At 43.3% G+C, this 71,672-nt stretch overlaps 3 protein-coding genes and 2 long non-coding RNA genes across 8 annotated transcripts; 2 read left to right on the top strand and 3 right to left on the bottom strand.

The window, feature by feature from the left end:
• The first annotated feature begins 10,617 nt into the window (after positions 1–10,617).
• LOC100273587 (histone deacetylase 6) lies at positions 10,618–15,753 on the top strand. The gene is made up of 4 exons (NM_001148004.1): positions 10,618–10,776; positions 10,886–11,097; positions 14,280–14,405; positions 15,448–15,753. Exons 1-4 carry the CDS (start codon positions 10,735–10,737, stop codon positions 15,623–15,625), a joined length of 558 nt encoding a protein of 185 aa, NP_001141476.1. The 5' UTR covers positions 10,618–10,734; the 3' UTR covers positions 15,626–15,753.
• Positions 15,754–21,137: 5,384 nt separating this feature from the next.
• LOC103650594 (uncharacterized) lies at positions 21,138–22,446 on the bottom strand. 2 transcript variants are annotated; one of them, XR_564259.3, is made up of 4 exons: positions 22,301–22,446; positions 22,115–22,193; positions 21,695–21,763; positions 21,138–21,360 (listed from the first exon to the last, which is right to left on the bottom strand). It is a non-coding gene; the product is annotated as an uncharacterized lncRNA (long non-coding RNA). The 2 variants fall into 2 exon arrangements; XR_002268415.2 differs by lacking the exon at positions 21,695–21,763 and having other exon boundaries at positions 21,142–21,360; positions 22,301–22,445.
• Positions 22,447–24,264: 1,818 nt separating this feature from the next.
• Positions 24,265–25,686, bottom strand: LOC103650595 (uncharacterized). The gene is made up of 3 exons (XR_564260.2): positions 25,593–25,686; positions 24,423–24,617; positions 24,265–24,335 (listed from the first exon to the last, which is right to left on the bottom strand). It is a non-coding gene; the product is annotated as an uncharacterized lncRNA (long non-coding RNA).
• An 11,459-nt stretch (positions 25,687–37,145) lies between these two features.
• Positions 37,146–38,906, top strand: LOC100275768 (uncharacterized). 2 transcript variants are annotated; one of them, XM_020549615.2, is made up of 3 exons: positions 37,146–37,437; positions 37,988–38,063; positions 38,182–38,846. In XM_020549615.2, the coding sequence occupies exons 2-3, from the start codon at positions 38,004–38,006 to the stop codon at positions 38,512–38,514; spliced, it is 393 nt and encodes a 130-aa protein (XP_020405204.1). In that variant the 5' UTR covers positions 37,146–37,437; positions 37,988–38,003; the 3' UTR covers positions 38,515–38,846. The 2 variants fall into 2 exon arrangements, with proteins under 2 accessions (XP_020405204.1, NP_001143243.1); NM_001149771.2 differs by having other exon boundaries at positions 37,277–37,437; positions 38,155–38,906.
• On the bottom strand, positions 38,583–52,206 carry LOC103650596 (PXMP2/4 family protein 4). Of its 2 annotated transcripts, XM_008676162.3 has the most exons (5): positions 52,001–52,206; positions 41,485–41,563; positions 40,597–40,825; positions 39,246–39,370; positions 38,583–39,140 (listed from the first exon to the last, which is right to left on the bottom strand). In XM_008676162.3, the coding sequence occupies exons 1-5, from the start codon at positions 52,204–52,206 to the stop codon at positions 39,024–39,026; spliced, it is 756 nt and encodes a 251-aa protein (XP_008674384.1). In that variant the 3' UTR covers positions 38,583–39,023. The 2 variants fall into 2 exon arrangements, 1 of the variants encoding a protein (XP_008674384.1); XR_002268082.2 differs by lacking the exons at positions 38,583–39,140; positions 41,485–41,563; positions 52,001–52,206 and adding an exon at positions 40,983–41,053 and having other exon boundaries at positions 39,246–40,825.
• Positions 52,207–71,672: the final 19,466 nt, after the last annotated feature.

A 71,672-nucleotide genomic window follows, 5' to 3' on the forward strand; every position in this document is an offset into this window, starting at 1 on the left:
GCATTAAATCACTCCACCTAGCATAATCTTCACCATCAAAAGTTGGTGGTTTGCCTAATGGGACGGAAAGTAGAGGTGCATGTTTAGAAATGCGAGGATAGTGTAGGGGGATCTTACTAAACTTCTTACGCTCTTGGCATTTAGAAGTTACGGAGGGCGCATCGGAGTCGGAGGTTGATGTTGATGAAGTGTCGGTCTCGTAGTAGACCACTTTCCTCATCCTCTTTTGCTTGTCCCCACTCCGATGTGGCTTGTGGGAAGAAGATTTTTCCTTCTTCTCTTTGTGGTGAGAAGAAGATTTCTTCTCCTTCCCTTTGTTGGAGGAGCTCTTCTTCTTCTCCCTTCTTTTGGTGCGGGACTCTTCCGATGAAGTGCTCCCGTGGCTTGTAGTGGGCTTTTCACCGGTCTCCATCTCCTTCTTGGCGTGATCTCCCGACATCACTTCGAGCGGTTAGGCTCTAACGAAGCACCGGGCTCCGATACCAATTGATAGTCGCCTAGAGGGGGGGTGAATAGGGCGAAACTGAAATTTACAAATATAAACACAACTACAAGCCGGGTTAGCGTTAGTGATAAAGAAACGAGTCCGCGAGAGAGGATGCAAAACAAATCGCAAGCAAATGAAGAGTGAGACACGCGGATTTGTTATACCGAGGTTCGGTTCTTGCAAACCTACTCCCCTTTGAGGAGGCCACAAAGGCCGGGTCTCTTTCAACCCTTCCCTCTCTCAAACGATCCCACGGACCGAGTGAGCTTTCTCTTCTCAATCACTTGGAACACAAAGTTCCCACAAGGACCACCACACGTTTGGTGTCTCTTGCCTCAATTACAAGTGAGTTTGATTGCGATGAAAGAATCAAGAAAGAAGAAAGCAATCCAAGCGCAAGAGCTCGAAAGAACACAAGCAAATCACTCTCTCTAGTCACTGGCGTTGTGTGGAATTTGGAGAGGATTTGATCTCTTTGGTGTATCTAGAATTGAATGCTAGAGCTCTTGTAGTAGTTGGGAAGTGGAAAACTTGGATGCAATAAATGGTGGGGTGGTTGGGGTATTTATAGCTCCAACCACCAAAAGTGGCCGTTGGGAGGCTGTCTGTTCGATGGCGCACCGGACAGTCCGGTGCACACCGGACATGTCCGGTGCCCCCGCCACGTCATCACTGCCGTTGGATTCTGACCGTTGAAGCTTCTGACTTGTGGGCCCGCTTGGATGTCCGGTGCACACCGGACATCTACTGTTCCTTGTCCGGTGCGCCAGTATGGGCGCGCCTGCCTTCTACGCGCGCAGAGCGCGCATTAAATGCGTCGCAGGTAGCCGTTGGCGCCGAATAGCCGTTGCTCCGGAGTTGCACCGGACATGTCCGGTGAATTATAGCGGACTAGCCGTTGGAGTTTCCCGAAGCTGGCGAGTTCCTGAGGCCGACCTCCCTTGGAGCACCGGACACTGTCCGGTGTACACCGGACAGTCCGGTGAATTATAGCGCGCCGGCCTGAGAAATTCCCGAAGGTGGCAAGTTCGAGTTGGAGTCCTCTGGTGCACCGGACACTGTCCGGTGGTGCACCGGACACTGTCCGGTGGCACACCGGACAGTCCGGTGTGCCAGACCAGAGGTGCCTTCGGTTGGCCCTTTGCTCTTTTGTTGAACCCAACTCTTGGTCTTTTTATTGGCTAAGTGTGAACCTTTAGCACCTGTATAACTTATACACTAGAGCAAACTAGTTAGTCCAATTGTTTGTGTTGGGCAATTCAACCACCAAAATTATTTAGGAACTAGGTGTAAGCCTAATTCCCTTTCACTTTTCTTCGTCGAAACAGTGCAGAGGCTGCTTCACGGGTCGGGCACCGGCTCAGATATCCAGTGAGTGCTCGGCGACATCCCTCGGTATGCCCGGCATGTCCGAGGGACTCCACGCAAAAACTTCAACGTTCGCGCGGAGAAAGTCGATGAGCACTGCTTCCTATTTGGGGTCGAGCTCGGAGCCGATCCAGACTTGCTTGCAGGCGTCGTTGCTGGGGTCGAGAGGGACGGACTTAACCGCCTCAGCCGGTTCGAAGTTGCCGGCGTGGTGCTTCGCATCAGGCACCTCCTTGGAGAGGCACTCCAGGTCGGCGATGAGGGCCTCGGACTCGGTGAGGGCCTCAGCGTACTCCATGCACTCCACGTCGCATTCGTACGCGTGTCGGTACGTGGATCCAACGGTGATGACCCCGTTGGGGCCTGACATCTTGAGCTTGAGGTACGTGTAGTTGGGGACGACCATGAACTTGGCGTAGCACGGTCTCCCTAGCACCGTGTGGTAGGTCCCTCGGAACCCGACCACCTTGAACGTGAGGGTTTCCCTGCGGAAGTTGGAGGGAGTTCCGAAGCAGACGGGCAGATCGAGTTGTCCAAGGGGCAGGACGCACTTCCCGGGGATGATCCCGTGAAAGGGCGCGACACCAGCCCGGATCGTGGACAAATCGATCCCCAAGAGCCCGAGGGTCTCGGCGTAGATGATGTTGAGGCTGCTGCCCCCGTCCATGAGGACCTTGGTGAGCCTGGCGTTGCCAATGACGGGATCGACAACGAGCGGGTACTTTCCTGGGCTCGGCACGTAGTCGGGGTGGTCGCCTTGGTCGAAGGTGATGGGCTTGTCGGACCAGTCTAGGTAGACTGGCGCCGCCACCTTCACCGAGCAGACCTCCCGGCGCTCTTGCTTGCGGTGCCGAGCCGAGGCGTTCGCCACTTGCCCACCATAGATCATGAAACAACCGTGGACCTTGGGGAACTCCTCTGCCTTGTCGCCCTCCTTCTTGTCGTTGTCTTGGCCTTTGCCACCTTCCGTCGGGGGCCCGGCCTTATGGAAGTAGCGCCAAAGCATGACGCATTCCTCAAGGGTGTGCTTGACGGGACCCTGGTGATAGGGGCACGACTCCTTGAGCATCTTGTCGAACAGGTTGGCCCCTCCGGGGGGCTTCCGAGGGTTCCTGTGCTCGGCAGCAGCGACAAGATCTGCATCGGCGGCGTCGCGCTTTGCTTGCGACTTCTTCTTGGCCTTCTTCTTCGTGCCACGCTGGGCGGACGCCTCGGGGACGTCTTCCTGCTGTCGTCCCTGAGTCTACTTGTCCTTCCGGAAGATGGCTTCGACTGCCTCCTGACCAGAGGCGAACTTGGTGGCGATGTCCATCAACTTGCTCGCCTTGGTGGGAGTCTTGCGGCCCAGTTTGCTCACCAGGTCGCGACAAGTGGTGCCGGCGAGGAACGCCCCAATGACATCCGAGTCGGTGATGTTGGGCAGCTCGGTGCGCTGCTTCGAAAACCGCCGGATGTACTCTCGCAGGGATTCCCCCGACTGCTGGCGGCAGCTTTGGAGATCCCAGGAGTTACCAGGGCGCACGTACGTGCCCTGGAAGTTCCCAGCGAAGGCCTTGACCAGGTCGTCCCAGTTGGAGATCTGCGCAGGAGGCAGATGCTCTAGCCAGGCCCGGGCGGCATCGGAGAGAAACAGGGGGAGGCTGCGGATGATGAGGTTATCATCGTCCGTTCCACCTAGCTGGCAGGCCAGCCGGTAGTCCGCAAGCCACAACCCTGGCCTTGTTTCCCCCGAGTACTTGGTGATGGTAGTCGGGGCCCGGAATCGGGTCGGGAACGACGCCCGTCGTATGGCCCGGCTGAAGGCTTGCAGACCTAGTGGTTTGAGCGAGGGGCTCCAATCCTCCTCGCTGTCGTAGCGTCCCCCACGCCTGGGGTGGTAGCCTCGGCGCACCTTCTCGTCGAGGCGGGCTCGACGGTCGCGGCGGTGATGCTCGTTGTCGAGGTGATCCGGGGCTGCAGGTGTCGCGTCCCGCGTGCGCCCGGTGTGGACCGAGGCCTCCCGCATGAGTCGGGAAGTCGTTGCGCGATGCTCCGGGGGGCACCCTTGCTTTCGGGAGGCAGAACTTCCGGCCCGCCGGACCGCGACATCCTCCAAGAGATTCTTGAGTTCTCCCTGGATACGCCGCCCCTCGGTGGTGGATGGCTCCGGCATTGCTTGGAGCAGTATTGCCGCTGCAGCCAGATTCTGGCCGACCGCGCTGGAGGCCGGGGGCAGCCTTGCCCTGGCATCGTCAGCGATACGGCGCTGGACGTCCCGGGCCTGATGACGCGCTTCTCCGGTGAGTGCTTGGCCTGCCCACTCATGCTCGATGTTTTGCCGGAGCTGCACAAGTTGCCCTGCTTCCTCGTCGAGCTTGGCCTGCATCTCGTGGATTTGCTCGAGCTGTGTGTCCTGACCCCCACGGGGACTGGGACCACAGTTAGCTCCCGCAGGATGTCAACGCGAGGCGCAGGCCCAGGGGGATCGTCATCCTCCGGCATACCAAGGTGGTTGCCTTCGTCGTGACCCCCTAGATCGACGTGGAAACATTCGCGACTTGGGCCACAACCCTCGTCGTCAAGGCTATGGCCATCATCGGAGCAATCAGAGAGGCAGTAGTCACATGCGGTCATGAAGTCTCGCATGGCACTGGGATTACCGAGCCCGGAGAAATCCCAACCAGAGTCGGGCTCGTCTTCTTCCTCGGAACCCGGGGGGCCGTAGGTTGAGACGGCCGTCAGTCGGTCCCAAGATGACCACATGTGGTACCCCGGAAGGTTAGGATATGCCTTTATGAAAGCGCTCACCAAAGCGGGCTCGCTTGGTGGATCGAAGCTGAATCTAAAAGGCACAGGGTGGAAAACGGACGGTACCTCTTGATCGATGGACGGTGACGAAGTCGCGTCGGGGACGAACTGCACCGTTATCTCAGGTACGAGACCAACGCCCAGCAAGTCCTTCGCGAGTGTGCTGGCATCATCTGTCCGCTTGGGGTTGGCACGTTGCGGGGAAATGACCTCCGTCGTTGTCTCAGATGCGAGGACAACGCCCGACATGTCCCCCGCTGGGGTGCCGGCGTTGTCGACTCGCTCGACAGCCGACGAGATGCCGCCTCCTGCCTGGCCACGGTTGCCCCGCCTCCTCCTCCTGCGACGAGGAGGGTGGTGGGACAAACTCTGATGCTGCTCTTCCGCCACGGGGGGAAGACGTCGTCGAGTTTGCCGCCGCCGGGCGAGCCGACGGCCGTCGTTGTCGCTGTCGCGCTGCGGGGGGAGGAGTACCATGTCGTAGCTGCCGTCGAGGGACATGAACTCAAGGCTCCTGAAGCGGAGCAGCGTCTCGGGGTGAAGAGGTTGCTGGAGACTACCCATCTGGAACTCAACGGGAAGTTGTTCGTTAACACGCAACAAACCCCTACCTGGCGCGCCAACTGTCAGCGTTTCGACCCCGGGGGGGTCCCTGGACCGACGAGTAAATTTGTCGCTGCGCGTCCCAGCCCAGATGGGTTGGCGCGAGATGGAACACAAGGGGGAAAACGCGGCTCGTGTTATCCCGCGCCAGGGGGGTGTGCTCGTAGTAGGGGTTACAAGCGTTCGAGAGAGAGAGAGAGGGAGAGAGAGAGAGACTGAGCCTGTTCGTCAGCTCGTTCCCCCGCGCGACCTTCTCGCATGAAGGCCCTGGACCTCCCTTTTATAGATGCAAGGAGAGGGTCCAGGTGTACAATGGGGGGTGTAGCTAGGCGCTAACGTGTCTGGCAGAGAGGTGCCTGAGCCCTGTGTACATGCCAACGTGGCTGTTGGAGAGGTGCTAGAGCCCTGTGTACGCGGTAACGTGGCCGTCGGAGAAGTGCCGGAGCCCAGTAGAAGCACAGTTGTCGGTGCTGCTTGGATCTTGCTGATGTCTCCTTGCTTCCGTAGGGGGCTGAGAACCACCGTCGTCATGGACGCACGCGGGGAGCCATCATTACTTGTTACCGGGGCGAGCCAGATGGGACGCCGGTCTTGTTCCCTGTAGCCTGAGCTAGCTAAGGGTAGGTTAATGATGTATCCCCCGTGGCGCGGTCGGCCCGAGCCCAAGGTCGGGCGAGGCGGAGACTTCTCCCGAGGCCGAGGCCGGGGTCGGGAGAGGACATGATTCCTCCCGAGGCCGAGGTTGAGGCCGAGCCCTGGGGTCGGGCAAGGCGGAGACCTCCTCCCGAGGCCGAGGCCTAAGGTCGGGCGAGGCGGAGCTTCCTGTTGCGCCTGAGGCTGAACTTGCTGTTGTCAGCCTTGCCCGGGTGGCTGGCACAGCAGTCGGAGCGGGGTGAGCGGCGCTGTTTTCCTGTCAGATCGGTCAGCGAAAGGGCGAAGTGACTGCGGTCACTTTGACCTTGCCGACTGAGGCGCGCGTGTCAGGATAAGGTGTCAGGCGATCCTCGCATTGAATGCGCCTGCGATACGGTCGGTTGGAGAGGCGATTTGGCCAAGGTTGCTTCTCGACGAAGCCCGCCCGAGTTGGACCTCGAGCATGCCGAGGGTGCGCCCACTGCCTGAGGAGGCCCTCGGGCGAGACGTAACTTCGTCCGAGACTACAGTTCCCGCCCGAGGCTGGGCTCGGGCGAGGCGAGATCGCGTCCCTTGGGTAGACGAAGCCTTGACCTGAATCATGCCCATCAGTCTCTGCAGCTTGTGCTGATGGTGGTTACCAGCCATGTTTAGGAGTGTTGGGGGTACCCCTAATTACGGTACCCGATAGTCGGGTCTATTTCAACCCTTTCCCTCTCTCTCAAACGGTCGCTTAGACCGAGTGAGCCTTCTCTTAATCACACGGGTCACTAAGACCCCGCAAGGACCACCAGACACTTGGTGTCTCTTGCTTAGCTTTACAAAGCACTTAAGAATTGGAATGAGAAAGGAAGAAGGCAATCCAAGCAACAAGAGCGCAAATGAACACAAATACTCTCTCTCTCTCTCTCAAGTCACTAAGTGGTGGAGTTGATTTTGGGACTTGGAGAGGTTTTTGATCTATTGAATGTGTTTTGGAGTCTGTTGCTCTTGTATTGAATGTTGAATTCAGAACACTTGGATAGCTTTGAATGAGGTGCTTGGGGGTATTTATAGCCCCCAACCACTTCTTAGCCGTTGGCAAAGTCTGTTGGCGATGGGCGCACCAGACAGTCCGGTGGCGCATCGGTCAGTCATTGTTCATTGTCCGGTGCGCGCCACGTCAACGCTTCCGTTAGGGTTTGGAGTTGTTGACTGTTGGAGCCGTTTGACTTTTTGTTGCACCGGACAGTCCGGTGCCACACCAGATAGACTGGTGACCTCTGACTTCTGCGCTCTGACTTCTGTCGCGACACTGTTCATCTGAGCAGTCGACCGTTGGCGCGCAGGGAGTCGTTGCTCCGCTGACACACCGGACAGTCCGATGAATTATAGTGGAGCACGTTCAGAAGAAACCCGAGAGTGGCTGATTCGCTGGCTGCTCGGCCTGGTGCACCGGACAGTGTCCGGTGCGCCACTTGGCAGCACACTCTTAGTCTTGCTCCAATTTTTTGATTGAGTCCCTAACTGAATTTCTTTATTGGTTTGTGTTGAACCTTATGCACCTGTGATAAATGATATCTAGACAAACTAGTTAGTCCACGTGGTTGTGTTGGACGTCAACCACCAAAATCGATTATAGGAAATGATTAAGTCCATTTCCCTTTCACTACCAAAAAGATCTCAAGATTTTTTATTGGTTGTCTCCACTCTTCGCATAATATTTTTTATGAACGCACGAGTACCATAGGCAGCAAATCAGAGACCCCCATCTATCGCCTCCCCCACTTCCAAGGTTTCGTAGAGCAGGAGAGGAAAAGAAGAGGCAGGCATACCTGTTCGTTGTTGGAGAAGGACACGACAAAGACCTGGGCATCTAGAGGCGACATAGGTAGTATATCGCTAGATATATAGGGAGAGAGCACGCAAGCGGAGAAAGAAGCCCAGCCCAAACCGAGAGGCGGACGCACCAGGCGTCAGTCTGAGAAGGGCGAGAGAATGCGAGTGTCTTCCCAGCCCTAGACCCGCCGAAGCGACACAACACCACCACCAACTCCGTAGCATATGTCGATTGCTGCCACGCTACGGGCCTTAGTTGTCCAATATCTCAGACCTAGACTCCTCATCGCTAAGATAACCTAAGCGTGGTAGGCGCCACCATGTCCTCCTCGACGGCACACGCGGAGAAAGGCTAGGAGCATGACCGACTCGCCCCGTACCCGCGTCGACGAGCGTCAGTCGGCTCGCGGCTGTGACCGTGGGCGGGGGCAACAGGTTGGGGAGGAAGAACAGGGAAAGGCCGGAAAGACGAACGAGACGTCCGACGACGGGGAAAACAATGGTGCGCCCGCATGATGTGAAACGTCCTTGTGGACGTGCAACAGCCATTGCACGAGTCGGTGTCGGGGCTGGTGTTGGACGAATACGTGGAGGAGACGCCTGCTCCTACGCCCTCTGTCGAGAATAGGGTAGCGCAGAGGTGGAGGCATGAGGGGAGAGAGAAAAGAAGTAGAATGGCGAACGAGGTAGTGGCAATTGAGTCGAGGACCATCATTATCGTGTGGAGGTATAGATGGTTAAATAGGTCGTGTCTGGCGAGCTGGCCTAAGGCATGACTCATTTAATAGTGCATGGGCCAACCCAGCCGACACGAGCACCGTGCGGTGCTTGGGTCGTAGCCTCGGCCTGTAGTGCTGGTCCGGCCCGGCACAATTATTTTTTAAATATACAAACAAATAATATATACATATGTACACTTTATAATCAATATTATAGACATCTGAGCATGATGTTCTACTGGTTAGACAGTTTCGCCCAATATCTTCCACCCTTCTTCCATTAGGGTGTTGGTTCAAACTCCACCTCCTGCACCGTTTTTTAACATACCTCGCCTGCTGTACCACTTTTTAATATTTTACACTAAGTTGATTTAGAAGAAATGTAGGGATTTTTTTAAAAAGATAATGAAGGACGACCATTAAAACTGCTGCTTTAAGTCTATACTATACTTAAAGTACCAGTTTCAACGGTCATTCCACGTCTTTTTTTACAAATAACCCCTCACAACTATTTTAAATTAACCCGATGCACGCCTATAGATGGCCAAACGGAGGCCCGACACGGGCCAGACACCCGCGTGCCACAACTTTGGCCTAGGCACGTCATGCCGACCTACTGACTGTGCCGGGCCAGCTCGTTAGCCCGTCGGCCCACTTGATTAAATCATCGTAAAATGTTAAAAAATAATGCAGGAGTTGGGGTTCGAACCCATGCTCTAATGAAAGAAGGACAGAGGATACTGAGTGAAGCTGTCTAACTAGTAAAACATCATGATCATATGTTTTTAATATTGAATATAAATTGTATATATGTATATACATTTTTTTGTAAAAAAAAATTATAATCGTGACGGGCCGAGCCAGCACTATAGGCTGAGGCTACAGCTCAAGCACGACACGACGTTCTTGGCTCTTGCAAGCATTAGGTCGTTTCTGAGACCACATTGGCGCAATGGACTCAACGGTGTTTGAGGTTGCTGAATTAGAAGAAGCAACAATAATTTGTCACACTAACAGTAAAACGAAAGATTATTTGTTGGTTTTAAACGTTAGTAGTTGCTACGAAGTAGCATAATTTATATGGAGCGCATCCAGTTTTTATTGATGCCTGACTTTAGCAATCACTCCATATTTTAATCTATCTTTTTATAAGCTTGAGTTCATGTGACATTTTAGAAACTTGAGCTCACAAAGTTCTCTTATTTGGTTTCTGTATGGTGGAATTATGTTATTTTATAATCTCTGTTCGTTTAGTCAGTCGTTATGAACTCTCTTCTAACCGCTCACTTCATTGACCGTGTTGTACCAAAACATATTGGATGAAGTAAACAATAACATCAGTTAGCAAAATAAAAAAATATTATACGAAGAGCATAGACAATTAATAAAAAATCTTGAATTTTTTTGATAGATAGTTTACATAATTATTGTTATTGTTTTAAGTCGTCGCAACACACGAACAAAGTATAGCAAGAATAGTAGAGATTTAGGCTGGCTCTAGCAGGATCCTGTAAAAGCTCCTGTCCTCTAAATATAAAAGTTTGTTAGATCCTTTATCCCTCCAACAAGAGACTCTAAAAGGTCCTCTAAAATTTAGAGGATGGCATGCATGCGCTATGTATAGAGATGTACGGTGGTGCTTTATACACTATGCTGATTTCTGTGCACGTGCTGACGAGCGGTACAAAATAATATAGAATGTCAAATCTGGTAGCACTGTTGATATAGAGGATGAAATTTAAGGGATATTGCTGGAGATGAAGAAGATATAGAGTACAGAATCTTTTAGAAAATGTTGTAAGAGCAACTCCAATAGTTATGTAAATTTTATCTCTCTAAATCACAGATTTAAGAAGTTGCTAAATGGTTTTTGGAGTAAAAAAATGTAAGTTCTCCAATAGTTCTCTAAATATAGGTTGTAATTTTGTTTTGTATTTATCCACATAAAAAATAAGTCACAAAAACTATATAATGCAGTCAACATTTTTGTTTAGGGAGTTGTTAAATGGTTGCCAAATGTAGAGAGAAAATAAGGTTAGATGATAAGTTGTTAAATTTAGAAAGTTTATTTAGAGAACTGTTGAAGAATAGTTTTCATGTTAACTACCTAAATTATTGATTTAGGAATTCTTTTAGAGAACTATTGGAGTTGCTCTAAAGGATAAAAAATATTCTTTTAGTGAATAAAATTTAGGGGACGTTGCTGGAGACAACCTTAACGCACTGCTAAAAGAGCTCGACGACTACGTTGTATGCTGATCGATTCGTCTCCGATCTCCTCCTTCGACCGCCGCCACCTTCGTCTCCGAGACTCCGACGATGTCCTCCGCCGCCGATGAGGATGCGTTGTCGTCTGACAAGGTGCGAACGATTCGCGTAGCGCTACAGGCGCCCCCTCTCCATGTTGTATCTGGTTTACTCTCTCTCTCTCTCATACTTCCTTCCGGCCGTGTCCGTGCGTTTGTGTCAGGGGAAGAAGAGGGAGGAGGACGGCACTGACGGGAGGAGCCAACGTCAGGAGGGTGTCGAGGTGGCCGACGGGAAAGTGGATCTAGGAGACCTGTACGGCGCGGCGGCGGGGTGGGTAGAGGCGCGGACCAGCTGCCCGCACATCGGCACCATGCCACCCGCTGGTGCTGACGACCTCGCGCGCGTGCCTTCGCCCGACTCTCCGTGCTCCAGGTTTGGCGCAACCTCCCTCCTGCTAGAGTTCTCTGTGGATTCTTTGGTATTCCCCGCAATTTAATTTTCGTGAACAACACTGAGATGATCGATCGAACATGTAGAGGAACAAAGGTTTTTACTTGCTGACAAGGTGATTGCTGATTGTTGGTGGTCAGACAATTGCATGTTTAAAACCTATCGATTATTTTTCTGGTTCGACCAAAAGTATTACTTGCTGACTAGTTGTAAGTGTATCCCAAAATTCTCAATTAAACATAAGTACAGAATTATATCTCAAAAACACTTAAATAAAACCATTTATAAATCATCGGATCATAATTTATTTTTTATTTTTAAGTTTAATTATCATGTGAGGGTCCAGGTTGCTCTTAACCGTGAGCACGGCTGACATATTAGTTTTACGATACAACTTTACCCACAAGCCATGTATCCCATCTAGCCTGAGTTGTACAGACCTGTAAACACTGCCGAGGTGAATGACTAGGGATCCATTATCATGCTTTTACAAAATATCCTTAGTACAAAGCCACCCGCTAAGGTTTCCACGTAGTATTGATGACCCTCTGAGCGAGGTAACTTAGCCAAGACTATCACCCTATGTTAACATGAGCTGCCACCAAACCACTGTCGCCCCCTCTTGCCCATCTTTCAGGTAGGGCTGCTATGCACTAAGTCTATAAAGCTAATTACCAAAGCCAGAGACACCCGATGTATGTTGTGTCCTTAGACTTGAGATTGTCGCATGTACTCAAGATGTGAATTGATCTACTTAGTGACTATAAAACACTACTCCATAACTGGAAATTTATAAAGGTGGTTCTAGGTTTGTCAGGAAGCATGCTGTGAGGCATGGTCAGTCAAAATAGAATTGGTCCCTCTCTGCTTGAGAGAGATATCTCTGAGTCTCTCAAGTGATTGGATCAAGAAATACATGGTCGTGCTAGGTTAAATGTTAACCTATAAAGAATTCCACACAATATTGAGAAAGAGAGGTCAGCTTAGAATCAGACCAAATATCGTGAGACAAAGGGAACAACACATACATAATGTTGTGATGGTTTGCCTGATATGATCTTTATGTATATATAGGAGTTGACATGTTTTGCTAGAGGTCGTTGTTATTGGACCATGTAGGAGCATTCGGGCCATGTTTATGTGTACGTGAACCTATATGGTCACACACTTAAAGGGTTGGAAGCTTAATTCGGATGGGATTTGGATTAGACTAGGTTTAGGATTACTAATAGGCCTTTGATTCGTGAGCCCAACAGGGACGCCTATATATTGAGGGGTGGAGACGCAGCAAGGGGTGAACCCTAATCAGCCACCAGCTATCGCGCCCTCCTCGCTCTCGCCACGTCGCGTTTGCGGACCTAGCAGTCTGGTGCACGACGCTTACTCCTTGCACGTGTGGATACCTCGGAGGTGTTGCAATTGCAAGGATGTGATGGACGTCGGGATTGCACGTCAATGCTCGACGCGATCGTCTACATCGAGACAATTTTCAGTATGACTGCGCGTCTAGTGGTAATCCCGTGAGTTATAACTGCAGTTGTTCCTGTTTATTATGGGGTCAAATTTTTTGTTTTACGCTAGTGTAGTCTACCCATAATCCTACGCTGAGGTACCTAGAGCCCCTGGCCTTGTATCCCAAGGGCGGTCCGGACCTAGGCCATCTGGGGCTCAGAGTCAGAGCCCCTAAATGTGCTAAGGACCCATGGCAGTTATGTGTAATGTTGTCTCATGACCAAAGGATGTGTCAGGTCCACTAGGGATAGTACGACCCTGAAAGATTGGCCCCACATCTAAGTGCTCGAGGATAAGTACATAGCAAAAGCTTAATGGATAAGTCTTGTGTAAAACACATTAATTTGTGATGGGCGACATTACAGGCCTAATAGTCGTGTTGGTGTGCTATTGCCACGACTTAGGTTGTAGGGCACTTGAAATTACTATGTTATACATGCATCGATCCTGTAGTCATGTGTGCGCACGTGATGTGGACTATGAAATACAATCAACTATATAAGGATACACCAACTGCCAATTACGCACGTGATGAGGCCTGATGTCTGCATGCACAACTTATCATACCTGCCCCTGCCTATAGTCTGATGATGACCTCGAGAAGGAACAGTTGTGGATGTGGATAAAAAATAAGGCTCCCATGTATTGCATTAAATGTGACAGATAACCTCATGGCCACGCCTTACCTTGACATTCTCTCAGGGGGCAGGTGTACTCGTTGCCAGTGAGCAGGCATATTGTCATGTTTAAGACCATATTCGGTCCGGCAATCATGCCCGTTACTAGGGAACGGTAAAATCACTATAGCCATGACTAGGTGGTACGACTATACTTTCCCATATTAAAAATACATAAAAATGTGCTAAACTTCTATTATGGCATATCATCGCCATTAAGGCACTCATCCTCACTCTGAGCAAGGCCTTATGAGGTCATCTTGACAGGAATGATTAACACAGACGCACACTGTGCACTGCATGACTACGAGGTAAAGGGTATGTTGTACGAATATAACCATGATGGGACGGAGGCAGTAGGCTACATGGTAGGTAGGGCCCACAAGTATAACATACATGTAAGCTCTTTCACTCCCTTGAGCTATAAAAGAGAGGAGATGAACAATATTGAAGGGATCAACTCATTCTATGTTCAATATTCCGACTCCAATAGGGAACACACAACATTAGGCAAGCAACACGTTTAGAAACAGGTAGAGTGAGCTTGGCAAAAGTTCTTCCTAGTTTTGTAACTTGTTCCACCGAAGCAAATGCATCTACCAAAGAGAACATATGGTATTACACTACTGTGGCTCAAGCCTCTATAGAAACTGTGTTTAGGCTCTGATGCCTGAATTGTAGACATACTCTACGATGGCAGCATTACGCGCCGCTACCCTTTCTATCTTTTTTGGTACCCTGGTGCCGTTCCGACGATAGACCCTGACTCCTGTGACTATGGCTCTAATTCCATTGAGATAAGCTGGCGCATAAAAGCAGAAGCATGTGGTGTCAACATTTTCATGCACCAAAAGTTGGGTCGTGCAATCCACATTGAGTGCCTAAGCCCCTAGTGGCAGCTTAGATCTATAAAGGTTGAGTACAATGTACATCAGAAATCAGAATACTCATGAGATTGGGATTTTTTTCATGCAGATGTAATCACCCTGCTGAAAACTGGTTATGCTTCATATGCAAAGATGTGCTTTGCAGCCGTTTTATCAACAAACATATGTTGTGCCATCATCAAGAAACTGGTCACTGTCTTGCTTTGAGCTTCAGGTAATCTGTTGACCTTGCTTTGATTAATTGTTATTTTTACTGTAAATAAATAATATTCCTTAATTCCACATAATATTGTATTATCCTAGTTTCATGACTATGCATGGTCTCAGCCTTTACCTACCAGTAAGTCCGAATAATAAATTCTCTAGTGTTTATCCCTACATACAGGATTTTTTGTAACAAATAATATTATCTCAATATCATCTGCATAACTACACTGGCTCAACAGGTGGGCTCCTGATCAGACCAGTGACCACTGGACCACTAACGTCAATGGTCCACAGCTTTTACCTCTGTTTTTTAAAAGCCATTGTGCCAAATACAGCTTTTTTTGTTGCTATGATTCATTTTTCGAGCGATCGCTCATTGAAAACTTGCTGTTGAGCTGATGAACAGTGAATTAATTGATCCTTTTTACTAGAAAGAGGGCAGACCCAATGTTGGAGGCTCCCACATGACGGGGGAAGGGATAAAATGAGACAAGTCTTTCTTCCGCAAATGCGGAGAGGCTGATTCGAACCCGTTACCTTGTGACTCAAGTGAAACGGCTCTCACCATCACCATTGCACCAAGTCTATCCTTCCGTTGTTACTAGAAAGAACTTAAAACAAAAGTTCTGAAGTTTCTACATCTGCATTATTGATCATAAACATGAATTTTTCAAACTCTGAACAGTTACTAGGCCACATAAATTATTATGCAAAAACATTACACATTAAAATTTATGGCTGCTCTTTTTTTTCCACAATGGGAAACCTGAATTTCATTACTAAAAAGCATCTACATCACAAAGTAGTTTGAGTTACAGGCAAACCGAAAACCATAGATGTCCACAGAAGGTGCACCTAGGGCTCAGTGTGTGGCAAAACCCCATACCATCTAGATTATAATATCGTTATTTTTTTATGGAGTTTCTGAACTTGTTGTATACTGATCATTTTCTTGTCTTATGTTTTTAGCCATGCTTTAATTGATTTTTGGTTTAGTCCTGCAGATTGTGCAAACCATAACATAGCACTGTGCATATAATGTTTTGCAGTGATCTGTCAGTTTGGTGTTTCTCATGTGATTCATACCTAGATGTTCAAGCCATTTTAGAATTGCGCCCAGTGTATGAAGTTGCACATTTGTTGAAGTTTGGACAACGTCCACCATTTCGATCACTTGATGTACAGGATTCTGGCACTGGTGAAAGTGGAAGTGTGTCAAGGGCTTAGTTATATGTATTCCAGTAATGAGTTTCTTTTCATGATACTTCAATCAGATTCAGACAGACAGTTGTCTACTATCCTGGCATTTCTTAAGCTGCAGTGCAATATAATTCATTTGAGAAGCCTTGTTTTTTTGCTCTTTACTTTTGGTTAGTATATTTTGATAGCTCAAAGCATCCTTACATAGTCATCGTTGCGTAGTTTGCTGTGTCGAGCATGAAGCAGACGACAGGTGTAAAGCCTGTGTACCATAGGAGATTTTTTTTTTCTCGAACACGTGGGAGAACCACGCATCAATATATATTAAGAAGATAAGAAAAAGGGTCTAGAAAAGACCCAGTACAAATGTGCCCAGAAAGCACCCCAAAAATTAAAAAACCAAAAATCAAACTACAACCAAACCTGCCTAAGAGCAGCAACCCCTCCAAGACCCCATAATAAAGCATCATCATGGATGGACAGCAAAATTGCGTGAATGTTTGGGGAAGCATTGTCAAACACACGCATTTCTATGCTTCCAAATCTGCCAAGCTACTAAAATTACAATAGAGTTGAAACCTTTTTTCTTATGCTTAGACACTTGTCTTTCTGCCTCACTCCACCAATCTTGAAACCCTGTAGCATCAGACGTGGGAGCAAGATGTTGCAAACCTAGCCTGCTTAGTGTTGTAAACCAAACTTCCCTCGTAAAAACACAATCCACCAGCAAGTGATGCACTGACTCATCCTGCTGATCACACAAGGGACAACTATCTGGATGATCCATTCCATGACGTGCCAGTCGATCAGCCGTCCAACATCGGTTGAGAGATGCAAGCCAAATGAAATACTTGCAGCGCGGGGGGCCCAAGTCTTCCAGATTCTTGTAGCAGGCTCAAAGGTTGTTGCACCACCATGGAAGCGCAAATAAGCAGAGCTGGCGGAATACAGCCCCGAGGAGGATTTTCAAGGCATTGTTATTGCTTTGGTATGGACATCCAGAAAAGTATTCAACTTCGAATATCTTTGGCATCAGTGAGTGATGTGCTTTAGCATATCCACTAAAAAAATATGAAAGTCTAGGTATGTGTCATTTGACTTTAGGTTTTGTGATGTAACACTTGACTTGACTCAACATATTCCGCTAGCTCGTTATTGCGCGCTTACTTTTATGCAACACTTCAAATTAGCATGGAAGCTTTTTGTGATATCAAAGAAACTCATCTGTAGAAGAAAATTTAGGTGTGCATGTCATCCTCATGGAAGCTATAAAGGTGTGTAAGCTTCAGAAACTGAATAAGTTTTGCCTTAGATATGATCTAGGGCAATGATTTAAACATTCCACATAAGAATAAATTGATTTGTAAATCCGTCGCACTTCATGAACTAGGGCATTTTGTGATATGCATCTACTGAACTGAACTCTTTGCATCTCAAAAATAGGTAACAACTGTTAAAAGTGATGATGAGCTTCTGGGAGCATAAATGCTGATACAAAAAATTATTGCATGACCTCATTATGTGAGTTATTGCAGTGACATCTGATATTCCCTTGCTGGTAGTGATGTCGATTTGCCACTTGCCTAACACTGTCTTTCCAATCAGATGTAAAAAAAATATATCTGATCTTTCAATGACGCGTGTGCTTGTCATTGGGTGGTGCATGGTCATGCACGCATGCTAGGTGTGTCATGGCATTTTCCTTAAGTAGCAGTAGCATTTTCCTTGAAAGCATTAGATGCACCACTATTGTTAAGTGCTGCCATTATCATGTCTATTGCTAGCTAGTGCACGTTTGACCATTATTGAGGTCAATAATCATCCTATGTTATGTGATATCAGGTACTAGAAATTTTCTGGGATCCGACTCTAAAAGGTCGCCAGACAATCTATATTTGTTTGTGCCCTTTGCTATGTATAGTGAGGAAATGTCCTAGTTCTATTTTCTTGTCTTTTGAAACAGGTTGAGTGGGACATCACACAGGAAACCACATATTGTCTTTCGAGAACGGAGGAGGTAGTACAATGTTTTGGGCAAAGTCCATTTCCATTTCAGAATTTAATAATCGTATTAAAAATCCTGAACTGGCACCTAAAGAGTTCCAAATTTGCTTAGTTTTCAAGTATGTCATAAAATAAATTTGGAGGCTTCTATGTTCTCTTTTTTTTTCCTACAGATTGTTAAGTCTTTGTTTTCATACCCTACCATTCAAGTTCACACTTCATCTGATCGTGGTAGTGGTTGAACGACAGTGTCACCCTTCAAATGACATGTGTCGCATAAAGGCACCAGGGCCACTTAATACTTTAACTAGTGAGATGTGTTTCTATAACGTACTACATGATAGCACCAGATGAAGCATCTGTTGCACAAGTGGTTGCTGAGATGCTGCATAGTACTTGATCAGCTAGGACAAGCGTGCATTCGGTAGACGGTGTTGAGCAGATTTGTTGTCACTGTTGAGAACAAGAAAGGGGTTGCTTAAGCCACTTGCCAAAGGACCCCAATTGTTTGGTCAGATGTCCATGTCAGATGCACAGCAGGTTGTGCACTAAGGACTCCCATTAACTGGTGAATGTCAACATCAACGGAATCAGATCCTCTGACTTTCACTTGAACAGGTACGGCATGCCTTTCATGTATCATTATTATTATTATTATGGATGAATATATCTGATGAGAAATTGGGACGGTCAATAAAGCTTATGCTCTGGTGACTTTTGAATTCCATTTGTTTATTTGAACTCCGGTTGCTATTTTGTTGCTTGTGACGATGAAACGCGTCATAATATTTGCCAAAAAGAAGGGAACATGTTCAGGTGTGATTTTTAGGCCGAGGAAAAGGTTTTCATGCTATCTTGATTTGCTTTGGCGGACTAGATCTAGTGCAACCTGACTGCACCAGTTTAGACTGAGACGTTGTCAGATGTTTCAACTGCAACCATACGTCTGTGCAGGTTTAGCTAACGCTTTGGGGACCATTTGTGCCATACGTAGCTTGCCAAATGCCATGATGGAAGTGGGCTCTACTGGACCAATTTTGTACGTGTCTCATGTCTAATATAGATCTGTCTGTAATCAATGCTAATGTATTTGTAATATAGATCTAGTGTTTGTGGTTGATACTCCAAACATGGTGAAAGTAGTGGAAGGCTTTCCTTGCAAAATATAGAGTAACTAGAGACATTAGATCTGATATGGACGGTAATGATTTAATATGTACACCATCCATCACAAAATGGTTGCCGTACCTGCTGTCTACCTTAGCAGAAAAGGTAGTAGATAAGAGATGAGTCATGAACCATGATAGCTACAGCGTGTGGTCTCCCGACCCTTCTTTTGATCACTGCACAAATGTATTGGAGGCACCCAGAAATAATAATTCCGGATCGACAACGCAGACAGTGAGCAACAGGAGAGTAGGCTAGTGATATTATTGCTTCTGGAACCCTAGCCTCTTTTTGCAGCAAACTGATTCATTCACTCTTTTTTGACCGAACTTTCTACGAGAGACATGCTTGCACAATTCCTCTTCCCTGCCGGCCAATCTTTCTTTCTTTTCTGCAACATGAGCAGTTCATTCCACTACCTCTGGCCGGTAGCTTTCGTGTATGATGACTTCAAATAGTTTATCCTTAGAAATTTCAGTCTCCTGCTTGTGATCCAAGAGTCTCTCAAATAGTTTATCGCGTTAGAAATAGTTTGGAATGAATCTCTTTTGGCGTTTTCTCAGACATGCCATTTTTCTAATCTCGATTTTACAATTTCTCAAGGACATCTGGAAGATTTGTTTTTTTTCTTGAATTTTTAAATAGTTTTTATTTAAATGAATAAAGTGGGAGGATGCATATTCTAATCTTCTAAAAAGTGTGATGTTGCTGAATTGGCAGTCAGCTGTTTGTCTTTTGAGTTTTGCATATATAATTTTGAGTTTGGCTCATATATAGCTAGCAGCCTGTGGCTGTGTGTTCACTGTATCTACAACAATGCATGTGGCTATTGGATGCAGGAGAGCTCTGTGATAAAACTAATTATATATACAGGGTGTATGTTTTGAATAATTTTGGTCATGTATTACGTTTTCTAAACATATTGAAAATACAAATTTGTTTCCCAATGTACATATATATAATTCAGAAACATCTGTGATATATATGACCGGACTGCATGCAGCAACAATGCTTTTTTGCAGGCTGCTTGAAATTTTACTTATTCATGTGTAGTTTTCCCAATAAAACTCAATGAGAGACGAGAAAGAAAAAAAAGTCCCCTCAGGTGCTGATGATGCATGTGAGTGGAATGACAAATAATGGTTCTCGCATTGCAATCCATTACAGCTAGCAGGAAATTAACAAACATGGATGAGGCGAAGGCGTGCTCCACTGTCTGGTCCTGGTCTGGTCTGATCTGAGGCGAAGAATAATTGAACAAGAAGCAGCCACAGCCAGGGCTTTCGGCAGAAAGATTTTTGCCTACAGTGGTGGCTTCCCCATGCATGCATGTGTTGTTTGGCTTAATTGGAACCATTTTCGGATAAAAGTGTTGTACAATCAATCTTCCCATATAATTGATGTGCAATTAAACTATCAAGGATTACAGAATAGTTTGTATTTATTAGAGAAAATCTTCTTGGTCAAACATAAGCTCTATATACATAGAAATCATATATATATATATATATATATATATATATATATATATATATATATATATATATATATATATATATATATATATATATATATATATATATATATATATATATATATATATATATATATATATATATATATATATATATATATATATATATATATATATATATATATATATATATATATATAGGGAAGAGGTAATGGAAGCCCTGGGCTTCCGTTAGTGGGGGAAGCCCCAGCCAGGTCGCGGTCGGCCCACTGGCCGCTAGCTTGCGTCAGCCATGCATATGATAGCCACGAATCTCGGATGAGACGCGACATGCGATATACGCACGCATAAATATATGTAGTAATGTGCGTAAATCATGCATAGAAGGAATCTTTTTTGCCACGAATCACGGGAACGAATATTACCATGTGCACACCGTTTACGACTGCATAACGCTGTGTAACATGATAGCGTAAAACATGAACCAAAACAGCGTAAATGAGTACGAAATTTAGCGTATATCGTATATCTGTTTCGTAACCGTAAATGGGTCCCGAAATTACGGCATAATAATCGCGTGCGTCCGATCGTACGCGGGTTTTGGCTCAAATATATTTTAGCGTAAAATGTGAGCTAAAACAGCGTAAATGAGTACACAATTTAGCGTAAATCGTATGCCTGTTTCGTAGGTAATTTACGGCGCGAAAATCATGCGCCACCGGTCATGCGCGGGTTCTGGCTCGGACGGATTTAAGCGTAAATCGTGAACCAAAACAACGTAAATGAGTATGAATTTTAGCGTAAATCGTCCATCTGTTTCATAATAACGAATGTAGACCGAATGTATCTCTCAGCGCATGAGGTTATCATAAAACACATCAAGAAATTTCGTAAATTGGTGTAAGATACAACAAGAAGTGATCTGAGGTAATTGTAGCGTAAAATGCAAGCTAACCATCTACATGAGAACTGTTTCAGATTTTACAATATGATATAAGAGATAATTATTCCTGTTCATGTTGCCCTTATATTTTGTGTAGAGTTCCTTCAAGTCCGTTTTCTCAGAATCTGACCCTCTATATTTAGCTTCAAATTCTTCAATGTCAGCCTCCGTGACCTGGGAATAAAGATTAAATTAAGTACCATTATATATAAAAATATACAACCTGTCCCCAAAATAATGTCACTCTGGCTATACATCTGAATAAGCCAAAAGGGTATTCTTTTAGAGACAGAGCAACAGAGGTAGTTTTATGCCACAACAGAGTTCTCGCTACTGTATTTTCCTAAAAATATCATTGTAAATTAATAGAAAACATTAGCCTACAATTAATATAGAAGCAACCATACTTTATTGTACATTGTTCTAAAGTACTCCTGAAGTTGTTCAATTCTCTATTTTCTTTTCTTCTTTTCTGTTATTAGTTGAAGGCACACTTGCACACCCTTACTTGCATCACTTCATTACATAACTGATGAGCCAGTTTGCTCGATGCCCTTCAGGACAAGTCTGTTAATCCCTGGACAAAAAAATCAAGAATGATGATGGTATTGAGCTGATGATACCTGCACAAAATCCTGATTTGGTTCCAAACATCGTTTATCCATGGATCAAAAGTAAAGAAGTTGACATTAGAGTTAGTATGTTTCACATATTTATCTTTATCCCATCCTTTAAAATAAAATCTAACGTTTTTCCCAATAGATGTCACTGCTCAAAGTCGCCAACTCCAATTCTTAGAAATTGATTGAACATTAAAAAAAATATACAACAGTGGCTATCCATCGGCACACCACTGAACAAAACAACATGTAAACTGCAAACGGTACACTAATGCACAATATAAGGAAACATTGGGAGCCGATTATACCTCTTCCAAGCCCAAACAAAGCAGTTGTAGCAATGCCACATTTCACATAAGGATTATGCAACAGATCCAAAAAACGTTCCTGAACCATAGGTAGACTGATCAGAGGGGCCCTTCACGCCAATATTAAACATCACTCTGTTATTCCAGAAAATCAGATCACGATATGAATGTCTCGTGGTAACTCACCGTGGCCGACATGGATACCGAGCGAGTGCAGGATGTGGGACGCATGCGAGCCGCAGCAAAGCGCGACGATCGTCCACGCGACTCGGCCCCGGCTCCGCAGTAGGAGTTCCTCCTTCCTGGCCGCCATCTCCCTCCACTTGCGCGCGCTCTCCCTAGCCCCGCGACCGCTCCGCCTCGGCGCGCCGTGGCGGGGAACCCGCACTCCGTGAGCCTGGCCGCAAGCTCCTCCCCCGCGCCCGGCGGCGCCGGTGCCCTCAAGCGCACCGCGGCAGACTCAGCGAGGAGGTTGACCGCCGCCATCTCCACCCGCTGGAACAACAGCCGTGCAGTCGCGCTGGAGAGTGGGTCCGCACGGAGCAGGGGCAGTCTGGAGATGTAGCACCGGCGCTGCGAGGAAGATGAAGATGGGGGAAGAAGAAACTGGCGGCGGCTACGTGCCTTTGGGAGATAAAGATGGGAGCAGTTAGGGTAAAGAAATGCGTGGGTAAAATGGGCCATCAAATAAAAGTTCTCGTAGGCCCAGAAAGCTAAATCGTGCACAAACTATATTTGTATAAATGGCAACACACATCATCATAACTCATATGTTAATTTGGCGTAAGCAGTCGGGGACAGTAAACCAAAAATGGTCTGGTGCGGTCGCACACCTTGTTGGTCGGCCCGGTCGGTAGGTGGCAGGGGCTCCATGCATTGCTGGAAGCCCAGGGCTCCTAATACTATATATATATATATAGTTTATGTATTAGGAGCCCTGGGCTCTCTTTAGTTGTAGAAAGCCCTGACCGCTTACTCGTCAGTCGTCATCCAATATTCGTGCGCGCGATTTCTGGCATGCAAAGATTCCATTTATGCATGAGTTATGCTCATTTGTACACATATTTATGGTTGTGTAATTGCATGTTGCGTGCAAGCCGGAAAACGTGGTTATCCTTTGCATAAATGGCGCAGGCTGGCGTCCAGTGGGCCGAACGCGACCCGTTCGGTCTCCCTGGCTAGGGCTTCGCCCACTAACGGAAGCCCAGGGCTTCCATTACCTCTTCCCTATATATATATATATAATGGAAGTCCTGGGCTTCCATTAGTACCAGGAAGCCCCAGTCAGGTATAGCCACGTTCCGTACCAGCGTGCGTCCCATCGGGCACGGGTTCTGACTTGGACAGATTTTAGCGTAAAACGTGAACAAAAACAGCGTAAATGATTACGAATTTTAGCGTAAATCGTATATCTGTTTTGAAACGGCGAATGCGGTCTGAAAATTACGGCGTAAAAATCTCGCGCGTCCCATCGTGATCGGGTTCTGACTCAGACAGATTTTAGCGTAAAACATGAACCAAAATAGCGGAAATGAGTACGAAATTTAGCGTAAATCGTATATCTGTTTCGTAACCGCAAATGGGTCCCGAAATTACGGCGTAATAATCGCGTGCGTCCGATCGTGCGCGGGTTTTGGCTCAAATAGATTTTAGCGTAAAACGTGAGCTAAAACAGCGTAAATGAGTACATAATTTAGCGTAAATCGTATACCTGTTTCGTAACAGCAAATGAGGCCTGAATTACGGCGTGAAAATCGCGTGCGGCCGATTGAGCGCGGGTTCTGGCTCGAATGGATTTCAGCGTAAATCGTGAACCAAAACAACGTAAATGAGTATGAATTTTAGCGTAAATCGTCCATCTGTTTCATAATAACGAATGTAGACCGAATGTATCTCTCAGCGCATGAGGTTGTCATAAAACGCATCAAGAAATTTCGTAAATTGGTGTAAGATACAACAAGTGATCTGAGGTAATTGTAGCGTAAAATACAAGCTAACCATCTACAGGAGAACTGTTTTAGATTTTGCAATAAGATATAAGAGATAATTATTCCTGTACTCAACTATGATAATATCGTATTTACATTTTAGCTGTTGGTACATACACACAAAACTCTGTTTTACCATAACACCACTGTAGCAAAAAAACGTCACATTGACCAGAGCTAGACTCACATGTAGAACTGCTTTCTGATTTCCCTCCAAACCACGTGAAAACAACCTTCACAAAGTAAAAAAACTGAAGTGAAATATGCCAATAACTTTACAAATGGGAAGTTAAGATGTATGATGCCATAATCATGAGGACCTCTTGGAGGAGTTTTTCTTCAGGAACTATTTTACTTAGGCAATCAAGAATATCTTGATTCTCATCTGTAGAAACAGAAGCAGAAATCCATGGAAGAAATTTTGCCATCATGTTTACAGGGATGCTACATAAGAACTGCCATACTAAATTTGCTTGCTCTTCGTGTGAAAACTTCTTGATGAGTAACGGGAAGACCTACAAAGTTTTCAGAAGATTAGACAACACCATTATATGCCCCGTGTTCCAGCTACTAGCACTAATGCAAATTGTGAAGTTACTATAGCTTCATAATGTCTAGTCTCTTGCTCAGGAAAAAAATGTATGGGAGTAAACTATACAACTATGTATGCATTTTTGTCTCAAAGGTGATCATGTGTCATGCATCAAAAGAGAGGAACCAGATTGCATAAATACTATTATTATATATGTCATACAACCACTTGATATAGAAACCGAAGGTCTGCTGTTATATTTCAATATTTCATCAAATTACATACAAAATGGCAAGACAAAGTAGGAAGGGAAACAAAATGTGCACATGTGAAATGCTATCTAGTAGAAGCAAACAAGGTAATGCAATAAAACATGCTTTAGTGGCTTATCAAATAACTGAATTTATCCCTCATGTCCCAGCAATCATTCTTATTGGTTCTGGCATACATTAGATAATGGTCACAAGTTCAGTACTCGGACAATGGAATAAGAAAGGAACCACTGGATATATATTTATGGCCTATTGTACTGGTCAAGGATATAAGCTAAGCCATGACTCTTTCAAAGCATCTGACACCTCACACAAACGTTGTTTGGCTGCACTTACTGCAACTGCGACTGCAATTTTCTTCTCTCTAAAAGTACTGTAGCAATAGCTGCAACGAACGGGGTGAAATGGAAAAACTGAAAAAAGATCCATTTAGTCACGAACATTGCTTAAAGGTACTTCTATAATAAAAGGAAACATAACATATTATAGAGGCAACATCCACCTCGTAGTAAACATGGATACAATCAGAAGTTCATATATTTCAAGAACAAATAGTGGATGGATGGAAAGGCAATGCTTTATAAAAGATTAAAAAACAAGGAGACCAAGCTATGTAACTCCGCAAGGCAGTGAGTTTACAAAAATAGAGTGCTTGCGTAGTGCATAAAAAGTGATCCATGAGGTACCTGTAACCCGAACCATCGTCACATATCCATGAAGAGCTTGTGATATCGCCATTGCAACCAATTATACCAAGAGTTGCTCACAGAACGACCTAAATAAAAAATGCACAGATTTCAATCATAAATCCATCGATACTTTAACTAGGGATTCAAATATTATAGACACACAGTCACTCCTCAGATATATTGATATCCTCTCTAACAAAAATGTATGGACAAACTATAGAAGATAAATAAGCGACTAAGCTAAGGTTGATCCTATGAATTTTAAGAATCTGGACAGAAAAAATTCTAGTGTTCTAGTTCTAATCCAAATGAGCTAATATGTTTTATAGAGATTTCATGATACCAATATAATGGACAGTGATGAAAATGAAAGCCAAATGGTAAGAACAATGAACATGGTATATGGCTGAACATCATGATACAACAGAAGAAACATTATGTTCAAGAATCGATCAAATTAAACCAAAATGGATATCCTAATAAACGAATGGATTAAGATGTGTTCTCACAAAACTAGATTGCGCTAGAAACAGTGAACTATTTTGAGATAATAACTACCAAATCGGTAACTCTTCCATCAAGAGGGTGGGCCGGTGATTCGAGGTGTTGATTAAGATGTGTTCTCACTTTTAACCATCATGGACAGTAATCAGCAGCTAGCGACCCCAGCCATCACGCATGTGGACGGATGGAGTTGCCCCATCAGTTTCGTTGAAGAGCTCCGGTCCGGTCCCCGTTCTTCTCCACCTCACACCGCCGCATCTCGCGCTCCATCTACAGCTGCTGCTCCACGCGCTTCAGCCGCCATGTCGCCCCCCGCTGGTGTGCCGCCCCTCCTCCAGCTCGCGGCAGCACTAGGCGAGCTCCGCCAGCGCCTGTCCCTACACGATCGCCATACCCAGAGGTGGCGAGGGCACGACATCACCAACACCACTGGGGGCGGCGGGCTCGGAAGCCCGTACATCGCGTTGGTCGCGGCAAGCTCCATCGAGGGCCAATATTCTGCTGTGAGATCCGATAGCAGCGGCTGCACTGAGCTGGGTGGATCTGGATCTGGGCGGGGTTGTGGTTTGGATCAGGGAGTGGCCGGCTCGGCGGCGGCGGCGTGGGTGGAGGCAAAGCCGATGAGGCGGTCGGTGCCATGGTCGCCCACATCTGCATCCATGCTCATGTCTCGTGCAACCGCCGACGCTGAAACCCTAGTTATCTCGCACACAGCAGCCATTGGGAAAGGTTGGATAGAGTAGACGGTTTTATATGATGATGTTATGACGAAATAAGCATAAACTTATGTACAACAAAGTGTAAAAGGTTTACTGACAATATTGGATGACGACTGACGAGTAAGCGGTCAGGGCTTTCTACAACTAAAGAGAGACCAGGGCTCCTAATACATAAACTATATATATATATATATATATATATATATATATATATATATATATATATATATAGTATATCGGCCATATATATAGTCATGTCATCTCCGTTAATAAAAATAATAATTGCCTCATGAATTATGTGATAGTGTTTTCTGCTATGCTCTAATGCAACAACTGATGTACAAATAATTCTTGCCCTTGTTCAGCTATCAGTATACCCTTGATCTCCTTTACGTAAGTGCTAATGGAAAATCAAGTATCAAATTAGTACATGATTTTTGTTTAGCAATCATTTTCCACATAGAATAATTCTGCAAGAGCTACCTATCGAACTTCACATACATGTATATTTGCACATTATAACTTCCAAGCATGCATGCCATGCCAAGCATTAATTAGGATTTCAGATGCTCACAATTAAATACGGGATCACATGCATGGTCCCACCGGTCTCTCATGGCATCTTATATATTACGTATATATGCTGATGTGAATATGTGATACCATGACACAATCATGCACCAGCGTATATTGTGGGTTGAGTACACACATGTCAGCCTGGTGATGGGTATCTGTATGAACACGACTATTTCTAAATTAAATGTATTCATCATGCAAGTGGTCCTTGTTTCCTGTTGATGTACGACTATAATAAATACATATGTAAAAAAACTAATTTAAAATATATTAGGAATATGGTTATGCGGGTGGATTTAGAGGGTGGTAAAAAACATGGGATCTAAAGGAACCATTGAAGACAGTCTGATGCAGTCTTTCACAATTGTATCACGAAGACAGTCTGATGCAGTCTTTCACAATTGTATCACCATACTGTGGTTTTATAATAAGCTAAGTAAACACAAAACTCTGTTTAGAAAAAAGAAATCATAAGTGTTGACATAAAAATTGGTACACTATAACTAAGGGCGTGTTTGTTTATGATTATAATCTGCCCAGATTAAATAATCTAACAAATTTTAAACTAAATGTTAGTTTAAAATTTGTTGAATTATCTAATCTAGATATATTATAATCTCAAACAAACATCCTAGGCCTGCTAATGGCAAAAAATCCAATCAACTCCCACCCATACCCAAATCTAATTACTTTGATATCCATCCCACACCCAACCAAAAATACTAGAAGGAAGTTAAACCTAACCCATCCAATAACATTATTGATCCCAAACCAACCCGTAATTGGGTGGAAACCCATGAAAAACCCGTGGGTTTAGCTTATTGTCTCACATCAAGCCAACTACATACACTGATACACAGTGATAATTTTATAGATAATTTCAGTGACATACAAAAACATAGTTGCATACACAGTGATAAATTTAGTCAATGAACATTTAGATCTCGAGAGAATAACAAAAAACATCTGTTAAAGATCCTTAATCCATCTATGTTTAAAAGAAAAATAAACAAAGTTAACAATTCAATTAACAAGGAGATACATAAAAAAAGCCTTTGCTAAATGTGAAGTAGAAGACTTAGGGTAAAATAACTGAATGGCATGTGGTGGTGCTGTGGCCTAATTATCATGTGTTCAGCCTGTATTAGCATTAGTAGTTGTACAGCCTGTAGAGAGCCGACAAGGCAGACACTACCGGAATTTCTCTCTTTGCCGAGTACCAAATACTTTGTCGAGTGTTTTTTTTTCGGGCACTCGACAAAGAAGCTCTTTGTCGAGTGCCACACAAAAAACTATCGGTAAAATAAAACACTCGGCGAAGAACCTCTTTGCCGAGTGTTTTTTTTGACACTCGACAAAGAGCTTCCTTGCCGAGTGTCACAAATATAACACTCGGCAAAGAGCTCTTTGCCGAGTGCTTTTTTCCAACACTAGGCAAAGACAATTTAAAAATCACATTGTAAAGCAGTAAATTAATTCAAATGAAAAAGTTTTCAACTACAAATTTGTATAACTCATCATGATGTACATTTTATATTTTGAACATTTCTTCATATAATAAACTAAAAATAAATTTATTCATAAAACCTATATCTCTCTCATAGTTTATGGAACTACGAGAGATATGTATAGAATTTGTGCATATTGTTAGAACTATCATGTGAGATGAACAAATGATCAAACAACCAAAATAAACTTTGTAGATCTTGAAAAGTTATAGAAGTTTATAGTTGACAACTTTTTCATTTGAAGTCATATTGTCAACGAAAACTATGTCTGAATTTAAAAAATTTAAAATTTGAATTTTGAAAACAACATCGAAAGAAAAAACCGCCAACATGAAAGTTGTAGGTATTGAAGAGTTATGAAACTTTGTAGTTGACAATGTTTTGGTTTGAAATCATCTTGTCATGCAAAACTATGTTTGAATTTTTCAAACTACCTCGGATGGAAAAACCACCAAAATAAAAGTTGTAGGTCTTGAAATGTAATGAAACTTTGTAATTGTCAACTTTTTTATTTGAAATCATCTTATCATTGAAAAATTCGTGTGAAGTTTTCAAATTTAAAATTCAAATTTTGTAAACGGTCTCAGATGTAGAAACTATTAAAATAGAATTTGTAGATCTCAAAAAGTTCTGCAACTTTATAGTTGGTCACATTTTCAAATAAAATGGTACTGATAAAATGGTATAGTATAGTGTGCTGTGTGTGACTAAAGAAATTAAAGACTTCTCTAAACCTGAAATAAAATGGTACTGATTAGGGTGGTAGTCTGATTGGTGAATACCCATGGAAACTCATACTTATACAAATTCATCTATAACCATGGATATCAATCATTTTGACCCGCAATATAAAATAAACCCACCCAATCCAACCCGTTAATAATTAAAACCATCACAACCCACCAAAACAAAACCATTTCTTAAACCCACTTAAAATACCCATTTACACTCACCCCATTTGCAGGCCTAAACATCCCCTAAGACTAAATCATCTAGATTATTACCGAGATTATTACGGACCGAATAATGCAGCAGTTAACCAACACTCTTTCACAACAAAGAATGACTAGGGGTCTGTTTGGTTGGGCTGTGACTGTGAAAAAAGCTACTGTGGGCTGTGAGCTGTGGAAAAAGCTGCTGTGGGCTGTGAGCTGTTAAAAAGCTAAAAATCGTTTGGTGGAAACCACTAAAAGCCGTTAAAAGTTCTTAAATATATGTTTTCACAGTTTCATCCAAAAGCCACTAAAAGCAGGTCCAAGGGTGCTTTCAGTTTTGCACTGCGAGAAAGTCAGCTTTTAGAAAAAACTGCTTTCTGCATCCAGCCCTTTGGTTTGGCTTTTGGCTTTTAGGGGGGCAAAAGCCAAAGCCAAAGCCAAAAGTCAAACCAAACACACCCTAGGTTTACTAGCAAACCACCAAATAATAATCAATCGTGGTTATGTGATGCGGAACGGGATAAATCAGCAAAGAAACTATCAAAACTCTCGTCCATGAGAAACCCGTGAGCAGGGCAAAGACATCGTTAGTTTCTCTAGGTCGGCTAGCAGGGTGGACCTATGTACGTCCGAGCGAGGGACTAGGCCTCCGCTGGTTTCTCTTTTGCAAGTAATATAATCTAATTTTTAACAATAAAGTTTCCTGCTCAGCATTACTTAGCCTCTATTTAGTTGGGCTGTGGCTATAAAAAAAACTGCTATGAGCTGTGAACTGTGAAAAAGTTATTGTATGATGTGAGCTATTAAAAAGCTAAAAAGCATTTGATGCAATCGACTAAAAGCCGCTTAAAGTTCATCCATATATAAAAACAAATTGTATCTATTTTGATTGTGTGTGTGAAGCAACTCAATAGGTCGTGCCCCTTGTATTCATATAAGGAGGGGTTGATCTTATTCCAAAAAAGTTCGAAAATCCTTTCAAAATACAACTTCCTTAAAAACGGTTTGGCCAGTTCTCCCTCTACCTGGTATATACGGGTCTACAGCATAAAACATTGTGGAAATAGTAATTAATTCATCCAGATGGATATTTAAATATATTAGATTTAATAGTTAGTTGACTAAAAAATTGCTACTAGAATTAGTTTGTTAACTATTACCTAATTTGCTAAAAACAGCTAATAGTTGAACTATTAGTTAGACTGTTTGAATGTCCTCAACGAATTTTAGCAGGTAACTATTAGATCTATTACATTTAAACACTCGCAAGAGAAAGCGATTCATATAATTTTTTTATTAGCTAGATGAGAGGAACGAACACAACGGTGCAATTTATTTATTTTTCATTCGAGGAAGTTGAAAAACTGCCAAATATAGCCTACTGTCCCTGAAAAGTTGTTTCCTTTGTCTAGGGTTTAAATATGATGATCCAAATATGTTTTCTAATCGTCTGATGGAAACACGGTGGCAGAGCTCATTATGAACTTTGGACAATTTTGGTTATCAACGTATGTTGTCCTATTTTTTTTAAGTAAAGCTTACGTACAATCAATAATCTTCAAAGACAAAAAAACTACTTATTGTTTATGGTCCTCTTAAGAATATCAGTAATGCCTTCTGTTTGCTGCCTTGAATTTATCTAAGGTCATGTCCTCACCTTCCTCCATCAAATGTGACCAATTTGCCAACAACCATGAATATTCTTTTGGTTCTAAAATTTGACCTGATAAATTCAATCCCCCGACAAGTTCAAATTAGCATCTTGTTAAAATAGATTAAGTGGATGTCCAAAAACCAATGACTTGACAACCACATGTATTATAGTGGCAAGGTTCAAGTAAACGTCAACATCACAAATTCATGCTTCTCAATAGAAAGCATTCAGCTGAAACTCAATACAAATCATCACTAACCAAAGTATAATTGTTTGTCATTTATCAGATACTTTTATCAACTTCATCACTTGGATTCATAATGGGTAACCTCCCATCATCCAAGTTGGCTCTGAACATATGAGAAAAAACTGAGTCGATTCAACACCTGCCCCATGAAAATTGGATTGTCTGGCCTCCAGAACTGTTTGGTTGGTTCATCTTGTGAATCTACAACACAAGTAGAAGAGATGATTTCGCAAGTTTCATAAACCGATTAGGACGGTTTTGGCAGACCAATAACAACTAAGTCTTTTTTGCATGGGCCTTCCCTTAATATGAAAATGATGATCGCCAACATTCTAGTCAGACGCTTGTTGACCCAACATGTCAACTTTACTATCCTCATGCCCTAGAATATGCTAACTCTAGTATTTTGGCAAAATATGTGATGATGATGTTAAGGCAGTTATCATATGCATTAGGTGATCCTCCAAAACATTGAAATATAGCAATGACTTGTTGTACCACCAGTAAAGAGTCATCAAAGGCTTGAACATGTTTCACCTTCATAGATTCAGTATTTCTAAACCAAACAAGAAAACTTCACATTTGGCTTGAATGATGGTGCAAAGGTGCCAGGAGCCTAGGGCGACGACGACCATGGATTCTCAGGCGTCAATGAATTCTGATGGCGATTAAGGAAGGTGAGCAGTGAGAACGAGATACTACATTTCTCCTATTATTCCTGATTTCTCTTTTGATGGATCGATCATGGATGAGTGCTTACCAATGTCTGAAATCTAGATGCCTTGTGATGCGCTTTTTTATTCACTAACCCACATCTGATGCTTTTGATTTACTAACCCATGAAGGAACGCTGACAAGCAAGTGTCAGGACTAATTGCTCCATCATCGGCGATCGGTGTGACCAACACCAACTCCAAGTCACCAGCCAACCACCAGACAACAACTCCAACTGCAGGTGCTGGTAGAGCCAAGGACAAGAAGACATGCCACCCTTCAAATGCAAGAGCGAAGGCGTTTACTCTAGATTCATCTACCACCAGTGGTGTCCTTGTATTAAAATCACTAGGGTTTGATTCTAAAGGTTGCAAACCCTCTTATATTTTTCTTTATTGATATTTGTACTTTACTTTGATATATTTTCTTATTGTTTTTTATAATTTATATAAGAAATTAGTTTTTATGTTAGTGTGTTCTATATCGTTCATATTCTATATTTCAATATGTGTTTGTAACTATTTGCATCAATGTTTGTATCGAGCATATTGTGTGTTTTAGTATGTGTATCTAATATAGTTTTTCCCAATGTAGTACTAAATTGTTATTTCAGTTATTTCACATCTTTATGTTGTTTATCTATGAAGATTAAATTTTATTTGTCTGTCACAAGGCTGGATTTGGGGGAGGCAAGCAAACTGAATCTGATAATAAATTGGGGCCAAAATCAGTGAATGATTCACATCCAATCCAAATTGATGGTGATGGTGATGAGATTGAATAAATGGATGTAGGGTCGAAGAGAAATCTTACATCTGCTGTCAAGAGAGTCAAGTTAAGTTAAGGCAAAGTGAAGGCCCAATCCAATTATTGTCATAAAAAGCTTGCCGGTAAAAGTACTCATGGAACAAAGCATCTTCATGATCATTTGAAGATATGTGTATTGCGGAAGATAAAGCTAGCCATAGGATAGAGCAAGACATTAGCACAATCATCTTTGAGGTTTAGTTCACAATATGGAGGGAAAGTATCTATGGAGAGCTACACTTTTAATCCTGAAGTTGTTAGAAAGGAGCTTGTTGCCATGATTACTTTGCACAAGTATCCTTTATGCATTGTTGAACATATTGGCTTCCGTCGGCTTGTGAGTGTGCTTTAGCCATTATTTAAGATGGTTACCAAAAACACTATTAGGTAATAATTGCATTACTTTGTAGTATTATTATATGTATCTGACTATTATTTGGCATTTGACTATTATTTGGCATTTGCATTGTTGTAAATTGTTGATGAAATTGTAGGAAGGACATTATGGATGCATATGTGCAAGAAAAGAAAAGAGCCTTAGACTACATGGATGCAAGCAAGTCAAGAGTTGCTATTACGACAAATGTGGACGTCTGACAACCAAAAAAGAGGATACATGTCTGTCACTCACACCATTTCATCGATGACTCTTGGAATTTGAGAAACATTATCATGAGGTGATTCTTGAACCATATTATGTTGATTTTAAAAATGAGCTTGATAGATACTTGGAGGATGATTTGGTTCATTTTTAGCAGAGAACTTTAAGATCTTAGATTGGTGGAAGGTGGCAGGGACTAGGGATGAAAACGGTCGGAAACAGTCGGTAAACACTAAAACCATTACCGTTTTCATATTTTTTATCGGAAACAAAATCGAAAACGGTAACTCCGGAAACGGAAACGATATCAGTATTTCGGAAACATCGGAAACGAAAGTTTGGTGCGGAAAATACACCGGTAACGGTCGGAATCTAAAATACAATCGGTAAATATATCAAACTTCATAATACAACAAAGTTGACAAAAGATCACAAAGACCACAAGTTCACAATTCATGATATAACAAGTTCACAATATAAAAAGTTCACAAGGATCACAAATTTATAATATAAAAAGTGTACAAAGATAACAAGTTCACAGTATAACAAGTTCATAAAGATCACAAGTTCATAGACTCAAAGTTCATAATTCACAATATCCACTCGATCTAGCTGACATGGCATGCTTACTTATGAAATATTTTTTCCTCACATAAAGAGTTTTTCACAACCTCACAGGAAAACCCTAAAACCTAGTGTGTGGAAAATACCAAATCCTTAATCTCAACTGTCTTCCAACACCATCTATCCAAAAAAAATCTAAAGGTGTCCAAAAATACAAAAATAAGTAATCCTTATCTAGAGACATATAGGCGATGCAAAAAATCACATGCTGGAAAATTCCAAAAAATTCCGGGACATAATTCCGAAAAATTCCGAGACACAATTCCGAAAAATTCCGAGACACAAATCCGGTAATTTCCGACAAAAACCGGTAACCGAAGGAAACGGTTGGTAAAACACCACGCCGATTCCGATAGAAAATTCCGAAAACCGATTCCGTTTTCGAAAAATACCGTTACCGATAAATCCGACCGAAAAATTTCGAAATCGGTTTCCGGAATACCGAAAAATTCCGAAACCGTTTTCATCCCTAGCAGGGACACATTATCCTATATTGAGAAAGATTGCCTATGACATATTTGTTATTCCAGTCAACACAGTTGCATCTGAATGTGTGTTTATCACTTGTAGGAGAATTCTCAGTAGACATTGTAGCAGACTAACTCCTGAGATTTTAGAGGCTTTAATGTGCTCACAAGACTGGATAAAAACAATGATAAAGGTATATATCTGTACAACTTGTTTCCATATTTCTGTTACAGTACATTGGAGAATTTCTATTACTGTTGAATGTGCAATATCCATTTTAATTGCTTTTAATTTTCTGTATATGATGCTAATGTTAGCAAGGAAAGCTTTTGGGATTGTCTTCAAGAGATACAAGGAGTTGAGGTGATCTCTTGTTCATATGTTACATCTAAAAATGCACATTTTAGAAAATTAAATCAATTTTTTTATGCTTTCAAACAGGGACTTATAACTGTGATAATGAGTTGGAACTTGGAATTTTGGGCACCGCCACAAGGGAGATTGGAAGATGTCAAGATGCTAGCTTGCTGCAAGGCTACAACAATGTGAAGTTGAGAGATACACGCTTGCTTGTTGCTATATTATGTACTTTTGATTGATTTATTAAACATGTCGTTGTTATTATACAAATTGTAACATACTAAGGTTACTTTGATGGACCATGTTTATACTTTCTGTGATACAAAACCTTTTGCATGTGTATGAAATTTTAGTAACACTAGCATACTAGTGGGGTGGTGGCACTCTAGCGGCTTGCCTACAAGGTGCTGGTTGCTAATACCTAGCTATCTCAATCGAGGATGGGGATCTAACGGGGACCCAAAATTCGATTAGAGATGGTATTGGATGAATTTTGCACCCATAATAGGTATGAGGATGGGGATGGGTCTGTTGTGTCATAACCTGGTGGGAATCCCCGTTGACATCTCTAGGTACGCAGATGATCTAAGTGGCTATGAGATTAATGAAGTTGGTATTCTTTTAATATTATAACAAATGATGGTTTTATGAACTATTTATGACTTCTATAATCTATTTCTTTATAATCTCTAATATATACATTTTTAATTAAAAATTGTGAGACATCAATTATTTAAGCGCATTTAAATAACTATTTCTAATCATTATTCATGACGTATATGCTTATTTAGGAACCGTTTGATTCTGGATTAATTCTCCCACAACTTGTCTAAGACTATACGGTGAAATTGAAGAAATAATACAGACGACTACCTTCGCAAAAACAAAAAAAAGACAACTAGTAGAATTGTATTGTGGTTGTGAACAACAAAAGTACGTATGAAACAGAACCACGCGTCCAGTTAACCAAAGGTCTACAAACATGGGTACATCCAGGTAGCTAATCCCTGGGGAGAGGAGAGGGGAGATGACAGAGAGACCTGCATCCCGACGGCAATGAGAAGGAAAATGACAGGGCTGGAACTAATCATACAGGCCTGGATTTTTTCAGGCCCTGACTTGTCCCAACCCTGGAATAACTCCAAATCCCCGGTGTTATTGTTAGTACCAACCACTCCACATAACTCATCATCCAATCACATCGCACAATCTAGAGCGAGGCCTGAAGCCAGCACAAGATCCAACTTCAATTCTGCATCTGGTCAGGATTGACTGCAGTCTGGATCTAGGTTCTGCTGGTACAGATCAGGCCCACTGTAAAAAGATGTAACTACATGACATGCATGGACGCATGGTAAAAATGTGCCTACTTTGCTATAAGACAGGTATTCTGACTATGAATGACAGTCAGTGCATAGATTATTTGAGACAACTGGTGATGATAATCTTAATCCAGTGAGCATGAGATCCAAACATTTCAAACTAGCATGGCTACACGTACAAACCCCAACTGCTGCGCAAAACCTCATAGGTAGAGAGAGAGAGAGAGCTAAACATCAACCTTCGCATATCACTAATTAATTAAGCGCTTGTGCAAGTTAAACAGCAACGAAACAAAGAGCTAGAATAAAAACAATCCACTTCTATTCAATTTTGACTAGGAAGGGATTTAATTACTTCTAACCCCCTTCGATCCTGGCGCAACGGAACATGCCCTGAGGGTGTGAGTGGGGGCGCATAAGAATTTCAGTGCTGCAAGCTGGGGCTTGGTCCTAATCCTATCCTTTTCTTGGCACTACATAGGATAGGAGCATCTTGGGAGCCTTTTATCGCATATGAACTCCATTGGCCTAAATGACATGGATTTGTTCGGCATGCCCACAGGAGGGCCCCACCATGACAGTAGCAAAACTAATGGCAGGGGAGAGAATCTTAAATCCCCTCCTCACCCCTCCTGCCTCACCAGATTTGATGCACACGGCATGCAAATCCTGCAGGCTGTTGCTTCTCAGCAGGGCCAAAAGCTGTGCCTTTGGCCTAGCAGTAGCTACCACTAGTACCAGGAGATCTTCCCGTCCCAACATCTTCGACAGAGGAATCAGCTGTGGGAGCTCGTGAGGCAGAGGTGATGCTCTTGTTTGCCTCGCTTTTATTTATTTATTTCCTTCTTGATCCTTGTTGCTCCCAAGAATCGCCCTGGAGCATTCTGAGAGTTTGCATGCATGCATGCCATCGTCGTATTCTTGGCCGGATCGTCCTTTTCTTTTTGTAATTTTCATTCATGATCGGGGAGCAGTTGCTCAAAAACGTCTATTGTTGCTTCGGAGAGTTTGCAAAGAAAGAAAGAAACCGGAGGTGTTCTAAACTCTGTACTCTTTATCAGAGTTTCCGGCTTCAGGGCCGAGTTCATCAGTAGTTTGTTTCTCAGGAAGACATGCAGGCGTGATTTTTTTTTTTAAGAGGGCGAAGCAGAATTCTGTCTGCAAGAATTTAACGTTCGTACACTATAAGCTTGTACTTCGCTTTTTCCGGGAATAAAAATGTGTACAAAAGCTTCTACTTCTGTACCATTATGCCATGTCAGTGGAGGGGACAACGTTAGGTTACTTTGCCTAAAGTAAAATGCGACAGGCAGATGTGTGTTAGCATCTCACATCCATTTCTACTTGTTGTAGGGCGGGCAGAGACAAGATGGAGAAGGAACACATCAAGATGGCCATGCTGAGGCAAGAGCAAACATTCAGGCAGCAGGTACAACTTCATTCCTGCTCACACACAGGTAGAGCAGTACACATTTTACTACTTCATAACGATGCTGAAATTGTTCGATGATCCCCTTCAGGTTCACGAGCTGCACCGCGTGTACCAGGTTCAGAAGCAGCTGATGACGCAGACGCAGATTACCCAGCACCACCAGCAACGGTGTGGTAGCTCAGGCAAGACGGAGGAGGAGGAGGACTTCAACCTGGAGCTGACGCTGGCAACAGGGGCTGGAAGGACGCGGCAGGAGAAGCCATCCACTTCAGACTCCGAAGCGACCATGTCGTCGTCGACATCTGCAGAATCAGAGCAAGCTCAGAGGTTCATGCCCAGTTCCAATGTAACAAACCTAAGGTTCCAGGGCGAGAGCAATAGGCATGATGATCATCAGGTCATGCAGTCTGCTTGGCGCTATCAATGTTTAAGTCTCAAGATGGCGTGAAGGGATTAATTAGACAGGGTTGGCATGGGAGTGCCCTAAACAAAAGCAAGTGCATTGCTGCATGTATGTATGTATATTACGATTTCATTGCAACTGTAGGAACGAGCTCAAAAAAGAAGGAAATGATAGGCAAACTAAAATGAACCAGACGAGAAGAAAAAGAATCAAATCGTGTCTGTTGTTGTTTTGTGGCAAAGAGAACAGGGCCACTTACATCTAGATAACCAGATACAGAGAGTTTAGTTCAAGTAAATGTACTTTTGAGCAACAGGATCAAAGACCGTACAAAGATGTCATCATACAAGACCAATGGACCTAGTGTAATTTGCCCACCCCTTGGATCCGCCTCTGGTGGACATAAGTGAATGAACGCATTGGAAGCAATTCCTCTATCTAAAATCTGTAATCGTTGGTCGATAATAAAACGACAGATAACGTCCTAGAGATCCAAGAGATGTCCATTAAGTCTGCCTTGTACAAAGAATCGACAGACAACAGCCATGTTGGAGTCATTTGACAACAGCTACGTACTCGTGGCCACATCCACATGCATCTGCTTTCTTCAAGCTGGCCATATATGTTATGTAGATGGTCCAAAGGAATGAGAATGAATTGCTCACTAGCGGCTGGGGGGGGGGTGGGGGGGGGGGGGGGGATATAGTTCAGGTCAGAAATGCTGCCACGCCAAACAAGCTGAGCCCAAGCAGATATTTCCAGAATGCATCAGTTACCTGTAAATGAACTGGAACAAACTTGAAAGTAATGAGATCACAAGTTGGCCAATATAAAAGCCCGCTTGTGATGGCGGGAACTAGATCCCTCTTCAATCTTGCAATGATCTCAGGAAGAGTCTCGCCTGCGTATCAGATCAGAAAAAGCCACTAAATAGTGTGTGAGTCTGCATACCAGAATAGTTTGCGACAAAAAAAGGTTTCAGATCGCTAAAGTTGGTGGGGAGGGTGTACTGCATGCAAGCTTATCTGAATGCTGTCTCTGCTATAATGCTCAACAGTACAAAGTGGCTCTAGGTGTTTGCTGCATTCAACATATATGAGTAATGAGTTTGAACCCTTTAGTCACCTGTCCACCAAGATTGAAGTAGGATGTAACTATTAAGATACTATTTTGAACTAATAAGATCAGATCAAATATGCTAATACAACAGAGTGCTTGCAGTCGTTACGAAAGGGGTCCATATTTAACAGACGTGCAAGCCCGCTTACAGATGGATATCTTGCTTTCCTTCACATAATACAGACAGAATAATAAATGCTACCATGTGCAGCCACCAGGTAGTAGTTCGTACCCAGTACATTGATAGTTGCATCTCACAGAAATCATACGAAACAGGAACATACTGTATCCATGATGTGCTATTTTTTCGCTGGACCACTTTGAATACAAGATTGTAGTAAATAGATCCATTCATGTGTTTACAGATAATCAAATAGAAGGAATATAGTTGTTTCTTTTGTTTGGAGCAGGGAAGGAGTCTTTAAGAATTTGAGGACTCGGCAACTAATGCCAACTGAACTCCATATTATTAGCTTTTTACGATAATAAAATAGAAGTCCTACACATATAAAACTTTAGGAGAAAATGAAGATCAAGCCTGCTGTACAATCATTTTAATTAATGTGTCACTGAAACAGACTAATCGTCAGCATAGGAAACAGAATAGGTAGAGTTAATAGGACAATGTCAAAATAAGGTAACAGAAGCATGCGCAACAAATAAGTACTGACACAATCATTTTTGTAAGGCATGGTCTGACTGTCCAAATTCATGCATAGACCAAAATCTAACAATATATAAGTCATGTGCCACAAAATTGATAACATCGGATTAGAATTCAAAAGCACCTGTCAATAATTATGATTTTTAACTACTAATAAACTATTGTAGAAGTAACTTGCGGTCAAAGGATGATTTTGCAGAGTCAAGCTACACTAGAAAAATGAACAGAGTACTGAAATTCAACAGATGATTTTTGTGCAACTCAATAAGAACTAGACCAGAAAATTATTTCCATGTATCTCAATTCTCAAGCATGTCTATATGGAGGCATGTAAGCAATAGTACCTTGTAATCCTGCATTATACGAGAAGAAAACTGACTTCATAATTGGTCCATAGACTGCTTGCCCTAGAGCCATCTTCTTCAATGTGTTCACTACATCCTTTTTGGGGAACAATTTTGAGATAAAATTGAACCAAAGATGGAGGGTAGGTCCAGAGATCAGAAACACATAAGTAGCCATACGTGCCGTCCTAAGAAAATCAAGTGAATCCTCAGGATCAAGCGTGAGCATCTGACAATGAAATAGCAAAAGCAAATGAAAGCGTGTTAGAAGCAACATCTAACTGTAATAGCCAGTATAAATAGCAGTGAAAATCCCATCCAGGGGACACCAAGTATTAAATTATCAAGATAAATATGATAGTGCTAACAAACATAGGAACACTGACTACAGAAGTGGTGAAATAGCTGATAGCCCCATTCCCTTCACGGTTTGGAGAAACTGAAAATGGTCAGACTTACATTATAGAGGCTATAGATCAATTCATTGATATGTCATACATAAGCTGTAGATCAGCTTGACCCACCACATATTTAAAATGGCTGTCCCCTAAACAGCAAACAGACGTGTATATGAAGGGAAACTTTCAGAATGATGCGCCTGGCTGCATATATCTTTCGGATTATAATGATGATACCAATATTTGAAATGATTAAAGTAATCGCAACTTACAAATAATCACCAACACAACTATGACATCAATTACAACATCAGTTTAAAATATATCACATCGCATCCTACGGACGATAAATTGACAATGTATCACAAATCCTACCACGTGGAATCTATCCGTCAATTGTGATGGCTGAGAGTTCCTGCTTCCACGACCACGATATTGGGCGAAGAAGGTTACTTTTTACGAGCAATCCAGGACAGGAGAAGATCCCGACCTGGGAAGAGAGGTCCGCGGCGGTGAAGATGGCAGCGGCGGTGACGCTCTTGGTCAGCACGGGCCGCGCGTCCAGGAGAGAGAAAATTAGATTTCTGCCGTTATGAAACTTCAGATTCGCTCAAATATCATTATGCTATTATGTAAACGCACTTCGTTAATTCGTCATTATCAAACACAGGCTCACAGACAAAATGCTATTTAGAAGGTTATTTGAAAAATAAACGTCTTTTACTATACTGTCATCAGTTGATCGGACGCTTTTGCCCCTACAACAAAAACGCCGTTCTCTTTTCTCTTACCCGGGCCTGTTTGTTTCGGCTTCTGGCAGCTTCTGGCCACCAAAAGCTGCTGCAGACTACCAAACGCTCAGTTTTCCAGCCAGCTTCTATAAAATTCGTTGGGGCAAAAACCATCCAAAATCAATATAAACACATAATCGGTCGAGTTGTTGTAATAGTAGGAATCCATCACTTTCTAGATCCTGAGTCCTATGAACAACTTTATCTTTCTCCACACGTAATCGTAATGATACTCAGATTCTCGCCACAACTAGATTCTCCCCACAGCCAGATTTTCAGAAAAGCTGGTCAGAAAAAAGCTGAACCAAACAGCTACCTTATCCTCTCTCTCCCCTCGGCCAAAATCGACGGCGCCCCACCCACGTCCTCCATGGCAGCGGCGGTCGCGGCTGCCACGACGGCGGACGAGGCGCGCCTGCTGCGTCTGGAGGAGCACGACGGCGGCGGCGCCTGGGACTACCTCTGCCTCGCCCGCCGGCTCCGCACCCGCCACCCCGCCCACGTCCACCGCGTCGGCCTCGCTCTCCTCAACAACGTGGTTATTAGAAGCAGGGGTGACAGTGGGAGTAGTGTGCTGTCAGAGGAACTACTACTTTAATGGAGATCTTGGTTATTTTGATGGAGATCGTAGTGTGCTATCAAATGTACTGTTACCTGAAACAGATGTTTAGAAGCTGAAAATGTTGAATCTGTTAGTGTGCACAGGTTACCAATGATTTGGAGGGTACAAACTGAAGTTCCTTGTTTGAAAATGTTTGTCATGTATGCTTTGTAAAACTGATGGTGTGTGTTGAGCACCATTTTGAGCGGGCAGACGGTCTGGCTCTGCCGGACAGTCCGCGCCTGTGGGCCGGACGGTCCGCGCATGCGCAGAGCAGTTCAGGGTTCCGAGTTTTGTGCTATGTTTGTTGGCTAGATTTACGGAATTAACCCGGAATCCAGTCGTGTAAAGGGTCCAGCCCCCCTCCTCTATATAAAGAGAGGTCTACGGCCGATTTGTAACAATCAATCGAATCAATACAACTTCTATTCGCATTTATTTCCAGTACAATTAGGAGTAGTTCTAGTCTAGTTCTAGTTTAGCCTCTCGATCCCCAAATTCTTCGCCTCTCTTCGACTCTACGCCGATTAGAGGAGTCTAGGTCGGCCGGCCCGAGCCTAGACAATCCCTAGGATCTCTCCTCCCCGACAGGGTCCCTCCCGGGAGCGAGATCCAGGCGCCACTGGCGATCTTCCGCCGCCCCTGCGCACGCGCGGACCGTCCGGCCGTTAGGCAGGAAACCCTAGCCCCTGCGCCAGGTCGCGGACCGTCCGGCCCCAGGCCGCGGACCGTCCGCGCCTGATCAGAGAGCACCGCCGCCGGTTCTTCTTGAGTATTTGACGCTCCGAAAAGGCGTCAACATACTTTTTGGCGACTCCGCTGGGGAACACAAATACAGAGTCATCAAATCGGCCCTCAATGGCCGGTTCAAGGGATAGCTCTGATATTTCCCCAAGCAACATCATAGAGCCGACTTGGGACACATTGCCGGCTGACGAACAGCTCCAGTTTGAGGAGCACAAGGAGCAGATGATCCAGGAGGCAAAAGCGAGGTTCTTGGCTAACTTCAAAGTGGACAGGAACAACAAAGTCGTCCGACATTGGGCGACGGATCCGGCTTCACTGCGACCCACGCCAGACATCCCCAATGTAAGTAATACAAACGAGCTGCAATCTCTTAAGAATTATGTAGATGAACAGCGTGAGCAAATGCAAAATATTATAGGGGATATGCAAAACGACTATAGGAGATTAGCGCGTGCATTTGACAAATCTAGCATTGCAAATTTCCCATCACACGAAGTAGAATTAGGGGGTAATACGCGTAATACATCGGCTGTAGGTTGTCACGACCAGACACAACCCCTTTATGGGATGCCGATGGACACGTACCCTGAGCAACCGCAAATTGACAGCAAAACAGCCGATCTGCACATGTCCGGACCGTCCGCGCGTGATCGCGGACTGTCCGGGCCAGTCATGGCCGGGCCTATTTTTAATGAAGTACCCAGACACGCACCCGAGCCACCACATATGACACAGAACCCAAACTACCCAGTCGGACGGTCCGCATACAACGACAGACGGTCCGCATATAATCACGGACGGTCCGGGTACATAGCCGGACAGTCCGCGCATGAGCCTTTTGAGGAGGATTATTACCTGAATCCTCGCCTGTCCCAGCAACACTTCCCATCACACTATGCAATGCACCAGCCCATTAATTCAGGATCCAGAGCCCAGGAAAGCTTTCCGGCCCCACCTAGAAGGCCGGAAAGAGACGATCAAACCTATGAGCCATATAGGGCAAATGGAAATGCACCACGTAGCTCAAACCAATGGGGGGAACGACAACATACTAACATGCAACCAACCCCACCTAGGTTTGACCAGAGAGCTGGTGGTCTTGCACTGGCTGCCATTGATATAGTAAGGGAAGAAATAGCTGGGGCGTTCCGAGATAAGCTCGGAGTAAGCATGATCCCTGGGGGGCAATCATATCGGAAACCTTATGACAACCGATTTGATCACCACCCGTACCCATAGGGAACTAGGATACCCGAATTCGCAAAATTTTCGGGTGATCAAGGGAAAAACACGCGTGAACATATAGACCAGTTCTTAGCACAATTGGGAGAATTGGCCGACACAGAGGCATTTCGCGTGCGCTTATTTTCATTATCTCTAACAGGAACCGCGTTTGCATGGTATGTCACTTTACCTCCTAATTCCATTTCATCGTGGGGGGATCTAGAACAAAAAATTCATGATCATTTTTTCTCCGGTGACTATGAGTTGGATTTCGTAGATTTAGTGTCATTACGACAAACAAAGGACGAATCGGTTAATGATTACATCCGGAGATTCCGCGATACAAGAAACCGATGCTTTCAAATTCATTTAGCAGAAAAACAGCTAGTACGATTAGCCTTTAATGGTCTGCGATATTATTTAAAAGAAAGATTAGAAGGCATCCAATTTTTTACACTAGCACAGTTACACCAGAGGGCTTTGGATTGCGAAAGCCGGAGCAAAGAAACTGCTAAAACAATGCGTCACAACGTGCACATAGTAGAATGCGACCAAAGTAGCTCGGATGACGAATCAGCGGAAGTGTACGCTGCTGAAATGGTTTGGCCAAAACAGGCCAAATCTTCGGCTTGTTTCTCCTTACAGCCGGTTCAAAAGAAACGGCAAGAGGAGGTTAAGTTTACGTTTAATGTTGGTAAGTGTGATAGAATATTTGACGAATTACTCAAAAATGGCAATATTAAAATAAATCACACTGTTCCATCCGCCGACGAGCTAAAACGTCGAGTGTACTACAAGTGGCATAACTCATTTTCTTATGTCACTAATGATTGTAATGTATTTCGGCGACAGATTCAATCGACCATTAACGAAGGACGATTGAAATTTCAGGAAATGCAGGTGGATACAGAGCCCTTTCTGATGAACATGATTGACTTCGAGGGCAAGAAAGTCCTGGTTCGGCCAAATACAGCCGATAAAGGCAAAGGCAAGGAAACAATCATCGGCAATGCTAAAAAGGCCGATGGGGATTGTAAAGTTTCTTGCAGGAAAGTGGTGGCCGAGAAGACTCCCGATGGAGGGGAGACCCTGAAGGTGACTATCACAGCCTCTAGCACTGGGGGGCAAGCGCAGACAGGGAGACAGTTGCGGGAACCCGTGCTGCGCATCACGGACAGTCCGCCGTCCCGACGCGGACGGTCCGACGCTTCTCCGGACGGTCCGGAGGACTCTGGCGGACAGTTCGGCCATGCTCAGGACTCGCAGCGACCACGTACCTTCAAACCACGACGACCAGAGATAGGTACGTGGAAAACAAATACATTTAAAGCAGTTGGTCGACTGATCAAGCCTGGCCCGACTTTCGATCAATTGTTGTCTAAATACGTGAAAAAGAAGGCCAGCCCTAGTGACTGGCCACCAAAGCGACCCCGCTCACCCATTCATGAGCAACGTCAGGTCAGGCCGATTGGACCACCTCACCAATCGGATGAAATGAAAGGTCCTATCGTACAATTGAGACCTAACATACCGACATGGACACCTCCACCCCCTTATCCATCTATGCCATATCCATACACATACTTACCTCCACCATATTTCCCAAATCAAATGTGGGGCATGCCACCATATCCATTTGGGATGCCACAGTACCCCGCCTGGGGGGCACCCCAAACATCCGTTTTTGATAGGTTAGCGCCGCCAGTGCAAGACCGATTGAGCGCTGCTGAATCCGGTCACCAGGCACAGGCCCAACAAGATTGCCGGACTACTCAGCCTCCTAGGCCGACCAATCCGGCAAGGGGGCATATGCCTGTAGCAACTCAAAGAACAACAAAAAAGGACATCATCAAAATAGGCACCGCAGATGTTGTCATACAGGGAGACAATAAAGGGCCGATGATTTTCGGCGAATCGGCCAACACAACCGAAAAGGATATGGCTACCATCAAAACAGCCGATCCAAAATACTCCATGCCTCGATGGTGCCCAGCGGGGTTGACACGATCCCAAAAGAGAAAATTACAGCGCCTAAGAGCAAAGGAGAGCCAGGAGAAGGAGGCGGAAAAGACATTTAATGACACACATCCACTATACCCGCCACCGCAAAAGAAATGGAGATCGAAGGCCGTTGAGAAAAAACAAACGGCCACAGAAATAGAAAGTCAACCTGCACCAGGCGCGGACCGTCCGGCCCTCGCGCACGGACCGTCCGCCGTTCACCAGGAAGCCTCTGGACAACCTGCACCAGGCGCGGACCGTCCGGCCCCCGCGTGCGGACCGTCCGCCGTTCACCAGGAGGCCTCCAACGACACGACAACATCAATGGAAGAGGACGACCTGCTGGGAGAAGACCTAGTCGACTATGAGGCTTCTCCAAAACGCCCAGGTATGGATGTAAATATTATTACATTTTCTGCCGATTGTACTATCATCGGCGACGATGAACCTGTTGTTGCCCAGTTTGATTTTGGTCCTAAAGAAGTCGCCTTTACTAAACCAAAGGAATCGGTAAATCATTTAAAGCCGCTCTTCGTGCGCGGTCACATTGATGGGATACCGATTGCTAAGATGTTGGTAGACGGAGGGGCGGCTGTAAATCTAATGCCTTATTCATTATACAGAAAATTAGGTAAACAAGATGACGAACTTGTCAAGACCAACATGACCCTCAGCGGTGTTGGAACTGATAGTTCGATCAAAGCCAGGGGAGTCACGTCCGTTGAATTAACCATCGGGACTAAGACCCTTGCTGCTGCATTCTTCGTCGCTGATGTAGAAGGAAATTACAGTTTAATTCTAGGCAGAGATTGGATTCACGCCAATCAATGTATACCTTCTACATTACATCAAATGCTAATACAATGGGTAGGCGATGACATAGAACAAGTACATGTTGATGTATCGGCCTGCATCGCTGTGGCCGATGCCCCTATACTCTAGACTTATGAGACTGCTACATGTCTCACAGGAGTAGATTTTTCTAATTATCAATTCATAAGTATATATAAGAAAGGTTTCATTCCTGTAATGCTAGAACCGATGGAGAATCGGCTAAATCCTAAATAAAGTTTAAATGATGAATACACACAAAACTCATGAGTCTCTGGCCACGGACAGTTCGGCTTCCAAGGCCGGATGGTCTGGTATTTCACAAAAGGGTTCGGACTTTAAGACCGAACATATATCACAGCAAAAGGACAGTATTACGGATGATCCGGTCCCCGAGACCGGAGAGTCCGCCGTCACACAAAGATCTTCTAATTCCTCTGTGGGGAACATAATAGAGGAATTCAGAGATCTTGATAAACTAGGACAGGGGTTTACATCGGCCGATCCTTTGGAGGAGATTGACATAGGAGATGGTAAAACTCCAAGGCCGACTTTTGTAAACAAGACCCTGGAGACTGATCCTAGAGATGAGATGATCGGTCTATTGAAGGAATATTCAGATTGCTTTGCTTGGAATTATACTGAGATGCCTGGATTAAGCCGAGAGATCGTAGAGCATCAGCTGTCTATTAAATCTGGTTTCAGACCTTTCAAGCAAAGAGCTAGAACATTTCGTCCAGATCTTCTCCCACGCATCAAGGACGAAATCCACCGGCTGCTAGAAGCTGATTTTATCAGACCTTGCAGATACGCAGAGTGGGTCTCCAATATTGTGCCGGTGGAGAAGAAGGAGTCAGGTAAACTTAGAGTACGCATTGATTTTCGCAATTTAAATAGAGCAACTCCTAAAGACGAATATCCCATGCACATAGCCGACACATTAATCAATAATGCATCAGGAAATAGAATTATTAGCTTCCTTGATGGTAATGCCGGATATAATCAGATTTTCATGGCCGAAGAAGATGCGTCTAAAACGGCCTTTATATGTCCAGGCTTCATTGGTTTATTTGAGTGGGTTGTCATGACATTTGGTCTGAAAAATGCTGGTGCTACTTATCAGAGGGCTATGAATTTGATCTTCCATGAATTGTTAGAAAACACTGTGGAAGTTTACATTGATGATATTGTAGTCAAATCGGCTGAGTTTAGTTCTCATATAGTTGATTTGCGCAAAGCCTTTTATAAAATGCGTCAGTATGTTTTGAAAATGAACCCACGTAAATGTGCTTTTGGAGTGTCGGCTGGTAAGTTTTTAGGATTTGTCATACATGAACATGGTATAGAGATAGACCCTGACCGAATCAAGTCTATTCGGAATGTGGGACCTCCGACCTGTAAGGTCGAGGTATAGAGGTTTCTCGGCAAGGTAAATTATTTACGAAGGTTTATTTCTAACCTAGCCGGGAAGATTGATGCGTTCACCCCTATTCTTCGGCTTAAGAATGATGTCGAATTCGCTTGGGGGGCAGAACAGCAAAAAGCATTTGATCTCATCAAAAAATACTTATCTTCGGCTCCCGTATTAAAAGCACCACGAGCAGGAGTACCATTCCGATTATACATTGCAGCTGAGGATAAGGTCATTGTGGCTGTTCTGACACAAGAAACTGAGGGGAAGGAGCATGTGGTGACATATCTAAGCCGAAGGTTGGTGGATGCTGAAACAAGGTACACTTTTATTGAAAAATTATGCTTATGCTTGTTTTTTGCATGCACCAAATGTAGATGTTATTTACTGTCTAGTCATTGCACTGTTTCTGGTCAAGCCGATGTGATCAAATACATGTTGCATAACCCAATTATGAGTGATAGAATTGGTAAGTGGGCTTATGCACTCATAGAGTATGACTTGGCCTATGAACCATTGAAATCTATGAAAGGCCAAGTCATAGCGGATTTCATTGTAGAACATCAGGTTAATGATATTCATGAACTAGACCTGTCATACCTCACTATTACTCCTTGGACTTTATATTTTGATGGATCGGTTTGCAATGAAGGGCAAGGAATTGGCATTGTGCTTGTTTCACCAAGTAATGTCTCCTTTGACTTCTCTAGCCGATTGAAAACTTATTGCACTAATAATCAAGCTGAATATGAGGCCCTCCTATTCGGCTTAGAACTTTTAAATGGTATGGGAGTAAAACATGTGAAGGTATTTGGTGATTCTCAACTGGTTGTCCAACAAGTGTTAGAAGAATATCAATGTTTTGATGGTACTCTAAATAGTTACCTTGAGAAATGTTGGAGCATAATCCATTCTTTTGACGAATTCAGTATTCAGCATATCTCTAGAGTTGAGAATCATAGAGCTAATGATTTGGCACAAGATGCATCAGGTTATCGGATAAAGAGAGGGAAGTTTCACAAAACTGAAAATCTGATAACCAGTGCAAAGCCAAATTCGCAGGTCGCGGACCGTCCGCGTGATGACGCCGGACCGTCCGGGGTTACCAGAAATGTTCTTTTCATCAATTCGGCTGACAATGAAGCCGATGCAAGTGATTGGAGGACACATATACTTAATTATTTACGAAATCCCAATATCAGGACAGATAAGAACATTCGGCGAACAACTTTCAAGTATGTTTTGATGAGTGATGAACTTTACCGCCGAACAGTCAATGACATCCTGCTTAAGTGCTTGGGCCCAGATGATGCTATATTAGCCATGGCCGAAGTACATGAGGGAATTTGTGGTACTCATCAATTAGCTCCAAAGATGAAGTGGTTGTTGCGAAGGTCTGGTTTTTATTGGCCTAGTATGATAGCTGATTGTTTCAAGTACTACAAGGGTTGCCAAGTGTGTCAAAAATTCGGCGACCTACAGTTGGTCCCTGCAGCCGAATTACATCCTATCATCAAGCCTTGGCCGTTCAGAGGATGGGGATTAGACTTTATTGGAGAAATTCATCCTTCATCATCAAAGGGGCATCGGTTTGTGTTAGTTGCCACTGACTACTTCACCAAATGGACTGAAGCCGTTGCTCTAAAGAACATGACACACAAGAAGGTAATTGAGTTTATAACTGAGCATATCATTCATAGATTTGGCATTCCCCAGACCTTAACTACATATCAAGGTACTTCTTTTATGTCAAAGGAGGTACGTGAATTTGCTGAATTATACAGAATTAAGCAGCTTAATTCATCTCCATATTATGCTCAGGCCAATGGTTAGGCCGAGTCTAGCAATAGGACATTGATTAATTTGATAAAAAAGAAAATATCTGATAATCCTAAACATTGGCATAAGATTTTGTCTGAGGCTTTATGGGCTCATAGAATATCTAAACATAGGGCTACTAAAGTATCTCCTTTTGAGCTTGTCTATGGGCAGGAAGCAGTGTTGCCTGTGGAAATAAGTTTGAATGCTGTCAGGTTCGCCAGACAAAATGATCTAAATGCTACCGATTATTATGATTCAATGATGGATAATATTGATGAGGTGACCGACAAAAGGATGATAGCTTTGGGAGCAATAGAAAAGGACAAAATCATGGTAGCCAGGGCCTACAACAAGAAGGTCAAAGCAAAATCATTTCAAGTAGGGGACCTGGTGTGGAAGACCATTCTGCCTCTAAGGAATAAAGACCGGAAGTTCGGGAAATGGTCACCAAGCTGGGAAGGTCCTTATAAAGTAAAACATGTGATGTCTGGCAATGCCTATTTGCTACAAACATTACAAGGCAAGGACTTGCCTAAGGCTTTGAATGGACGTTTCCTCAAACAGTACCATCCTAGTATGTGGCAGGATGCCTAAGAGAACCGATGTAATCACATCGAGTTAGTTGCTTTTGGTTTGCTCAGCTCCACCAAAAGGCAGGGGGCATATGTTGAGCACCATTTTGAGCGGGCGGACGGTCCGGCCCTGAGGCCGGACGGTCCGTGGTCCGAACAGTCCGCGCCTGTGGGCCGGACGGTCCGCGCATGCGCAGAGCAGTTCAGGGTTCCGAGTTTTGTGCTATGTTTGTTTGCTAGATTTGCGGAATTAACCCGGAATCCAGTCGTGTAAAGGGTCCAGCCCCCCTCCTTTATATAAAGAGAGGTCTACGGCCGATTTGTAACAATCAATCGAATCAATACAACTTCTATTTGCATTTATTTCCAGTACAATTAGGAGTAGTTCTAGTCTAGTTCTAGTTTAGCCTCTCGATCCCCAAATTCTTCGCCTCTCTTCGACTCTACGCCGATTAGAGGAGTCTAGGTCGGCGGCCCGAGCCTAGACAATCCCTAGGATCTCTCCTCCCTGACGGGGTCCCTCCCGGGAGCGAGATCCAGGCGCCACCGGCGATCTTCCGTCGCCCCTGCGCACGCGCGGACCGTCCGGCCCCAGGGCGCGGACCATCCGGCCGTTAGGCAGGAAACCCTAGCCCCTGCGCCAGGTCGCGGACCGTCCGCGCCTGACCAGAGAGCACCGCCGCCGGTTCTTCTTGAGTATTTGACGCTCCGAAAAGGCATCAACAGTGTGGTTGCTATTTGGCAAAATATAACGCATTTGCAGTGAAAGGCTGAGCGGCCGGTGAAAGGCTGGGATGTGGAGTTGAGCTGTGGCGGTGCTTTTGTCCAGGGGCAAAGGCGTCCCATTAAAGGTTTACAGGACACGAAAACAAGGTGAAGTTGCTAATAACCCCCTAAATGATATTTTGTCTGTAAGTAATGGCGTATTAACGAAACGCGTTTACATAATGGCATTTGGGCGAATTCAAGTTCCATAATGGCAGAAATCCAATTTTCTCTCCAGGAGACCAAGGTACCACCCTACGACACCCACGCCAGGCCCGAATGCGACGATCTTTCTGCTAGGCGGGCGCGCCCGCGGTATGGGCGGTGGCTTGGAGGAGATGAGGTGGGTGCGGAAGTGAGACCAGGGTGAGGAGCTGGGCCTGCGGGGTTTGAGACGGAGAGGGAAGAGGAGGCGGCCGCCGGCGTGGAAAGCTCGGGCAGTGGCCATGGCGGCGGCGGCGACCGTTGGGTTCCTGACTTCCTGGACGGACGACGATTGCCGTTGGAGGAGGGAAAAGCGGGAGTGACGGCACGAACATGGCCCACAAATGTTCAACGGACAGAAGAATCCCTCTGCATGAGGCATAGGAACACCGGGGAGCTATTCGCTTTGTATTAAAATCGGTTGTTTAACTTATCAATATAGACAAAAATATTATATAAACAGTAAAAATTGATACGAATTAAAGTCTAATAATATTTTCTTACGACTCCTCCAATAGACGCGAGAGTTCCATAAGGCACCTGTCTGTCCCACTTACTTTGCCTTCTCTTTTTCTACACCTTAGCAATGAGGTCTCTGAGGAAAGTGATGAGCAAACTCCGAGGCCTCCTCACGTCGTGGACACCCTCAAATCAACTAGCATTGAGGTCGCCGAAGAAACCCCAGTAGATGACACGGAAGAAGAGTTCTGAAGGAAGAACACTGGATCTCTTTACTCGAACGTCTTTAGGCGATGTACAATTGTGGCAGGTAGTCAGCTAGAGATTAAACAATTGCCAATGCAATAGTCGCACGTGTATATGTCGAAAATACACGAAAAACAATTGCGATAGTAAATCAAAATGCCAACACGGCTCACCAAGTTGAATCTGTCATCGCTGATGTCCCATTTAAACTGGTGACATGTTAAATTTTATTAATCTACATAGGGTAACTGGTTAATTGGATGGCAACAAAGCTTATGTAATGTAATGTTGTGCATTTAGGTCTGCTGGCCGGAAGGCATCAAAATAAGGCAACACAATTACTAAAGAGAGAGGCCTTCTCATTTTCAATTTATCTCCAGCTTTGGAGATGAGTAGAATTATGTGAAGGCTTATGGGATTGAAACTTTAATGAATTTGAGAATACATAAATGCACAAAAGATATCTTCGGAGTTGTACCCTTCTTATTATTCACTTTTTTTACAAATAGATACATTTATGCCTTTGTAAGTATAAAAAGCAATCTGTTTGTAAGGACTAACTTAGCTTCGGAGGTGGAGCAATCTGGTGCCACGTGAATAAAAAATGTCCCCGTGCATGGCACTGTTCACCTATTTATAGGGACAACTCGGTATACAACTTTGTGCTAAATTACAATTATAGCCTCGAACCATATACACATTACTACGAAAATTTCTAGAGACATTAATGTTGAAAGTTCCCTTTGCCCGAGAACATAGATCTGGATGTCACTTAGAGGGGGTGAATAGGCGAATAAAAAATAACACTAAAACTTAGAACTTCTTACTATACTAAAGTCTGGATCGTAGTAGAATGAAGTTGACTCGAGTAGATCGCAGAGGAATACCGGTCCTTATCTTGAAAATAATTCTACACTTCAAAAACAACTTATACCAAAGATAAGTAGTGAAGTGCAAATCAAGTCAAATAGGAGACAAGGAATAAGACATAGTAAAGAAGAGACAAGCGACACAGGGATTTATCCCGTGGTTCGGGCCAAACTTGAAATGCTTGCCTACATCCATGTTGGAGTTAGCCAACCTGACTTGGAGTCTATTTCAACTCCTTTCTCCATTTGCTCAAATCTGTTACCAGGTGGCAGATCGAGGCTTCCACTATGTTAATGATGGTAACAACAGTGTCGTGACTGTTTACAACTTTCTCGACACACAACAACAGAGTAACTCTACTTGCTCAAGATCATCACTCTTCTTTCTAGCAGCACCTCTCTTCTCTTTTGGCTTATAACTGCGCCAACACTAAGGTAGTGTTTGGTTGAGGAGCCAAGTAGAACGGAGTCGTTCCATCCTTGATTCTAGGAACGGAGCCGCTCTGTTCTGTGTTTGGTAATCTGGAACGGAGCGGCTCTGTTTTTTGTTTGGTTGCAGAGTGAACGGAACGGAGCGTGACTGTGAGAGCGGGATAGGAACGGAGCGGCTCCGTCCAGTTGATATTTTGGAGTGGAATGGTTCCGGATCTGAGGAGAATATTCCCTAATTGGAGCCATTCCGTTCTAGTTACTTTGTAACCAAACAGCAACAAAACTGGGACAGAACGGCTCCGTTCTACTTGGCTCTTCAACCAAACACTACCTAAGTATAGAGAGAAATACACAAGCGAGGGAGATAGAAATGATTTGCAATGAGTCCACACTTGTTTGCTCCAAAGGTGTGTTGAAAGAGGATGCCTATGGGGTCCTTTTATAGCCCCAAAAGGCCCCATACTTGTTGCTCTTTCCGTCTCAAAGTTGCTAGAAATTTGCACTTTCTCAAGGGCATCGGACTAGGTCCATGCGCCCCTAGTCTGGGATCTTGATTAGTAGCCTTCCCCTTCTGATGGTCACCGGATCGGTCTGGTGCACCATAGGATTGGGCCACGTCAGCTAGCCGTTGGGCTGAGCCAGCGCACATGCGAAGTGACTGTTGGACAAGGTTCGATGCGCCATTGGGCCAACACTATTCACGGTCCAGTGATTTTTAGCTAAAAATCCTGAGACCGTATGGTTCCTGTTGAAGGTCTAGTGTGCCACCGGACCAATCCTGTTCAAGGTCCAGTGCACCCAGACAAATAGCACTCAAAGTCATTTTTCTTCGAATCTTTCTCCGATCGACTTAGAATTTCTTGGTCACCTTTCTGGGACTTAGACAAACATAATTAGAGAGCAATCCAATTGACTAAGTCTTCTGAACTTACATCTGCCTCATCTTTTTCCTAGATTTTCGGTTTCACCTCAAACATGGCCTCAGATGACACTTTCTCTACAAATCGACTTAGAGAGCAAACCAAAGTGCCATATGTGGTGTAAAATGTGTATGCAACATAGTTAAGCACTCGAACCTTGAATACTTAACCTTTTTCATTATTTTGCACCTTTTAGTCTGTTTGGGGTTAGGATTGGACTCCAAAACATCGAGTTGCCACAACTTGATCTCTTAAGTTGTCCATGAGCTCCAACACCCTGCAATGGTCACATAGAACAAATCCAAACACAAGAATAACCCAAACTGGAGGTCAGAGTGAACTTAGCTCTTTTGGGTCAATTCCAGGTTTTGACTTTGATACTTCTCTTTCTAGTGTCCATGTCCTACCGCTTGAGCTAGGATCTTGAACCTTATGACTTGAACCATAATCCGTAAGAATTACCTCAATGGTTCCAAGTCACGCCCTTATTTATTAATCCTCAATGCACAATGACCTTCCTCGGCTAATCAACCTTGACTTTTGCAGAGCCTCTTCTTTACCTTGGCTTTAGGTACCTCAGTCACCTTGACCTTCTCCCTGGCTCTAGTACCTTGAAGCTTTGCAACAACTACACCATATGAACAATATAATCCATCACATGAATATCTACCAACAAGATAAACAATATGCACCATAGATATCATTCAACACATAGATACCAATTATCACAAAATTAACCAATTATCATTAAAACAAGATAATGCTACATAGCACCAATTAAAGCATACCATGATATTAGCATTATCAACACAAATCATGCATTCCCTAAGAGATATAAAGACAATTAAGGAAACCCCCCTTGAGAATAAAGGGAGCTTGTCCTCGTTACAAGGACAAGCTTTAAGCTCTTTATGCACCAAACTACTTATCCCCCTCAAGACAAGCTTCCCTCTCAGGCAATGTAAGCTTTAACAATAACTTCTCCCCTTTGACATCAAACACCAAAACATCATACATCAAAATTAATAACATGAGAATGATGTCAAGGGACAACAAGGCATGAAGTAAGGAATTGCAATCACAAATCTAACTTACCCCCCTCTTACTCATTAAGATAAGTAATTCATACTCTAGAGGGGATCTAGGTACAAGGATAAATCCCATGAGTGATTTACCTCCCTTTGTACTTCTTCATTGATACCAGATGAAAACTTTTTAGTGACACCAATGGAGAGTCTTCTCATAGGAGATTCCCCGTGTGACTGATTCTCTATCTTGATCTATACTTGTAACTTAACCACAAGGATAAAAACAAGTTATAACATTAATGACACAAGAGAATATGCCTAAAGCTAGTGATCACCTTATTATACCAATTTGAAACAAATATCAATTGATACTCAAAAATACATGGTGAAACACTAGTTGTGACCACCCTACAATCTAGTGACTCATATAATACCAATTAAACACATCAAAAGACTGAAGCTCGAAACAAGCATCAAAATCAATTGCAATGAAGCATGAATCACATGAATTGCAAGGCACTAGATTAATGATTTACTATCAAGTTAGTGCATCTAAAAGATATGAATGCCCACAAGATATCACACGAGGGGAAAACACCAAGATTGAAACATGATGCACTAATCTAGCAATTAAGAGCAATAAAGAATCCCAACATATTAAGAGCAGCTAACATAACATTTCTAGAATATGAAATAAAGCTCAAGACACCAAAGTACTACTAGGATATCAATTGAGAGTACTCATTAAGATACCAAATTGTGAATCTTAAAGATGTCGTGTTTGTAGCTTGCTCAACCATTCTTCCCACATGGGACTACATGATATCACTTTAAGAAAATTGTTAGTCTCAAATGACACAAGATGTATGTGCTCCCCTAAAGTTGTGTATCAAGTACTCGAATGACTTGCCATATGCACTTTCTAGCATTTAAGAAGGCTAGAGGGATGCCGCACACATCTTGGTCAAGGCATACAAATATCAATTGATAGAATTAACTCTATGTCTACTCAAGAACATGCCTTTACAAAATAGATCACATAAATTGAAATATAGGCATGCTACATACACAAGATGATCTTTACAAAAATCCAAATGGCATAAAACATATCATCAAGCATCGATCATACTTCTCAACTCTAGTGCATATGAGTACCAAATGAAAGGATTGACACCAAATCTAGGCAAAAGCACTATTAAGCATTGTTATCCTAAACCCTAAACGGTAAATAGTCGGTCATCCTCTATTTAGCGTTTAATCGGACTACACAGGCATTTAAACGGACTAAAAACAAATTATACAAGATTACACAACATAAACGGTCTAAACGGTTAGCTACTGAGTAGCATTTAAACGGTGTTTAAACGATCTAAACGGTCGTTTAGGATAACAATGCTATTAAGCAATATCAATTGAAAGGTAAAAGCACACCACATGCATAAGAAGAATTTATCCTAACTATTGGCATTTCTTCATCCTATAGAAACAACATGCATCACAATGAAGAAACCATTTTAGGAAGACCAATCCATGGAACTACTCATGTAATACCATGAAAAGTACATAGTTCCATACCTTTGTCTTTTTACCTGAATGCTACAAAGTCCACTCTGAAGGCATTTTTGCTTGTGCATGCCACTCCTTCTTTGATCACTACTTGACATAGCTCACAGAGTGCATTAGTAACACAAGCAAGAGGTTTTATGTTAGCAACCATAGGTTACTAAAACAAATAACCCTCATAAATATGGACTAAACTATAAATATCATGCTTGCACAAGGGGATAGCAATTGACGCACATTCCTACCAATTGCAAAAATTTGCACCAAAAAGTAAGATAACATGATTAATACAAAATATGAACTCCAAGTCTAGCCACATAAATCAACATATCATATGCCATGGCAGATACAAAATATAGATCAATATAGAACAATCTCATGACTAGATAAGCATGATAAGCACCATTTGAAGACTATGCCATGAATAAGCCAATTTGAAACAACCAGATTGCCAGAACGGGTTAGATAGAGCATAAGCAATATCAACATAAGGAGCACTCCAAAGACAGGTAAAACAAGATATCTAGATACTCAAGTGCATCAAGATTTTCCTATATGTCTACTCAAAGCACTAGGAATAACCAATTAAAAATAATGCACTTAAAGTTGCGGTGCTTTGGATATTTTCACGTTGTAGGATCCCTTCTTCATTATCCATTAAAGTCCTTTATACCTACAACTCAACTTGACTTGAGATGAACATGGAGTTATAGATATAACAATAATTTCAACTTTGACTTAGAGAATAAATAATGAAATTTTTAGCTTAAGTTTAGAACATGAATTAACCGCCTTAAGCCTTCCCAAAGTCTCCATTTCTGAAATCTCCCTTATGGGTTTTGGTGGTTTGGATGACGTCCCAATTACAAGACTGACATATGTGTTAAGTGTTGGACATGTGCTTAGTGCAAAGCATGCAAAGTTCAACACAAGAGATCAAGTGTGAAGGTCCAAAAGCTAAGATGAATATATACAATGGTGATCACAAGCTAAGTAAAGGTGAACATTACTTATGTGAGACCGGGTGTGCATAACATGGAAACAACTAGTCATGCCAAGGATGGAGGCAAGAAACACTTTGAGGTACTGAGTGCACGGGAGAAGGTCAAGGAGGCCAAGATACCCAAAGCTAGGGGTGAAGAAGAAGACTTGCAAAATCAAAGATGATAGCGTTGAGAAGAGCTATGGTGCATCGAGGATCACTACCTAAGGACATAACTTACAACCAATGAGGTAATACCTATGGTTATGTGGTGTAAGTCATAAGGCTCAAGATCAAGCTCAAGGAGTGAACAAGGTCACTGGAAGGAGTAGTATTATCAAAGCCAAAACCTGGAAGCAACCTAAAAAAGCTAAGTCCACTTTGACCTTTAGTTTGGGTTGTTCCTATGTTTGGATATGTTCTATGTGACCATTGCAAGGTGTTGGAGCTCATAGATGACAATCTAGATCAAGTCAAGTTGACTTGATGGTTTGGAGTCCAACATCGACCTCAAACACACCAAAATGGGTAAAATGATGAAAAAGTTAAGTATGCAAGGTTTGAGTGTTCAACTATGTTGCATAAACCTTTTTACTTCATGTTTGGTGCTTTGGTTTGTTCTATAACTTAGTTTGTAGAGAAGGTGTCATTCTGGACTCTGTTTGAGTAGAAAAAAAGTTATGAGAAGAATGGGAAAGAGGTAACTTTCTAGGACTTAGTCAATTGGATTATACTCTAAATATGTGTGGCCAAGTCATAGGAAAGTCTTTTCAAGAGTTGAGATCGATTGGAGAAGAAATGGAGAAAAGAGCCTCACTGCAACTTATCTGGTCGCACCAGATCGTGAATAGTAGTGGTCCGGTGGCGCACCAAACCGGCTGCGTAGTGGGATGAACTGGCGGCTCGGGCGGCCTGGTGCTCCAGACCGTGAACAGTGACAATTCGGTGGTGCACCGGACCGCCTCCAACGGCTCTCTCCAACGGGCGTTGGGACCAACGGCTAGCTGGCGTCACCGGATGGTCTGGTGCCCGTCACTAAAGAAGAAAGGCGTCAATCAAATCTTGGACTAGGGACACGTGGACCTGGTCTGGTGGTGCACCGAACTGGTCCGATGCCCCCGTGAACAGTGTTGTTTTTCATGCTTTTCTACAAGGAAGGGGCAACAGCTAGGGGCTCATTTAGGGCTATAAAAGGACCCTTATGCTCCCATATTCAGATGTCCAAGCCACCCAAGTGTAGCATACAAGTGTATACATATTTCAAATCATTTCTACCTCCCTCGCATGTGTACTTCTCTCTAGTTTGTGTGTTGGCGCAGTTATAAGCCAAGAGAGAGTAGAGGAATGCTGCTGAAAGTTAGAGCAAGATCTTGAGCATACCGTTACTCTGCCAGAGAGCTGTCGACGTCTGTGGCAACCTTGGCTCAGTATAACTTGACATCGATATAGTGGAAGGCTCTGTATGTGACCTTGACAGATCTGAGCAATCGGAGGATGGAGTGAGATACTCCAAGCCAAGGTTTGGCTAACTCCAACGTGGATGTAGGCAAGCATTTCAGGCTTGGTCGAACCACATGATAAATCCATGTGTCTATTGTGCGATCTGTGATATGTTGTTCTCTATCTCTCTACTTTGATAGCTTTACTATTTGCACTTCACTACTTATCTGTGGTATAAGTTGTTCTTGAAGTGAAGGTTACTTTGAGTTAGGGACCTCGATTTTGGTGTGACCTGCTCGATGTGGTCTTCTTTCCGCTGCGATCAGTCTTTGAGTAGCGTAATAGTTCTAAATTTTTTGGTGATATTTTTTATTCACCTATTCACCCCCTTTAGGCGACATCTAGATCATGTTCCCGAGCAAAGGGAACTTTTAATTGGTATTAGATCTAGGCCTCTCCATCGTGGGCTTAGCCGTCCGGAGATGATGATGTCGTCACAAGAGGTAACTCTAGAACTTCTTTTAGGCGATGATTCAAATTACAATTCTTGGTTTGTCTCTATTCTTAATGCCTGCATGAGTATTGATCTTGATTTGAGATAGATTTTTAATAAAACCATATTGCCTTCTAAAATCAAATCTCTCTAAGAAAGATCTAAGATGTTTATCTCTCAATCATAATGCTTCATGAGTAGTGATATTGATTTATTTGTAGATGTTCATGATCTTTGGACTAGAATTAAAGTAAAATATTTTAAGTCCAAATGCATTGCTTCTACTCCCTATGTTGCTTATGGTACTAACCTTTCAAAGGGAGAAGAAGAACTATGGCGACTAAACGAACATTCCACCTCACTGACAAGTTCGCTTTCCACTAATCATAAATGTCTTGTTGCTAACAATGATAGTGAAGACGAAAGCAACGAGGAGGAGAAATATGAGGATGATAGCGAGGATGAAACAAATCCACATCATCGCAAGGTACATTTTCCCATACTATTTTGCATGCTTCCACTTATAATAATGATAGGGAAAATGAGATCGAGAGTGTGGAAGAAAAGAAGCTTCACCAGCTCTATGGACATCTCAACAAGGAAGACAAAACTATCCTAAAGAAATTGTTGAGAAGAAATGACGAACAAGGGGAGACGCTTTCCTAACTAGAGAAAGTACTCATCAAGAGCAACGATAGCTTGGAGAATGTGCCCAAAGAACATGAGGAGCTAAGGTGCTCTCATGATGATTTAGTCCAATGGTATGATTTGGTTTTAATTGAGCAAAGAAATAATGAAAATGATTTATCTTGTGTTTCTCAATTTAAAGTTGAAAATGACATGCTTAAGAGTCAAGTAGAAACGCTAAATCTAGAAAAACTTGCTCTAAGTGAAAAGTATGATATATTGTCTTATTCTCATAATGAATTAGTTGATGATCATATCATGCTTAACATTGTTCATGAGGTTGTTATGACTAGCTGTTGGGTCTATGCTTCATCGCCGAAGGTCTTATAGAAAGAAGTGATCCTCGGACGAAGCTGTTTATACAAGATAGCCGAAGGCTCCTCTTCGTAAAGCTTCGGCATTGCAAACCGACTTAAAGATAGAATGACCTTTTAGCCCATAAAGGTCTGAGTCAATGTTGTAAGTTTTTATAAGGGGCATACTTGTAATTCCTCACAGGCTGCGTCCTGTGCCTATAAATAGTGAACAGTATTCCGTTACTGTTCACAGATTCTGGTATTTGCAATCGCATCTCTCGGAATACAACCTTTGTCAAGGCATAGGTATTATTGGTATTTAATGATTCAATATGTTAAATAAATATGATTTGATGTATCTGTGAGACATTTATCCATCTTATATCTTTTATTTTGTATTATCTTACAATGTTTATTGGAAGTTTATTACGAAGGTTCAACTTCGTAATAAGACTCTTATCAACCTTCGTCCAAGACCCATTATCCTCAAAGGAATAATGCTTCACGGACGAAGGATAATATCATTTAACATTTTATGTTGCCTTGTTCTTAATTCATAGCATTTGAGAACAAGTCCCCAACATTGGCGCCCACCTCCGGTGAACTCACTTCCACTTTTTGAGCTGATGGCTTCGTTCAACGACCAAGCTGGAGCTGCTTCGGACTCGAAGCTGGTGCTCCCGATCACAGGTGGCTCGTCCTCAGAGCCAGCTAACAAGAAGCAGAAGAAGGAAGCACAGAGAAGGGTACAGCATGTTGGGGTGCAAGGACCCTTCATCAAGTCAAGATGGTCTCACATTCCTATTACCTTCTCTCAAGAGGACCTTCAGCTCAAAGATTACCCACACAACGATGCCATGGTTATCTCTTGTGTTATCAAAGGATTTCTGGTCCACAATGTCTTGGTCGACACAGGCAGTGCAGCTGACATCATATTTGCTAAAGCCTTCAGACAAATGCAAGAGCCAGAAGATAAGATTCATGATGCTACACATCCTCTTTGTGGCTTCGGAGGAAGACAGATTGTAGCACTGGGCAAGATCACCATGTCAGTCACCTTCGGATTCATCAACAACACTAGAACTGAGCAAGCTGTGTTTGACATTGTTGACATGGAATATCCTTACAATGCAATTATTGGTCGTGGTACTCTTAATGCCTTCGAAGCAATCCTTCATCCTGCCTATCTTTGCATGAAGATACCTTCGGATCAGGGACCCATTGCTATCCATGGAAGTCAGGAAGCTGCAAGAAGGGCCGAAGGCAATTGGACTGACTCAAAAGCAATCCATAACATAGATGGAGCTGAAGCTTGTGAACAGTACAAGTTCAGGAGGGAGAAAGCAGCTTCAGCAGACCAGCCGAAGCCTATGCTCTTATGTGAGGACATAGCAGAGCAGAAGGTGCTGTTAGGATCTCAGTTATCCGAAGAGCAAGAGAAAACCTTGATAAGGTTTTTGTTCAATAACAAGGATGTTTTTGCATGGTCAGCCAATGATCTTTGTGGAGTTAATAGAGATGTTATCGAGCACTCGCTCAATGTCGATCCATCCTTCAGACCCAGAAAGCAAAGGCTTCGGAAAATGTCAGATGATAAGGCCGAAGGTGCTCGCAACGAAGTCAAAAGACTCCTCAGTGCAGGAGTTATTAGAGAGGTGAAGTACCCAGAATGGCTGGCTAACACTGTTATGGTAAAAAAGGCCAATGGCAAGTGGCGAATGTGCATCGATTTTACAGATCTTAACAAGGCTTGTCCGAAGGATGAATTCCCACTACCAAGGATAGACTCTTTAGTTGATGCAGCAGCTTCGTCAGAACTCATGAGTCTGTTAGACTGCTATTCAGGCTATCACCAAATTTGGATGAAGAAGGAAGATGAGCCGAAGACTAGCTTCATCACTCCAAGTGGCACATATTGCTATCTTCGGATGCCTGAGGGGCTCAAAAACGCTGGAGGAAGTTTCAGCCGAATGACTGCGAAGGTTCTTCAATCTCAAATAGGCAGAAATGTGCTAACTTATGTTGATGACATCATTGTCAAAAGCACGAAGCAGGAGAATCATATTGCTGATTTGCAGGAGACCTTTGCCAGTTTCAGGCAAGCTGGCTTAAAGTTAAATCCAGAAAAATGTGTCTTCGGAGTGAAGAAGGGGAAATTTCTTGGATGCTTGGTTTCAACAAAGGGAATTGAAGCCAATCCAAGTAAAATTGAAGCTATACTTCGAATGGAGCCACCAACTACAAAGAAGGGGGCTCAAAGATTGACAGGAAGATTGGCGTCTCTCAATAGATTCATATCCAGATCAGCAGAGAGAAATTTACCATTCTTCGAAGTGCTGAAGTCGGCCGAAGTCTTTCAATGGGGACCAATCCAGCAGAAGGCTTTCGAAGAACTGAAACAGTATTTGATAGATCTAACAACACTGACTCCACCAAGGCTAGGGGCTCCTTTATTATTATATGTGGCAGCTTCGCACTCAGCGGTAAGTGCAGCGCTTGTCCAAGAGAAGCTTGATGGTCAAGTCAGAAGGCAGGCCCCAATATATTTTGTTTCCGAAGTCCTTAGTTTATCAAAGAAAAAATATACAGAGTTGGAGAAGATACTGTATGCTGTCTTGATGGCCTCCAGGAAGCTTCGGCACTATTTCCAAGCTTACAACATAATTGTTCCTTCTTCACAACCTCTGAAGGATATTATGAGGAACCGAGACGCTACTGGAAGGATTGGAAAATGGGCTGCAGAGCTCAATGAATTTTGTATTGAATATGTTCATAGATCTTCGATTCAGTCACAGGCACTAGCAGACTTTATTGCTGATTGGACGCCAGGGGCTCAGGAGGAGGAAACAAATAAAGACAACGAAGCCTGGACAGTGTTTTGTGATGGATCTTGGGGAACCTTCGGAGCAGGAGCGGCTGCTGTGTTGGTTTCACCTTCCAAAGTCAAAACTTGTTATGCAGCAAAGCTTGATTTTAATTGCACAAACAACATTGCTGAGTACGAAGCATTGATTCTAGGTCTTCGAAAGTTAAAAGCAATGGGAATCAGAAGAGCCATACTTAAAACTGATTCCCAGATTGTTTCGGGTCATATTGACAAAAGTTGCAAGGCTAAGGATCCGAAGCTTGAAAAATATCTGGATATGGTTCGAAGAGTTGAAGCTTCCTTCGAAGGGTTTTCTGTCAAAAATATCCCTAGAGGACAAAATGAGCATGCTGATTTGCTAGCTAAGTCAGCAGCACAAGGGCTGCCTTTACCTTCGGATGTATTTTTCGAAACAATAAAAGCACCTTCGGTGGAACTTCTTGAAAGAGCAGTTCTTAATATATCTCCTGTTTTTAGCGAAGATTGGAGAACCGAGATCATCTCTTATCTTCAGGGTAACTTTCTTTCAGATGACGAAGCTTATAACAAGAGGATAGAAGCAAGAGCTCGCCCATATGTCATGATAGAAGGGGAGTTGTATAAACATGGAGTTTGTGCTCCGCTGCTCAAATGCTTATCCAGAACCGAAGGTATAGAGTTAATGAAAGAAATACATGCAGGCCTATGTGGATCTCACATTGGATCTAGGCCGTTACTCGGAAAAATTTTCCGTCAAGGGTTTTATTGGCCGAAGGCAGCTTCGGATGCAGCAGAATTGGTTCAAAAGTGCGAAGGTTGTCAGAAATGTGCAAGAGATCAAAAACAACCTTCGTCCTTGACACAGCTCATACAACCCACTTGGCCATTGCAAAGGTGGGGCCTTGACTTGTTAGGTCCGTTACCACCAGCCCAAGGGAACCTGAGATATGTTGTGGTAGCTGTGGAATATTTTTCTAAATGGATTGAAGCGAAGCCTTTAGCCACAATAACTTCGGCTACCATCCAAAAATTTTTCTGGCAGAATATTGTTTGTCGTTTTGGGGTGCCAAAGGCTATCACTGTGGACAATGGAACACAGTTTGACTCCGAAGCTTTCAGGGATTTCTGTGACCAAATTGGTACGAAGATCCATTTCGCATCAGTCAGGCACCCGGAGTCAAATGGACTCATTGAAAGAGCCAACGGCATTATAATGACAGGAATAATGAAGCTAATCTTCAATCAACCTAGAGGAAAATGGCCAGATCAGCTAACCAAAGTGGTGTGGAGCCACAACACGACAACATCAAGATCTACAGGCTTCACTCCATTCAAGTTGTTATTCGGTGACGAAGCAATAACTCCAGAAGAAGCTAAAGCCGGATCAATAAGGATACTAGCTTCGGCAGAATCAGACTCCGAAGCTGCTTATTCTATAGAAAAAGATGCTTTAGAAGGGATCAGACTGCAAGCCGTGGAGAATATTAACAAATATCAAGCTGAAACAGTCAAATGGCGGGATAGAAAGGTTCGGCTAAAAAATATTGAGCCACGGCATTTGGTGCTTCGGAGGGTAGCCAACCCGGAAACAGTGGGCAAATTGCAGTTGAAATGGGACGGGCCTTTCTTAGTAGCATCTTCGTCAAGGCCCGGTTCATACAGATTAAAAGATATGGACGGCAATGACATTCCTAGATCTTGGAATGCGGATGAGCTTCGGCGATATTATGTATAATTCGATGTAATTTTTCATATTTTTATTTTTCTTTTCATGGCACCCTTTTCCTTTCCAAAGGGGGAGAAAGGTTTTTAATGGGGCCAGTATATGTAATCTCCTTTTTTTTAGTCTTATAAGAGCAAAATCCCCCAAACAATGTAAATGTAAAAGCTGAGAGTGCACCATCGAGTGCCCAAAAAGTAAAAACGAAGAAGCTCCAAAGACGTTCCTAAGGGAATGCAGAGCTTACAGCGAAAAGTCAACGCTGATTCCGCCAAAAGTAAAGGCGAAGAAGCTCCAAAGACGTTCCTAAGGGAATGCAGAGCTTACAGCGAAAAGTCAACGCTGATTCCGCCAAAAGTAAAGGCGAAGAAGCTCCAAAGTCGTTCCTAAGGGAATGCAGAGCTGAGGTGTGATTGTTTTTAAGAAACTAATGATTATGAATATGGCTTCGGATACGTGTTTGGCCATTCATTTGCACATCACATTACATCATAGCATTTGCATTCATAAACATTCATCTAGGCATATGTAGGATAATCATTTTCATCGCATAAAATGGTTGCTTCGGCAAGAAGAGAAAAAAGAAAGGAAAAATGTTGTTTTCCATGAAGAAGAGCTTCGGAAAAAAGGAAAATGTTGTTTTCTATGCTTCATTGCGTACGAAAAGAAGGGAAGGTGTTTTTTCGCCTTCGGCTCAAAAAAGGAAATTTCGTCCACATCAAAGCATTCCACATACATCAGTGAAAGGTTAAGGATATATTACAAGGTATGAACAGCATACTTTAAAAACGAGTTTTGTTTACATTCACAAAAGTTATCTCAAAAGTTTTTTAAGTACTGTCCGCAGTCTACTATCTAAATCTCCAAGGAGCTTCGGCTTCGGCATTATCTTTGGTCATCAGCTTCGGCTTCATCATTCTACACGAATAAGGTCGTTGGAAGTCAAAATCAAGTTTACAGGAAAAAGGTAAGCACAAGGTATGATTTCTTACTGGATCAAGGTGGCTTCGAGCTTCGTCTCCAGCCTTCTCTCGACCACCTTTTGTCCATATCATTTTTATGAATCGATTTGAGATGCTTCGGGCGACATCAGGGATGTCATCCAGGATTGATGGTGACAAAGTGAAATTTGGCCTGTTGACAATTTTCCCATGATCACAGCCAGCCTTCAGGAATGCTGCAGCAGTCCCTCGAGAAGCCACCCAGGCACAAAAGTCGCCATGCCCAGCTATGACTTCGTCGAGCTCGTCAATCTCCCCCTCAATATGTTCGAAGGTTTTTGGTAGATCTTCAGCTGAGGGGGTAAATTTTTCGCTGCTGGCTCCAACTGAGTGAAAAATCTTCCTTAGTCGCTGAATACACTTATTGCTAAATTCAAGGCATTTTTCTTGAAGATTTGTCAGTAGTTTTCTCAAATCCGAATTTTGCTGAGCTTCGGCTTCAAGTTTTGCATTGAGATCTTGTTTTTCTTGTTCGAACTGCTCAGACTGGCGGAGAAGCTTCGTGTTCAGTTCTGATATTTTTGCTTCAGCTTCCGCCAGTAAACCTTCGGCTGCCTGGAGCTCAAAGTTCTTTTTCTCAAAAGCATCTGATTGCTCTTTTATTTTGTTTTCCAAATTTCCAATTATAACTTCATGCTTTTTATCTTCAAGATCTTGCTGCATTTGCAAAGCTTTGCTCAATAGCATACTCTACATAGACACAACCTTCGTCAGACATGTTTTTATTAGAAGCAATAAAAGTTAAGGGACAAGTCATTCACCTTGAAGTTGGAAAAAAATAAACTACCAACGACATGTTGTCGTCGGTAGCGGCTGATATCTGTTTCTAGCTTCGGGAATCCAATACTCCTGGACAGAGTGCTGATGACTTTGGCCCCTGTTTGGTCCCGAATACACTCTAATTTCTCATCATCAACGCCTCCGAAGAGGAGTGCCCCAGGTTTATATCCACAGGATTGGGCATACTCTTTAAGCTCTTCTATTTCAGCTTTTGTTAGATGTTCTCCAACTAAGTTTTTGAACGCAAAGACTTCGTTTTCCGAAGCTTCATCAGCAATTTCTTTTCCTTTCTTTGACGCTGCGGTCACAGCTTCTTCGGCAGCAGTGGCAGCTTCCTCTGCAGCCATGTCTAGCAGCATTTGGTCAATATGTTCAATTGTGCTATCTAAATTCAAATCTTCAGCTGAGGTAACTTCGGCGGCTGCGGCCTCCGAAGGTGCAATTTCAATATCTGCCCCCTCTGCTACTGCTTGTGTTTTTTGGGCCGAAGCTCTTGGCGGCGTTTTGTCAATTACCTCTGTCACGGTAATGATTCTTTTTTTCTTTCCTTTGATTGTTTTCCTCAATTTCTCAGGCTCCTTGTCCTTCTGAAAAAACTTAGTCAGTTGAAGACCCAGTGGACTTAGCTTCGCAGGTAAGGATTCAGTCATTACCTTCAGAATTTCTTCAACAGCAGCAGCAGAAGGTGATGCGGGGGTTTCTTCTGCTTCGGATATTTGTTGCTTCGGAGAAGAAGGTTTCTTTTTCTTTGAAATTTTCTTCTTTACTGGCTCTTTTTCACCTTCATCTAAGGCTTCAGTCGCCCTTTTCCTTTTTTGCCCTCCGGCACTTTTGTTCAGATCTTCATAGTCTGGGTATTCGAAACCCAAGGCGTCCAATACTCGATTTAGCCTTCGTTTCGGACGGGTGCCGAAGGCTGCGGTCATCAATTGATCTTCTTTTTTCGAATAATTACCAAGTATCTCGTTGCACATCACTTCAATTGTATCCAGCCACTCTTGGCAAGGAGTTTTAAAATATTTTTTAAATTTGAAGTAGTAAGGCAAACGTACAAGTTCACCTTTTTTCTTCTCCCCCTTCAGCTTCGGCATTTCCCACTCTTTTACACTAGGAAAAACCTTGAAGGCCAAGAATTCCTGGACCAGGTCCCTTGTACTAATATTCTCTGCAATTATTTTGAATTCAAGCATTGCTTTTTGAGTTGGACCCTCTGGTAACATGTGGCAGAGAGGCCGGGTTTCTCCGAAGGTTAGTTCGAGTGGACTTTGCACGAGCTTCTCCTTGTCATCATTAACCTTGACATAAAACCACTCGGATTTCCACCCCGCTGCCCATTTACTCCGATAGCTGATTACAGGAAACTTCGTAGTTTTCCGATAAGCAAAATTGTAGCAGCCAAAATTGTCATGCAATCCATCTTTTCTAGCCTTCGTCTGGTAATGCAGCTCGTGAACCCGGCAAAAGCTGTCCGCAAACGGTTCCACTGTTTGGCTTCGGAGTGCCCAGATATAAACACTGAGCCTAACGATAGCGTTAGGGGTCAGTTGGTGAAAATAGATACCAAATTTCTTCAGCACCTCTGCAATAATCCCATGAAGGGGAAATCTTAATCCGGCCTTTAAAAAGCTCTTAAAAATGACAATCTCATCTTTTTCCGGCTTCGGAGTAGTCTCTTCTCCCCCGAAGCGTAACAGCTTCTTCTGATCCTCATTAAAAAAGCCTGATTTTACCATTTTGGAGAGATCAGCCTTTGAAACGGTAGATTTTCCAAAGTCCAAGTGGCTGGGTTTGCTCGGCATGGCAAAACGATAATCATCCTCGGGATCAGTTTCTTCAATAACTTCTTCTTCCACTTCAGCAACTGTTTGTTTTGCTTGTTCTGCATCTTCACTAGGGATCTCTTCAGGAACCACTAGTCCGGATCGTTGCATAGCTTCGGAGATGGGAGCAGTCTCCGAAGCCCCAGTTTCGTTCCCCTCACGTTCAACCCTGGCGGTGGAGCGGACTCTGGCCATTTAACTATGAACTTGTAAAACTTTAATACTTTTTTCTCCGAAGCAGGTTTCAAGATGGAGCTTCGTTCAAATCTGACAAACAAGCTTCGGCGATGGTTAAAAATTTTGGCAGCAAAACAGCACAAATAGCAGTAAATGCTGTGGTAACTTCACACCTACTCGTCTGTTTATATAGTGCCGCAGGTAAGAAGGCGAAGCGCCAGGAGTTTTACACCAGGCGGACACCCGCTCGCACTCGCTGTACGGTGGACCGCAGTGACCGAACAGTAACTCGGCAAGGTGGGGCCGCTGTGCGCAGGGAAATCGAATCGTTTCTCGACAACGAGCTCAGGGAAGGTGTTTTTTGAGACCTTCGGCGCTCCGAAGCTTAAGAAACTTTTTTCACGGATCAAGCTCGTTACGAAAAACGATCTAGCACCGCGAAAGGGGCTACTGTTGGGTCTATGCTTCATCGCCGAAGGTCTTATAGAAAGAAGTGATCCTCGGACGAAGCTGTTTATACAAGATAGCCGAAGGCTCCTCTTCGTAAAGCTTCGGCATTGCAAACCGACTTAAAGATAGAATGACCTTTTAGCCCATAAAGGTCTGAGTCAATGTTGTAAGTTTTTATAAGGGGCATACTTGTAATTCCTCACAGGCTGCGTCCTGTGCCTATAAATAGTGAACAGTATTCCGTTACTGTTCACAGATTCTGGTATTTGCAATCGCATCTCTCGGAATACAACCTTTGTCAAGGCATAGGTATTATTGGTATTTAATGATTCAATATGTTAAATAAATATGATTTGATGTATCTGTGAGACATTTATCCATCTTATATCTTTTATTTTGTATTATCTTACAATGTTTATTGGAAGTTTATTACGAAGGTTCAACTTCGTAATAAGACTCTTATCAACCTTCGTCCAAGACCCATTATCCTCAAAGGAATAATGCTTCACGGACGAAGGATAATATCATTTAACATTTTATGTTGCCTTGTTCTTAATTCATAGCATTTGAGAACAAGTCCCCAACACTAGCTTAAATTACGGTAAACCTCATTCTTTCACATGTGTGAATCTAGATAATATATTGTCATGTGCTAACCCCGGTTGTTCCAAGGAAAGCCAATCATCGATTGAGAAAAAGCATGTAGGGAAGATTAATAGGAACAAGAAAGCCAAACAACTGAGGAGAAGACGCCTTGCTCAACCTCCTTAAGATATCCACGGACACATGGTGAAGAAGCTTGAGAAGGGAGAAACCGTAGCACGCGTCAACCTCCACAAGAAGCGAGTTCCTAAGGCAATGAGAGAAGCAAACAACAAGAACAAGGAAAAAGGTGAAAAATCAAGTATCAATGTTGTTTGCACTAATGACCTTTCTATGTCCTCCAAGAGCAAAAAGAGGAGAGAAAAAAGAGATGTTTCAAATGCAAGGAGTTGGGTCACTTTATTGCTTCATGCCCACACATGGACACTGAGGATGAAGGGAGGAGGTGCTCCACATACAACAAGAAGAATCATGTGATCATGTCATATCCTCTCATCAAGAATCAAGGACGTGCATCCCCCACGATTGCTCTCACCAAGACAAAGAATGAACAGCAAGCGTCATATCAGGCTAAGCGACGCTTCTACTACAAGTGTGGTGAGCAAGGTCGTCTACACAAGGTTTGTACTATGGGTAAAATTTCTAAGCCAATAAATTCATTCCATTCTTATTCGCATAGGAGACCCAAATATTACACTTGTGCCAGATCCATGATTGGTTCACCTAGACATAGACCTAGCACTTTTTGCTAATTTGTACGGGCCCATCTCTAGATGGGTACCAAAATGTGCCAACTAGATCATGTAGGTTCTCGGAGATCAACTAGAGACCTTTGAATTGCTTAAGATGACAAATTCCGACATTATACTTAAGCTATGAATTTCTTTGTTTATCCATTG

The sequence above is a fragment of the Zea mays genome, chromosome 3 (genome assembly GCF_902167145.1).
Source record: "Zea mays cultivar B73 chromosome 3, Zm-B73-REFERENCE-NAM-5.0, whole genome shotgun sequence".
Classification (NCBI taxonomy): Eukaryota; Viridiplantae; Streptophyta; class Magnoliopsida; order Poales; family Poaceae; genus Zea; species Zea mays.

What these genes read in the sequence shown, in the direction of transcription:
- LOC100273587 (NM_001148004.1), top strand. Translation starts at nt 10,735, where the DNA reads ATGTCCTCCGCCGCCGATGAGGATGCGTTGTCGTCTGACAAG. An exon ending in ATGCGTTGTCGTCTGACAAG is followed by an intron (nt 10,777 to 10,885) that starts GTGCGAACGATT and finishes CGTTTGTGTCAG; the next exon opens with GGGAAGAAGAGGGAGGAGGA. An exon ending in TGTCTTGCTTTGAGCTTCAG is followed by an intron (nt 14,406 to 15,447) that starts GTAATCTGTTGA and finishes AATGTTTTGCAG; the next exon opens with TGATCTGTCAGTTTGGTGTT.
- LOC100275768 (NM_001149771.2), top strand. Translation starts at nt 38,004, where the DNA reads ATGGAGAAGGAACACATCAAGATGGCCATGCTGAGGCAAGAGCAAACA. An exon ending in AGCAAACATTCAGGCAGCAG is followed by an intron (nt 38,064 to 38,154) that starts GTACAACTTCAT and finishes GATCCCCTTCAG; the next exon opens with GTTCACGAGCTGCACCGCGT.
- LOC103650596 (XM_008676162.3), bottom strand. Translation starts at nt 52,206, where the DNA reads ATGGCCACTGCCCGAGCTTTCCACGCCGGCGGCCGCCTCCTCTTCCCT. An exon ending in CCGCGGACCTCTCTTCCCAG is followed by an intron (nt 40,826 to 41,484) that starts GTCGGGATCTTC and finishes TTTCATTGTCAG; the next exon opens with ATGCTCACGCTTGATCCTGA. An exon ending in TTGTTCCAGTTCATTTACAG is followed by an intron (nt 39,141 to 39,245) that starts GTAACTGATGCA and finishes CCCCCCCCCCAG; the next exon opens with CCGCTAGTGAGCAATTCATT.